The sequence below is a fragment of the Mesoplodon mirus genome (genome assembly GCF_964341445.2).
Source record: "Mesoplodon mirus genome assembly, chromosome: 9".
Classification (NCBI taxonomy): domain Eukaryota; kingdom Metazoa; phylum Chordata; class Mammalia; order Artiodactyla; family Ziphiidae; genus Mesoplodon; species Mesoplodon mirus.
Window position 1 is genome coordinate 97,334,754 of NC_138985.1, and position 72,089 is coordinate 97,406,842.

Here is a 72,089-nt window from a genome sequence, read left to right on the forward strand (position 1 = left end):
GTGTGAGGTAGAGGTCCAACTTCAATCTTTTTGCACGTGGATATCAAATTGCTCCAGTACCATTTGTTGAAGAGATTTTTATTCTTTCCGCACTGAATAATCTTGGTACCTCTGTCTAAAATTAATTGGCCATAGATGTATGGGTTTTAGTAAGGACCCTCAATTCTATTCCATTGGCCTATCTGTCTATATTTATGCCAATAACACAGCTTTGATTACTGTAGTTTTGTAATAAGTCTTGAAATTGGGAAATGTGAGTCCTCCAACTCTGTTCTTCTCTTTCAATACTACTTTGGCTATTTGGGACCCTTTAAATTCCATATAAATTTAAGAAGTGGATTTTCTATTTTTGCAAAAATGGTCATTAAAATTTTGATACAGAGTGCATTGAATCTGTAGAATGCTTTGGGTAATTTTGCCATCTTAACAATATTAAGTCATTTATCAATGAACACAGAATATGTCTTTTCATTCATTTAGGTATTCTTTGATTTTTTCAACAATGTTTTGTAGTTCTTGCTAGGCAAGTCTTTAACTTCTCTGGTTAAATTTGTTCCTAGGTACTTCATTCTTTTGATGCTATAGTAAATGAAATTGTTTTCTTAATTTTCTGTACAAATTGTTCATTGCTGGTGTATAGAAACATGACTAATTTTTTAGTATTGATCTTGTACCTTGCCACTTTGCTTCATCTATTAGATCTGGTAGTTTTTTTGTGGATTCTTTGGGATTTTCTATGTATTGGATCGTGTTACTAGCCAAGAGTTACTGTACGAACCCTTGCTGTTTTTCTGAAACCAAACCAACACCTCTGTAAATAGTCCTTTTTATTAAACTCTCCTCAAATTACAAATTTCCTTTGGGGACTGAAACTGATACAAGCTGTCAATCAGGATTCAATGGATAAAACAGAAATAGTTCTGAGTATTTTAAAAGAGAGAAATTTAATGGAAAGAATTGGTTACATGGATATTGGAAGACCTGAGAGATCAAATAAGTAAGAGTAAAGGAACCCAGAAATCAGCAACAGATGGAAGCCACTACCCTTCCTAGGACAGAGGGACAAAAAATACTGTGCTATCAGACCCTGGAGGCTGGAGTGCCCTGGAAGAAGCTAGAAGCTAGTCCAAAGGGAACTGGAGCCATAGGAGAGACTCGCTGCTGCCTGGAGATGCAGCCTGAGACAGGAGAAAATATCCCTCCCTCCCTTTTCCCTCCTCTAACTCTCCAAGCTTGTGAGTTGATTGAATCTGACCAGAAGCCAGCTAACATAGGAGTCTGAGAAAAGCAGCATGCAGGAGAAAGCAGAGTGGAGCAAGGTCGTGATCAGAGAACAGGCACCTCATACCACACAAAGAAGACCCTTCTAAATAAGGTGATATTTCAGTAGAGACTTTAAAGAAGTAAAGAAGCAAACCATGCAGGTATTTGGAATAAAAATGCTCCAGGTTGCAGGAGAAAAAGTGCAAAGGCCCTAGGAAGAGCATGTTTAGGGGCACAGGCAACGAATGATCCTACAACAGAAACAGCATGGGAGTGGTAGGAGATGAGGTCAGAGGGAAAGACAGGCAGCAGACCATATAGGGCTTTAGATGCCATGCGATGGGCTTTGGCTTTTGCTCTGAGATGAAGTCATTGGCAAGTTTTGAGCAGAGGAGTGACATGATCTGATTATGGTTTAAGAGGATCCTTGTGGCTGCTGTGAGGAAAAGAAACTTTAATGGGGCAAGAGATCAAGAGGAAAAAGTTTAGAAATTATCTCAATAATTGAGGCAAGGTAGCTTGGGTGAGGGCCAACAGGTAGAAGAGAGGTAAGATTTGCATCTATGTTGAAGATGGAGCCAAAAGACGTCGTTGTTGGGTTATACGTGCATGTGAAAGGAGTGGCATCAAACTGACCTCAGCTTGACGGGCTTCCCTGGTGGCGCAGCGGTTGAGAGTCCACCTGCCGATGCAGGGGACATGGATTCGTGCCCCAGTCCAGGAAGGTCCCACATGCCGCGGAGCGGCTGGGCCCGTGAGCCATGGCCGCTGAGCCTGCGCGTCCGGAGCCTGTGCTCCGCAACGGGAGAAAAGATGCATTTACTATAGCAATAAAAAATACAACATAATAAATCAAACAAAAGATATGCTAAAAAAAAGAAGAAACTGACCTCAGCTTGACAAGTGCAGGTTTGGAGGGGAAACCAGGAGCTCACTTAGGGACACATGAAGTGTGACACGGCTATTAGACACCCACACACATCTGTGGGGGAAGGCTATTGAACAGTGATTCTGGAAGCTGGGAGATGTTTGGACCGGAGATGTAAGTGTGGTGATCACGGGCATACAAACAGTACTTGTCTTAGTTTGTCTACTTGTCTAGAAGCAGACCCTGACAAGAATTTGAGTGCAAGTAGTTTATCTGTGAGTTCAAGAATTACCAGTAGAGAAGAAAAGTGAGACAGGAAAAGGAAGAGAATCAATAAATGTGCATTACGCAAGAAGTTATCTCTGTCGGCAACTGAAATTTGTCCCATTGTGGAATTCTGGCAGAGAATGTAAAACGGGCTTCCAAGGAATGTAATAGGGGCGGGGCAGGCTCGCGGCTGTTCGCGAGCGACGTTAGCAGTCCCGCTCAGCCGTTGGTCGGCATCGCAGTGGGCCCCTCTCCCAAACGAGCGACCATTAGTGAGCAACTGTTAGGGAGCAACCGTTAGCAAGTGACCGTTAGCAGTCCCGCTCAGCCATTGGTTGGCATCTCGGTGGGCCCCGCCCCCCTTCCTCTGTATAAAAGGAGCCCGAATTCGGACTGAGAGAGGGCGGTATTTCTGAGCTGCTAATCTGCTGTCTTCTTGGTCTGCGGGCTTTCTGACTCAAGTCGTTATTCCTTGCCCCAACAACTCGTCTCCCAATTTATTGGCCTGTTGTGCAGCGAGCAGAGCGAGCTTGGGCTCCGTAACAGGTATCCTAACTGAGGGATTGGAAAGCTAGGTTAATTATCCACCAAACTACCGTCCATCTTCGGTTGAGGGCTGCTCTGGGGGCATTAACTCTCCAGCACTTCCAGCTTCCTCACAGGAGAGCCCCTCGCCCAGGGGGCCATTAACCCCTCCCCTAACCCAGGGAGACTCAGAAGAAAGGCTGCCAGGAAGCAGCCTTCTGTGTGTACAGGCGAGTCTTGAAGGGATACAGGTGGGGCGGCCACAGCATGAAATGATCTAGCATCACCCCAAAAGCGAGTGAGGTTAGAGAGAAAAGGGGTCCAAAGCTCTATAGCATTCCAACATTTAGAGGTCAAGGAAATGAGAAGAAACCAGGAAAGGAGACTGAGGAGAGGCTGGTGAAAAAGAGAGTGGAGTCGTGGAAGGCAAGTTTAAAAAGTGCTCCTAGGGCTTCCCTGGTGGCGCAGTGGTTGAGAGTCCGCCTGCCGATGCAGGGGACGTGGGGTCGTGCCCCGGTCTGGGAAGATCCCACATGCCGCGGAGCGGCTGGGCCCGTGAACCATGGCCGCTGAGCCTGCGCGTCCAGAGCCTGTGCTCCGCAACGGGAGAGGCCACGACAGTGAGAGGCCCGTGTACCGCAAAAAAAAAAAAAAAAAAAAAAAAAAAAGTGCTCCTAGCAGGAGGAAGAGAGTAACTGTGTCACATGCTGCAGAAGGGCCAACTAAGGTGAGGACTGAGGACTGATGGTTGGATTTAGCGATGTGCAGACCATGGTGACCTAGGCAGGATCAATTTTGGAGGTGTGGTTCAGGATAGGGAGTGAGTTCCAAAGAGAAGAGAAATCGGCGACAGCTTGTATAGACAACTTTTTCGAACAGTTTTGCTGTGGAGAAACTGAACAGTGGCTGGAGGGAGATGTGGGGCTCAAAAGAGAGGGGTGTGTGAGACAGAGACAGAGAGAGAGAGGGTGTTTGTGTGTGTGTGTGTGTGTGTGTAAAATGGGAAATGTTGCAGCACATTTGCATGTTGATGGGACTGATCCAGTCAAGAGGGAAAAACTGATGAGGCAGGAAAAAGAGGGAAAACTACAGAAGTGATATCCTTAGTAAATGAGAGGGAATGGGGTCAGTGCACAACGGGAGGGGGCTTCCTTAGGAGCACACGTTCATCGAGGGTAAAAGAGAGAAGGCAGAAGCCACGGCCACGTAGAGAGTGGGGGAGCGTGTACAAATTCTCTTCTGAATTGCAATATTTTTCACAGAAGCAAGGAAGTCAGCTGCTATTTGAGAACTGTGGAGGAAGAGTTGTTGGAGGATTGAGGAGGGAGAAGAAGGTATGGAATAGTCATTCAGGATTGGGAATAGATGACAGAAATGGAGAGAGATAGATGGCCAAGTAGCACCAGAGGCCCACTTGAGCTTAGTGATCATAGTTTAAAGTGAGAGCAGTCAGCAAGGTTGGGTCTTTCTCCAGCCACGTTCAGCTGTTGCATGCAGGCATGGAGTAGGGGAAATTAGATTTGACTAAGGTTGAGCAGGCTTTATTTATGACCCCCAACCTGTAATTTTACTCCAGGAAGACATTAGATAGTAATTAGCTAAGAAATAAAATTTTCTTGGCCAAGTCATCCTGAATTCCAAGACTCTTGGGAAGATGCTATAAGCAAAGGGAGAAAAGTGATTTGTGGGAAAGTAAGGCAGAAGTAGCTTTACTCAATCCATTTTGAAAGTTTGAAATTTTGTTGCTCTCCAAAAACTGATCTGGGATTTTGCAGGAAGCAATTGGCTAACCCTTCTACCCTCAATAAATGTTGGGAACTAGCCTTCCTCCCTGAGCCTCTTGGCTCCAGTGGACCCTGCAGCTACCTATTAGCTAAGGGATCAGAACCCAACATTCCATTTAACCGTTAGTGTTGTAAATAATCTGTTCCCATTCACAAGAGGATGAACATATGACAACCACAGATTGTAAAAAGCAAAAAAGGTGCATTTTAAGTAGCCCCACCTTTCTCTAGAAAAAATTTTTACTCTGGACATTTGGCAGGTAGAGCTCACATCTTTGATGAGCCTCTGGTCGAAGATTCTAGTAAGAAAACTCTGGACAATCTGGACCTTTGTTTTACTTCTCGCCAATGGGAGCTATGGTATTGTGTCTTTCCATCCCAGTATCCAGTTTCTGGACAAGGTCTAACAGCCCAGCTACAAGTGCTCAGAAGCCACCGGATGTGGGCAATGAAAGGGGGGACATAGTGAGTTGAATACTGCTCCCCCAAAAGGTATGTCCAAGTTCTAATTCCTGGAACCTGTGAATATGACCTTGCTTGAAAATAGGATCTTTGCAGATGTAATTAAGAACCTTGGGATGAGATCATCCAGGATTTAGGATGGGCCCCAAATCTAATGACTAGTATCCATATAAAGAGAGGGGAGAGGGAGCTTTAAGACACACAGAGACACAGGGAAGGAGGCATTTTGAAGATGGAGGCAGAGGCTGGAGTGCTGCATCTATAAGGGCCAAGGATTGCTGGTAATTACCGGAAGCTAGGGGAGAGGCATGGAACAGATTCTCCCTCAGTGTCTTCAGAAGGAATCAATCCTGCTGACACCTTGATTTTCAGACTTCTGGCGTCCTGAACTGTGAGAGAATAAATTTGTTGTTTTAAGCCATGCCTGTGGTAACTTGTTATGGTAGCCCTAGGAAAACAATACAGGGAGTGAACTCATAGTCTAGTGAAGTGAAGAATACATGGTCAGGAAAACCACAAGGAAGCATTCCTGGGACCATGGAAGGAGGCTGGGATCACCTGAAGTTCTTAAAACCTTGTGGCATTTCCCTTAGATTCCTTCTAGAAGAGTATGGCTCCTCCTCCAGAAATCATGTTTCCGGATAGTCTGGAAAACCTGCAGTTATTTTGAGTCCATTGTCCCATTTCCATGAAAGTGTTTGCAAATATTTTGCTCCCCAGGAAGTCCTACCCTTATGATTTAATCAGCCTGATTCTGCAGTCCTGAAATTTCTGCTTGCAGCAGGGCTGAGCTGAGAAGACCATCCTTGAGGAGGGCAGCCTCCCAGACACTTGTCTCTCCCTGGATTCCTGACTTGTGTCATCTGGAATGAAAAGAAATAACAGCCAGCACTGCACTTTGATGTACTGGTGCTTTTATTCATTCTCTTCTCTGCCTTAAGTGCTCTTACTCCACTTAGGGAGGCCCTGCTCACCCTTTGAGACTTGCCCAAATGCCTTCTGCTCTGTGAAGGCCACCCTGGAACCACGGAATTGTTTTCTTCAACATTCCCACAGAACTTGTGCACTTCTGTTGAAGGACTTATTAAATTTTATTATAGCTTATGTATTTGTCTTACCTGAAACACTCCAGAGGAAGTGTTATTCATGTCTGAATCACCAGCACTTAGTCTAGAAGCTGGCTCAATAGATGTTTTTGGTATAAACTAAGGAAAGCAATATCTTAGAAAACGTACAGTAACCAAACTCAGGAGTTTCCTGAAAACATACAACTGCTTTTATTTAACTTCATCTATTTTGGATTTCAAGCCATTGGAATTTGGCAAAAGGAACAAAGTAACATAGAAATTAGTGTGTCCTCTGAGTAAAGAGTTCAGTATTTGCTGTTATGGTCAGAGGAAAACTTCTCTCCAGGAGATGAAAAGGGCAATGTCACCCCCAGCACTGCAAGCTTCTTGAACACGAGGGAGGGAGAGTCTTCCTATTTTGGATTAAAATTTAGCAAAGGCTTTCCAGAATTAGCCACCGAAGAAGCACTCTGAGCCATCTTTCCTTTATCTGGTCACTGAAGAAAGCTAAAATGTTTACCACAGATGGTGTTCAAAGTGATGTTATCATTCCATGGTCTATCCAAATGCCTTCTCCCATCATATTTGGTTTGGAGTTTTACCTGGAGTTTTATATATTTGAAAATATTCAGAATGAATCCTCAGTTGCAAAAGAAAAATGGGCTGTGCTCTAAGCTTATATGTGAATATGCTCCATAGAAAAGATGAAAACATCCAAGTGAACAGAAGCTGAGGGCATAAATAAAAGAGAAGGTTTGGATAGGTAAGTATGTGTGTTCCCATGGGAACATACAGCTGCTGCCAACAAAAACCATGGGAAAAGGCTACAGACTCTTCCTATGATTCAGGCTAAAAACAAATTTGTAAAGAAGTTAAAATACATGTGAATCATTTCCTTTTTCATCCACCACAATCATTACTATCAAGTCAAAAGCTGTCCTAGCATCATAAGGAAAACCAGCCTGTCGTGACAACTGGAGATGTTTGCACTAAATAATCTCCCCACCAAGAAATCCAACAGCTTCTAATATCCACCACATAACATCGAAATGGCCTTCACCTATTAAGACCCTCATGATCTGGCAGTACAATCTCTAACCCACTTAAGTCATGACTGCTTCCCCATTTTGATCAAGATGGTCTCCTCACTACCCCCTATAGACTACCGCATGTATGATGTTTATTCATAACTCCAAACTTTACTCATACTGTCTCCCAGTGCATTTTCCTTTTTCTTTATTCAAACCAACTTATTCAAGTCCAGTCCCAGTATCATCTGACCTACATGGTTTGTCATGACTGCAAACTATATTGGTATCTCTCTACTCTGAATTTCTATACTGTCCCTCGACAGCTAGAATCCCAAGCTAATGTTTCGTTTGAAATTAACTTATTTATAAACACTCACTGGCTTCACACACTGTGCTGGGAGCATAATGGAGATTTCTTTCAGATCTTCTAGCTGTTTTCTTTGCTGGGCTCCCCATTTTAAACAATTCTTTCCTTCCCAAAGATGACCAAGATAACTAAGGACTTTTTGCTCCTTTTCAATCCTATGCAAGGGAAGCACTTTTTCCCCTCTCCTTGGACTAAGAAAGATTAGCAGATACTAACCTGGTGAGAGCTGTTAGAATCTTCAACTTTAACCCCTTCCAAATTGAATAAACCTCAGTTAAAGTACAAATTAGTCACTAATTAAGGAAAGCCTGTGTAGATAAGAAAGTATTCATTTTGGATCCTTTGACCTCTTTCTGGCTCTCCAGATTGTGGAATCACAAACAGGGATATTCAGTGGGATGTGCTGATTCTCAGCCCAGGATTCAGAATGAGAGTTAATTCTTCTGGGATCTGAACCTTGCAAGAAAAAAAAAAAAAAATGGACAAGGCTAGATTCAGGTCTCAAGTCTGGCAATCCCAGTTTAGTCATGAACAGATAATGGAACCTCCATAACAATAACATTTGCTTAATATCTGAAACCTCCAAATGCCTCTACTTCTAGGGCAATATCATCTCTGTAATAAGAAACTTTCTAGATGCCAAGAAATTTAGCCTATTTTGAAAAGTCACTAGTTCACCTGTGATGAATGAGGAAAACTGAGACCAAAATTCTCCTCCCTTTAACTGAACAAATTGTAGCCTGCCTTTGAGTGACTTTCCTGTGGTTTACCTGGTAGATTATTATCAAAAATATTTACACCTTCTCCCTTTCACCCCTTGACCTTGGGCTTGGCCATATGACTTGCTTTGGCAGATGTGACATGAACAGGGTCTTGAAATGTGCTTGAGTGGTTGGGCTTGCCTTTTGTGCCTCTGTCTTCACCATAAGAAGAGCATGTCTTAATTAGTCATCCATCTACGGAGGGTGAAGAGCCACTGCCCAGTTGACCTGCAGCTTTGTGAGATTGAATGATTATTATTCTAAGGTACTGAGCTTTGGGATGGTTTGTCACACAGAATTTGGGGGGCCATAGCTAATGATATACATACCAATAGCTACACAAATGACCAGATTTTCCCCAATTCTGTTTCAGTTCCCAGAAAATACCATTCTTGACCCTAAAAGATGCAAGTATATTTTTCTGTGAGCTTCTAGATCAAATGGCACAGTGTGCTTCAGACAAACATGCCTACTTTTCTTCTTTTGTTTTTTTTTTCTAAATTTCTGACATCGTTTCCCTCTGAGCATTGGGAGTGCTCAGAGGGAGATGTGATGTCTCTGTTTGCACAGGTACTTATTTGATTCCAGGGTCAGAGAAATGATTGTGATCCCTAAATCTATCACTGTGTGACAGTCCCTAAATCTGTCAGATTAGGGACAGATCCCTAAATCTGTCAGACTGCTGAAAACGTGACGGTCGGAGGCTACATTAGCCAGGGGCTCAACAAGAAATAGAGAGCGTACCCAACTTTATTGTGTAGAGGCTCTTCAATAAAGGAACTATTTATAGAGATATAGGCAGAGTTAGAGAAGCCAGCGAGGGATGTTGAGACTCCCCCAGAGACTAGGGACAGAGGGGGCTGTTGTAATCCCCAGCCTGAACAGCAGGGGAAGTCAACCCTATTTCCAGAGCCTGGTTGACAGCTGGAGTCAAGAGGGGACTGCCCAACCCAACCACAGCTGTAGCTCTGGTGATGAGGCCTCTGATAGAACCACACTGAGGCAGTGAGTGAGTGGGAGGGAATAAACACCCTGGCATCTCTCTCCTCCCACAATCTGGTCTCCTGCTGGTGCCTCGCACTGCTCAGAGGGTGACACAGTTCACAGAGGCCAGCCGCCCAGTACAAAGAACAGAGGAGAACAGAGAATGGATCTGGGGAGGATCAAAGAATAACCAGAATAGATGTTTATTAACGCCTGCCCCAGTTTCCTCTGGAAAGAAAACATGGGTGGGGAAGGGAGGATGAGAAGGTGTTATGTTTACAAGGATACTGGTTACAGAAAGCTTACAAAGTCTTTCATTGTGAACTGATGAGCAAAGAGATGGAGAATTAGAAAATCTGGGACTGGACCAGTAGGTATCTTTGCACTGCACTATGTTGACTCAAGGATTTCTTTGAAAGTATCATGACACAAACCTGTGGCACTAGGAGTTTTTTTTCCTTCTTCTTCATATAAACCATAGAGTATATTTAATTCAATTAAACATGAAATTAGAATAAGGTTCAGTCCTTATCAGGTAGCAATTACACTGTTAAAAAAAACCAGTGAAATTAATATTAAATTACCTGGAAGACAATTATTTGAAGCAAGCTACGGAACTAAGCTTCAGGCCTGAATCTCTGGATTTGGGATTGGGATTGAAGAAGAAATATTTTAATGGCTGGGAAGTAAAATTTATCTAGGTGCTAGAAGATTTCTAGCATCTTGGGCCATGGGACCCTGATGTTGTTTCAATTTTGTGATACTCTTACGATTCTTGACCTATAAAAATATTAAGTGGAGCTGTTTACCAAACTTAACTCATGGCACATCCATAAACCTAAACTTGCCAGAATATTTTAGTTGTCATTGTGTTCATGTTTTTGAAGGAAGAGTGTGTGGAGGGCAAAGAATGCTGAGGACTCCTGGGTCCACACATACATACATGCGTCAGCCATATCTCTTCCTTCAGCAAAGTTATCCTCACTTTCCATTTTTGTTTCCAAAAATGGGCAAAGGTGAGTAAAACCAAAACACCAATACGTTAAGAATGTCTTTTATTATACACAGAAGTATCTTAATATGCTGAGAAATAATATACATTATACGAATTTGCTTTGAGAAAGCAAGTAGCTAACTATCCATCTGAACTCAAATATGTGGGACAGACTTCCTTGGTTTGGGGATTATTCCTTAAACTCGATCTTTACCTGAGAAGAATTCTCTAACAATAATACTTCAGGGATAACACCAGGTAAACTCGAAGCGAATTCTAGGTCTTTAGGATTGCTGGATGTGAAGTGAAGCATTTAAACTGTTAGAAGATTTATTAACAGTATGTTCATTATTTATTTATTTGACTGTGTTGGGTCTTCGTTGCTGCGCGCGGGCTTTCGCTAGTTGCGGCGAGCAGGGGCTACTCTTTCATTGCGGTGCGTGGGCTTCTCATCGCGGTGGCTTCTCTTGATGCAGAGCACGGGCTCTAGGGCACGCGGGCTTCAGTAGTTATGGCTCGCGGGCTCTAGAGTGCAGGCTCAGTAGTTGTGGCGCACGGGCTTAGTTGCTCCGTGGCATGTGGAATCTTCCCGGACCAGGGCTCGAACCCGTGTCTCCTGAATTGGCAGGCAGATTCTTAATCACTGCGTCACCAGGGAAGTCCCAATATGTTCATTCTAATATTATTTTATTAGTTTGCTTGATATTAAACTAGCCTAGAATAGGTTTCTCCAGAACAGACCCTGAGACTAGGATTGAGGCTAGTTTATTTGGAAGATGATCTCCAGAAGCATTGGTAGGGGAGGGGGCAGTGAGCCAGGGAAGGGAAGGTAGCCAGAGAAGGATGCATTCACAGGTATGTTACTACCATGGGGAACTGGGGCTCATTTCTATTGTGCAACCCTGGGAGGTGGTGGAGAGCACACCTGAGAATTGTCCCACCCCAAGGATGAGAAAGATGGAGAATTTAGCTACTAACTCCCATCTGTCAGGGGACTTCCCTAGTGGTCCAGTGGCTAAGACTCTGCACTCCCAATGCAGGGGGCCCGGGTTCTATCCCTGGTCGGGGAACTAGATCCCACATGCCTTAACTAAAAGATCCCACATTCTGCAACTAAGACCCGGCACAGCCAAATAAATTAATTTTTTTAAAAAAAGAAAAAACATTCAGAGTGCAGGTAATATCTATGATATTCACATTATTCCAAAGCATCAGAAAAGAAGGCATTTTCCCAATTCATCTTACAAGGTTAGAATAACCTCGGGACCAAAATCTTGCCAAGAATCATTCAAAACTGTAGAACAGCCTCTTAAAAAATATAAACTAAAAATTATAAATAAAATATATAACAGGGCCTCCCTGGTGGCGCAGTGGTTGGGAGTCTGCCTGCCGATGCAGGGGATATGGGTTCGTGCCCCGGTCCGGGAGGATCCCATATGCCACGGAGCGGCTGGGCCCGTGAGCCATGGCCGCTGAGCCTGCGCGTCCGGAGCCTGTGCTCCGCAACGGGAGAGGCCACAACAGTGAGAGGCCCGCGTACCGCAAAAAAAAACAAACAAAAAACAACTGATTGTAATGGCATATTTGTAAACCACAATGCATCCAAATATGCTTTACTTCAGAAATTAAAAGATAATTAAATACTAGAATATCTATAAAGTAATCAACCAATGAATTTTATTAATAGAATAGAAGATTAAAAAAAGCAGAAGGTCAGGAGCCAGTCATTATAGCAGAAATCAGAGGCTGAAGAAGCAGCCAGGGGGGTCCAGTCAAAACAGGTGAAGAGGGTTATTCCAAGCAAACAACAGGGACAGTGAGAAAACTAAAGTATACGGATTGAGTCGGTAAATTAGACATTTGGTGATCTTTCCGGTTTTTTTTCTTTTTCCCTTGGGGTCCTTCAACTACAACAGGAAGATCCTTCCTAGCACAAATAATTCAAGCTGTTTAGTATTCCCCATGAGGCTCCCATTGGTGTGCTACCCATACATCTGGGATTTTTAAAAAAATTAGTAATATCTAATAAAATCACAGATTTCTTTGTGAAGTTGGCTGGTGATGAGAAGTCATATTAGCCCAGAGATTATACCCGTGAGATGTTAAGATCTCTAAGGAGAACTCAGTCGATCAACAGACATTTGGGTTAGATGTCGAGAGTGGGCTTTGGCTACAGGTGGCCCTGAGGAGGAAATCTGCCCTCGTCACTCACTCGGTGACCTTCAGTCATTTACTTCAACTCTCGGAGTCTATATTCCCATCTGTAAAATGGAGATAATGTGACGTATCTCTCAGGGTTGTTATGAGAATTAAATGAGATAATGAAAATGAAGAGGTTAGAACAAAGTCTGGCCCATAGTAAGGCATAGTAGCCCTTATCTTATATTGATTATTATTGTATTTGTTGAAACTGAGGCCAATCGCCAACCCCTTCATCACACGTGCTTTCTCCTCTGATCACTGGAGAGCACATCAACATTGCCCTTCTCAAGTGAGAAATGCCCTTAAGTTCTGCAGCCTGAGACCTCAGAAATGCTCTGGTTAAGCCACTCTTCGTGAATTTTGTCAGAAGAGCAAACCAACCTTCTTGAAAGGCATTAGCAAAATATCTGCTTTCCTCCTGATATGTTAGTTCAGCAAGGAGTGGGCAGGATATAAGTTAGTGATTGAATATAAAATTATATATAAATATCGATATACACTAGGTTTCTGGCATTAGGAAGCAAGGTAATTTGAGGTATTAACTTTCTTTTTCTTTTATATTTTAGAATAGTACTTCTTTGAAGTACTATTCTATACATATTTTCATTTTTTCCTCAAAATAACACTCTGAAGTACACAGGACAAAGTACATTTTACCTATTTAACTGGTGTGAAAATTGAGGCTCTGGAAAGTTTAGTGACTCATTCAAAGCCAAAGAGATATTTGGTGTCAGAATCTGAACTACCACCCAGATCTTAAGACATCACGTACAGGAATGCTATTTTGTTTCTTTCTTTCCCTCCCTCCGTCCTTCCCTTTTTATTTCCTTCCCTCCCTTCTTTTCTTCCTTTCTTCTTTTCTCTTCTTTCCCTTCCTCCAGCTCCTCCCCCTTTTTCTTCATCATGCAATATTTCACATGTACATGTCTGATCTAAATAAAATGAATGCCCATTGACCCACCATTCAGCTTAAAAAATATGATACTACCAATACTTCTGAAGCCCCATGCATTCCACCCCCTACTGTAATCACTATCCTGGATTTTGTAGTTATCATTACCTTTTCTTTCCAGTTTTATCATCTTATCACTTACGCATCCCTACAAATATCTATATTGCTTTATTCTGCATATTGAAGAACTTTCTGTAAATGGAATCATACTGTCTGTATTCTTTTTGGCTAATATGCATCTGAGATTCATTCCTGTTGATGTGTATAGCTGTAGCTCATTTTCACTGCTTTAGAATATTCCATTGTACGAATATACTGCACTTTATTCATCTGTTCTCCTACTGATGGGCGTTTGGGTTGTTTTCAGTTATGTGTTATTCTAAACAAAACTGCAAACAACTCCAGTTGCACATGGGCAAGAGTTCTTCCAGTGAAATTACTGACTCATGGAATGTACCTACCTACGCTTTAGTGGCTAATGCCAAATTGTTTTCCAAACTGATTGTACCAATTCTCATAAGCATATGAATTCCAATTAGTCCCCATTTTCATCAACCTGGAATTGTGAGAAATCTTAGCCCATTTCACACTTTGTGCTCAGATCTTGGATTCTAAACACCACTCTCCAATAAAAGGAACCAGAGTTCCTTGGGGAACTAGTTGATTCCAGGGCCAAGGCAGGTAATATATAAGATAAGCCTAGAACATCTTTTGCCAGAAAGTAAGAACATGCTCCAAAAACAAAACAAAACACAGGGGCAAAAGTAACTCCTAAGTGCCAGAGCTGGAACAATTTGAGCAGCAAAACATATAATTATAGTCTTAGATTATAATCCATAAATAAATGAGTCCACACTGATAAAAATAATAAATGAAATAAATAAACGGTAGAGATGGGACAACTCTTCCTTATGGTAGAACTTGAATTAATACATGTAAAAGGAAAGAGAAAAATATAAAATCACCATGAAATACCATAATAATAACTGTTGTAGACAAATTGCATCAATAGATGATAAAATTAGTGGGTAAAAGTTTGAGGAGAAATAAAGTTTTATGACTTCAAAAGATCTCCCCCAACATACTTATTAATTACAAAGGGAAAGATGTAATTTTATGGTGGAGAAACTTGGCAGAAACCACGTTAACCAAGTGATCAGGGTTAATACCACCAATAATAAAACATATCAACATCATGAACCCTGTGATATGATGCAGTGAAGAGAACACAATATTTCATGGTATTCTCACCTAAACCGCAGAACCTGAGTTCAATCATGAAAAAACATTAGGCAAACTCAAATTGAGAGACATTTGGCAAAATCATCTACACTCTTCAAGAATATCAAGGTCATGAAGCACAAGGAAAGACTGAGGAGCTATTGCAGACCTCAGGGCACCAAGGATAACTAACAACTAAATGCAATGTGAGATCCTAGATAAGATCCTGGTATAGAAAAGGGACATTAGTGGGGGATTAGTGGCAAAATTTGTATAAGGTCTTCAGTCTAGCTAGTAGTACTGTACCAATGTTAATTTCCTGATTCTGATGATTGTAGTATGCTTATGCCAGATGTTAACATTAGGGGAAGCTGGGTGAAGGATACATGAAACTCTGTACTATTCCGGCAACTTTTCTATCAGTCTAAATTTAGTTCAACATAAATTTTTCACCAGTCCAAAGTTGTAAAATTGGTAACTAAGTATGGAAAGAAATAGGTGTCATAAAGGTAGGAAGTAGAATATCAGCAGTATGCCTGATAAAGTTGTTGGATAATGTGGCTCAAGTATGAGGCAAGAATAAGCTTCTTAATACCATCCCCAGACCTAGACAGACTATCCACCCAGACAGGCAGCACTAGACCCTAAGGTCTATCGGGCAAAGGCGGTGGCTTTACAGATAAGATCATTCATGCACTTTCTCTCTGAAACAAGCCAACTGCAGGAATCTGTCCACATGTGTGTTTCTAAAGCCAGTGTTCTTAAGAAAAAAAAAAACAGTTTGAGATATAATTTATATATCATAAAATTTACCCATTTTTAGCATATAATCCAAATGAGTTTCAGCGAGTTTAATACAATTGTGCAACTATCACCACAATCCAGTTTTGGATTCTGGCTGGAAGTCTACTCATTTCTTAACATTGCTCAGACTTTACCTCTTCCATTATGTATCTATAATTCTCACATCCCTGCCAACTCTTCTCACCCCCAGCCCCTCCCCCCCCACACTTAAGAACTCCCCCTCCCCCATCCAACCAAAACACCCTGTGAGTCCTCAATGATTGCACTTGCACATGTATTTGTTGGACCGTGATTCATAGTTCATGAGTTGGTTTCTCTCTTACTGGGCCATGCTCCTGGAGGACAAAGTTCATGTTTCATTTATCTTAATATCTCTTGCTCCTGGCACAGCTTATGGTAGGCATTAATAATATTGTTAATTCTCTTCCTTAATTCAATGAATAACTGGTTACTTTTTGGATTGATTTGCTGGTTGGGACCAGACCTGTGCATTTCTGAAGGTTTTACTTATTTTCTCCTTCTTCCTTTTCCTTTTTTTGTCCTCCTTTCTCACCCATTTTAGAGAAGGCAGAGAAGCAACAAAGCATAAAGAAATATATGTGTTTAGGCAAAGAGGAATATATATATATATATATATATATATATATATATATATATATATAGGATAAAAAATGAAATATTTACCATAATATTTTGTTAAAAGTTGGTCCGTTATTAATATTTTGCCTAATATAACTGACTTTGAATCTGAGAACATAGGTTCTTTCCTAATGGTCCTAAAAATAATTTTCAACAGTAGGGAAGTTTTAGCAAGCTATAGATGCTTGGCCTTTATATAATTGCTTCAAGTTTCGAAGGTGAAGAAATGTAGGTCATTTGGCATTGCAGTTCTCTGTTTCAGCTGTCACTGAATAATCATGGATCACAGCAATCCGAGTTTCAGCCCATCATCTCTCCAAGAACCATCAGGTGTTAGAGCCTCTGCCATTACTCGTAAGTCTAATAATAGTCTACAGAACACCACGTATGAGAATAGCCTTTCTTGCTAATTTTTATATCCTGTGGCTACCGACAGGAGACTTACCTGTTCCTCTTATCTGACCTCACAGAGAGATGATGGCAGAGACTAGTTAGGAGACTCAACTGGCATAAAGAGACCAACACTCCAGTGGCCGGAAGTCACTGATGGTTACCAAACTGGTAACAAATTCTGTATTCTCATTATTCTTTACTTGAAAACTCACTAATAAGTGAAGGCAAACTATTTTCTAAATTTATTTAATAAGGATTCTGTAAGGATTTAAATGGGGAATATAAAGAACTTTGTCTCACTCAAGCTGGAGTAACAGTCTATAGGTAAAGTAGCTTCTCTCTTCTAGGTACAAAATAGTACCTAGAAGTAGCTAGAAATGACAGATCTCAAAGCTACCATAGAACAGTCTGGTAAAAAAATTCTGGGACCTCAGGTAGCCTCCAAAATGTTTATTATACATGGAAAAGATATTTTATATGACAGGGCTTAGTTTAGAAGCTGAAAATGATTTCATCTGTAAACAGATTATCTTTTGTCCACTGTTGTGATTTTTTTATACTATTTTAGATTTCTTTAATTTATTTTTCCTTCTGTATTTTTTAAACCCCTTAGGCTTCATGTTATCTCAGCTCACTAGCACTTGTGGCCTGGCACCTGTTTTGACTACGTAATCATATGTCTTTCCCTACATAGTGCAGACCCTGAAGCCTTATCTGCTAGGACCAGCCTTGCGCTGCCCTAGGAGGGCCTCCCAGTTGCTTGCTGTATCTGTTTTTCCCAAGAAGAAAACAAGAGAAAATTAACAAGGTTGATTTTACTCTCTACATAAGAAATTATATTGGGCCCTTAATCTATTGTTGAGACTATTGTTAAAGTTAAAATTTACTGAGCTCTTTCCATGTGTTAACTTATTTAAACAATATAGCTCTATGAGGTAGATAACCTTACCACGGCCCATTATACAACAGAAGAAATAAGGCAAGGGTATTAAAAAAAAAATTTGCCCAAGATCATATGGTTAGTACTGGACTGGAACCCAGGCGGACTGGCCCTAAAGCCCACACTATTATCCCCTGCGCTACTGAATTTCCTTTGAACCTCCAAATCATGTTTTCCCCCTGCTGGACAACTAATCCCCAGGAACACACATTAGAGATTCAGCCTGGGAATTAGGAAAATTGGGTTTTTATTCTGCGCTTTAACTACCTGGAAAGGAAGAGCATTCTAGGTAGGGAAAATGCTCGTGCCAAGGTCTAATGGCCCTAGGGAAGAGGAAAGAAGGCCAGTCCCAGGGGCGGTGGGAAGCTACTGCAGTGTTTCAAGCTGGGGGAAGGAGGGGATTAGCTGTACCATGATCACAAAGATCACCCTGCCTGGCTAAAAGGGAGCAAAAGTGGATTCAGGAAGATTTGTTAGGAAGCTACTGAGAAAATCCATGCAAGAGGTGATGATAGTTTGGGCTAGGGTGCTGGTATAGTATGGGGGGTGGGGCAGGGAAAAAAGGTATCTTCTTGGGACTTCCCTGGTGGTCCAGTGGTTAAGAATCTGCCTTCTAGTGTAGGGGACATGGGTTCGATCCCTGGTTGGGGAACTAAGATCCCACATGCCCGGGACAACTAACTATTGAGACTTTATGCTCTGGAGCCCCTGTGCCACAACTAGAGAGAAGCCTGCGTGCCACAACAAAGATCCCGTGAGCTGCAACTAAGACTCAGCACAGCCAAATAAATAAATAAATAAATACTAAAAAAAAAAAGAGAAAAGGTATCTTCTTGACTGAAACTGATCCTGATTAGATTATATATAGAGCCTTTAACAAAACATTCCAGAAATTACACTTCCAAATATGTGTTACTGCCTTCAAAGTGTCACATTGGTAGGTTATATACCCATTTTAATGATGCTGCATGGCTCTAAACAATTTTGTAGAGCCTCTTTTAGAAATTCCTTTAGAACCAGGTTATAACCAAACCAGAAAAACAGACTTATTGCTCTCTATATAGTCATACTTTATAAATCCCAAAAGCTAAGGAACTACGTGTAACATTGTTAACTTTATGCAGGCTTTATGAGAACTTCCTTTTATGAGTTTGACCTTCCAAGGCATATAGTGAGGACACTTTAGTAAGAAAACTAGCAAATGTGTGTGTGGGGGGGAACAAAAGCTAAGTTGTCTTGATTCTTTATCAAAGAATGAGGACACATTCTTTTGGCAAAGAGGGAGCCAACTTGGGAAATCCAGAGGCAGAAGAAATCCTTGGACAGTCAGGAGGGAATGTTTTGTTTTTTTTTGTTTTTTTTTTTTTTTTGCGGTACGCGGGCCTCTCACTGTTGTGGCCTCTCCCGTTGCAGAGCACAGGCTCCGGATGCGCAGGCTCAGCGGCCATGGCTCACGGGCCCAGCCGCTCCGCGGCATATGGGATCCTCCCGGACCGGGGCACGAACCCGTATCCCCTGCATCGGCAGGCGGACTCTCAACCACTGCGCCACCAGGGAGGCCCCGGGAATGTTTTTTTTTAAGGGAGCAGATAACCAATAAATCTTAGGAGACCGACAACAAATTTCTCACAGAAAAAATAAAAAAGAATGAAGTTATAGCCAGCGGTTTTTAGAAGAAGTAAGAAGCATGGTGGGGAGAGTGCAAATTTCAGAACGAAGTCAAACTCGGACTCTCTGATTAGCTGTGCAGGTTTGCACAGATTGTCTCTGTGCCTTACTTTCCTCATCTGTAAATTGGAGACACATATGCCAGGAGTTTTGTGAGGTTTTATTAATTGAGCCCTGATTTCCAAACCCTCCCTCAATTTCTTTCACCTCAATACCTTTTCTTCAGGTTGAAGAGCAGGAAACTCTGGGGGCAGCAGGGGTGAAGGGGCTACCCTACAGGAGCTTTCAGGCTTCCCTGGCTTCAGCTTTCTTAGCTCTGCAATTCCAGGGCACAGGGAAAAGAACGCCTGGCGACTTTATCAGCCTCTCTGCGGAGAAGGCCAGCAGCCAGTACCTTTGGTTCAACAGACATTCCCAGAGCACCCTGTCATTTAAGGAAAGCAGCAGCCCATTTACGTCCCTGAATCTTTGAAAGAAATGGAAACAACTCAGTGCCCAAGAGTAGGAAACCGGTTGAATTGTGAGACATAATACCCAAAGGCACAGTCACCTGATGGAATTTTAATCGAAGAAGAATATTAAATGATATGAGGAGATGTTCATAATGAATTAAGTATATATTGCCATGAACCAGTATATATACTACAGATTCCTGTCTTTTTAAGATAATTGATTTATAGGAAAAAAAAATGGAAGGAAATAAAAATTAACAATAAATTCTAAGTGGTAGGAATGTGGGTGTTTAAAAGTTTTTCTTTTCTAAGCCTTATGCAATAAACATAATATTTTTTAATAGTTAAGAGATTTTATTCTAATAGCTGTAATTACAGTGCTTGTTTGTCGAAATGAAAACTGAAAACAAGTATACAAAACAGTTGATTACTAATTATGTATTGAAAGCAGTAAGAGGTTCCACGACACCAAATAAACCAGTTCTGAGGTTTTCCCCAAGATAAAGTTTAACAGCTCGAGCTTCTTCAGTGTTTATCAAAATACAAAAGAAAAAAGTAGAGGTTATCATTTTTCGATAGCAAATCTGACCCTTGCAGGCTGAGGGAGTGAAAGCACACGTAGACAGGGGCTCCGAGGGGCTGGGGCTCAAGGATGACCACCCGCGCTCCTGCTGGTGAGACCCCAGAGAGCCCGGAGCAGGCAAGCAAGGGGACTGCAGGGCTCCCGCTCAGACCAGAGCGTTCCAACCAAAGTGCCCATGCTGACCCAAGAAAAGGCTGGGGTTCCTCCAAGGGGTCTGAGAGCGGTGGATGCAGCCTCCAGCCCATCTCCTGGGCAGCCATGTAAGCACAGATACAAGCACAAACGCTATGGGGTGTGGGATGACCCAAGACAGAGCAAATCACAGGGACCCTATTGTGACCATGCAGAATGGATCATAGCTGGTTCTGCCCCGTTTCACGTTCCCAACGGGAAACAGACCACTGGTGGACTGGACTCAGGCCATTACTGCAGAACCTACACTAGGCACATTTCTCCCTTCTGTGTGTTCAAGTGTTCTCCTTATCTTATATTTGTAACTATTTTTAAAAATGCACTGAGTTTGGGTTAAAAACCAACCACCAAAATGGATCTCAACACAGATGTAAAGCCCAGAAGAGGAACATTGGGCTTTTCTGACACAGTGACTCCTGGATGACCCGTGTGCCTAAAATCCCTTCTCAGTACTAAACAGTGGGTTGATTTTCTTTTTACAATAAAAAAAGCTGAGTAATATTGCATAGGAGTACCAGAAACTGCCTCATTGGAAACAAAAACTATCTACATTAAATAAAAACCCAGTTGCAGGCTGCGTCTGCACATTTACAGCATGGTGAAGCACACTGTGACCGACCATGGAGACAGCTTCTGGCACTCACACCACAGGGGTACGTTTGCCACATGAGAGTAAAGCAGGGCAAAAGGAGGGAGTGGAGGGGAGGAGAGAGGAGTACAGCTCACTTCTGGTTCCGGAGCTGATTGGACAGCCAGTCCAGTCCCTCATTGAGCCCGTCCCCGCTGGTGGCACAGGTGGCCTGAATGTACCAGTTCCTGTGGCGCAGAGAGTGCAGACCCAGCTTGTCTGTGATCTAGGCTGCATTCACGGCATTGGGGAGGTCCTGTTTGTTAGCAAACACGAGGAGAACATCGTCCCTGAGCTTGTCTTCTGCCAGCGTCCTCATAAGCTCCGCTCGAGCCTCATTCACACGCTCTCTGTCATTGCTGTCAACCACGAAGATGAGAGCTTGTGTGTTCTGGAAGCAGTGGCGCCACAGAGGCCGGATCTTGTCCTGGCCACCCACGTCCCACACAGTGAAGCTGATGTTCTTATATTCCACGGTCTCCACGTTGAAGCCTATAGTGGGAATGGTGGTCACGATTTCACCCAGCTTCAGTCTGTACAGGACGGTGGTCTTTCCCGCAGCATCTAGGCCCACCATGAGAATGCTCATTTCTTTTTTGCCAAAAAGGCCCTTGAAGAGGTTTGCAAAGATATTCCCCATGCTGTAGACTGGTGGGAGCAACACTGGCCAGAGAAACCCTCGGCGGCCGCGGCGCAGCTGCTGCTCGGAGGCAGGCGTTGGTTTCGCTCCCCTAATATTTTTAATATAAAGTATAATACATAACTCTGATATAGCATTTGAAAAACAACTCCACAGGGAGAAATTGACAACCTTGTTCACCCCATGATGCTCCACGTTGTACAGTAGGGAAATTTCATATAGTTCAGACTTCCCAGTACCAGAGGCTCCCAGCCCCGCAGTGCATCTATACTCTCTTTGGCATTCACATCTTGACAGTCACCTCTCTGGGTGGCAGCAAGATAACTAAGGAAATTCCCGTCCTGTAATCTCTGCAGGAGGCCAGGTCTCCATGTGAGTAGAGAGCAGGGAAAGGGGAGGAAAGCACAAGGCCCAGACTTTCTTGAGTTCTTAAAACAAGAGTACGTGTAAGTAGTTAAAACACTTTACATTTATCATTACTGTAATTGTTAAGAATAACTACCATTTACTGAACACTTTCCTTGTGCCAGGTACATCCTGCATTATCTCATTTAATTTTCACAATGGCCACTTAGGTATTATCCCTATTTCACAGATAAAGACACAGGCTGAGGTCAGACAATGTGCCTAAGTTCCCAGTGCAAGGAAGTAGCAGATGTTAAGGTGCTTCAGAGATTGCAAAACTATTTCAAAATGGCCTCAGTTACTCTTTGCACTACTCTGTGAGATGAGCATTCTGTTTTAACTTGCAAAACGAAGGGACAGGTGGCTTCAAAGTCTCTTCTAAGGTTCTACATGGCTGATCCCAAAGGGCGTTTCCAGTTTGGGGTTTCAGTAGAGGGGTCGTGTACTGAATAGGTCAATGGTGGGAGCCAAACACTTCGGGCCTGTTACACTAGATTACGGGGAGCAGATTTTAATCTGACCCTGAAAGAAGGTAGTGTGTGGTGGGAGACTAGATACTAGCAGCAAACAACCAGATCATGACGATACGATTGTCAAGGAGACAATCTGTAAAGGGGATATAGGATCAACTACTTTCTGGAGTTTGCTGGAGGGAAGGAGAAAGCCAAGGCAGAATAGCCTAGGTCTCTGGATGATGTTTTGATGCATGGTGGACCAGCTCAACCCCACCTGCAAAGGCCCTGTGTAAATAGCTGTGAAATTTAGGCCCAGTACGTAGGCTTTCATAAAATTGTATTTTATTCAGGTCCTGAATAAGACAATCTGCTATTAATCCTTAAAGTACTCTATGTGTTAATATTGACTTTTTGAAACACTCACATAACAGAAAGAAAGACAACATGGCTATAATACTTTACTGCATTTTCATTTCTTATTTGGATGAAAGTGGGACTACACCAAAAGTTGTTTGAAGTAGTGAACTGGGACCCTGAGTTATTTTCATACTATCTATACTGTTTGCTACATCAGAAGTAAATTTTCATGACTGGTCTCAATGGAAATAAATTTTCAAATTAGTAATCTTGACTTAAAAACATATTGCTTTTGTGTGTGTGTGTTAGGGGGGAGCAAGAGGCAGCAGGAGAGGAAGCATTTTCCCCAGAATAATGAATTAGCAACCTTGGATCCTTGCCCAGGCTCTGTCCCCAACCAGCTAAGTAATTCTGAATAAACTTCTTAAATTTCAGATTCCTCACCTGTACAAGGAGATTCTAAAAGGCAAGTGATGTTTGATGTTGTTAATGTTCTATGTGACAAACCAGCATTCCACAGGTATACATAACAGTAAAACAAAATCCAGTGAGCCCTTAAGTCCAGATAAGTATCCCTAAATGCTATAAGACTGACACTTGTCTTTATCCTGTCTTTATCCTCCAGAGTATGGATGGTGGGCACTCTAAGTAGGAAGCTTTGATGTTACACTAGCAGAAAAGGTTTCCCCTCACTTTGTCCTCACCTGGTACAGAGAAAAGGAAGAAGAAGTGGGTAAGAGTATAGGATTTGGAATCTGCACTCCTGGGAGTCAAGACTGGAAGCCACCTCCTCCAGTTGCTCTGACCTGACCTCTAGTTAATCCCGTACAAGTTTAATTTGACTGTCCCTAGATGGTACCTATCACCTGCTGGGATCTGTCAGGCCTTGCATTTGTGCTCTCCCAGAAGTAAGGGTCTGTTCTTTGACATCCGAGGAGGAATTGTTATGCTCTAAGAAGGATAAAGGAGATACAGAACTAACTACCAATGTTTACATCTTAACGAATTCAATACATAATGTATCACAGGGTTAAAAATGTGGAAATTAGCTTTTCAAATTTATGTTTAATTATTCTGAGGACCTGCTTGGCCATCACGTATCTACTGGATTTGTTATGAGGATGAAATAAGAAAAACTCAAAAGAGGATACTAAACACTAGGTAGGACAGCCTTTAGAAATCGAGAAGCAAAATTTCTCATGTGGTCAGGCAAACAAACCAATCCTTATTATTTTCACGCCCACCCAAAGGTTCTGACATTTTATGCTTCAAAGGCTTGTGTGGTAGTTCAATCCTACTTGAAGAAGCTTACAAGGCCCTGTGCCGAGCTTCAAGTATTTTCATAGATTTCTCTTGTTCAGTAACTGTGGCCCCCCAATTTATCATTCTCATTTCACTCCATCCTCTCTACGTCTGCCCTATAAGCTTTTAGTGCCTTCCATGTTCACTGTTCTTCCCCCAACCAAAATAATCTCAGGGGATTGCCTACGGGGAAATCCCTATAAAAGTATCAACACTAGGAGAGAGTGAGGACGAATTACTGCCCATAAATCGGGCACTTTAAAGGCTTTTGCTTTAATCATCGTTTAGGACTTAAAACCATGAGGAAAGCAGGAGCTTTCCTCCGCGAGGAGTGCCCACCTTCATCCGCAGGCTGCAGTTTCCCAAGAGTAAAGGAAGGCATCACCTCATCACTTCCAAGATCCCGTCGACCCTCCTCTACGTTGGCAGGTATTTCCTTCACGACGCCAAACACTTTCTAACACCTCGACCGCTTAAGAGCTCCTGAAGTTTTCCAATTGCCTTGGCGACGCTCCCGGCTTTGTTTTTCTACTTCCCTAGGCAGAAGCCCGCCCACTAGCGTCAAAGCTAGCTCCTCACTGGCCTGAAAGTGTGCTCGTCTCCTCAGCGAGCCATTCAGAGCCTTACTTTCTACGCCGGGGATTTGAAAAACGGAAAAGACCTCGACCTGTTCCTGGGAGTAGGGTGGGGCTGTGAATGAGTGACAGCTTGACCCTCCAATAGTAAGAGCCATAGGACCTGCCCCTTCTGGCTCCGGGGCTAGAAAAGAGAGTCGATGCCGGCAGCAGTGATGAGTCTTGGGAGGTACTGGTTGCTTGGCGGTTCTGAGGAGCGGCTGCTGCTGGTGGCCTTTTCGCAGGTGAGTGGTTTTGTTTTGGAATATTGCTGTTGCGAACGTTTCCATTTCTCAATGATGTGGTGGTTTATTTTGGCGTGCGGGAGGGCCAGTTCCTTTCCTCCCCGGGTTCAGTCTTTGATGGGAGTCTGGCACTCGCGCGTCCACCCCTCAGGCTCCGACCCTCACTTATCCCCCAGGTCCCGCTCAGCTGTCCCTTTGTCAGAATAAGCCTCTCTGGTCTGACAGCCGAAAGGAGGATTCCGCTTGGTAGAGGTACCTTGACGGCAAGAATAAACAGGAGTTGAAGGGAGTGATGAACTCAACTCCCCTGAACGTCTGAGGCACGGGGTGACAGAGCTCCGTCAATAGTAGGGCTCCGACTGGAGGGGAGCTCGGTGTGTTTTCAGGGCTGTGCCACTATATTGAGGGCCATGACAGACCTGGCCCTAAAAGTCTCAGTAGACAGAAAAAACTTGAACGTCATGAAAGGAGAAAGGTGAATACCTGCAATGGTTTCATGGAGGGTTCTAGTCTGGAGCTAAATCACAGGTTCTTCGAACCACTACAAATGAAAAAATAAGTGTATTTCTTCTCCTTTCGAAGGGATGGGGGCCGTATTACTGGAGAAGGACAATAGAAATGTGTAATGGAAGTGAAGTTCACAGTTACGTTTTAAGGATAATTGGTTGTTAGTTAACTTGTAACTCTCATTCCCCTACCACCTCCCTTCCAAATTATGGAGGCTTTATAGCTTGTGAGTGGTACCAGAATGTTAACTGACCGAATGCACACTTTGGGGGAAAAAAATCAAATGCTATCTTTCACCAGTAGCTACTAGAGTTTTCTATAATGAAAGCAGAACACATGTCATTTTGTCTTTTATTTTAAAACTGTCTTCCCTGAGGCCAGGGGACTAGGTTTGATCCATCCTTGTGTTCCTGTAGCACCTCACACACCACAGATGCTACTCAGTTGTGGTGGGGTTGAGAGAAGCATAATTCAAACAAATGGTGTCGTGGAAGGAGCTCTGAGTTGGCAGTCAAGACACCTGGGTTTTAGTCTTGAAGCTATTTGTGTGATCTTGAATCATTTCAGTTTTCTGGCTCTTCATTTTCGCATCTTTAAAAAGTGGATGTCGCATTGGATTATTTCCAAGGTCCATGCCTGTGTTCAAAGTCTGTTTTAAACTAAAGATCCTTAGACGTTTTCCACCACAAGTACATCCGCAAAATCTCATTGCAGTAAATTCCTAACCAGTCTGTTAGCAAATAAAAGTTCCCAGCTACAAGAGTAGTACCTGTTCGTTTGTGTCCATATTTAAACCAAACCAAGTGGATCATTGTAGAAAATGTGGCCGCTGTCCAGAATGAACATTGTACAGAAGTATAATGTGGCGGAAAACGTCATCCTCTATTCCACCACTCAGAGGCAACCCCTGTTGGTGTCCGGTTAGATCTTTCAGTCTCTCTTCCTCTTTTGCCTCCTATGGTTGGTTGAAATTAAGTGGCACGTTTCATTTTAAGTAATGACATCTAAATTCAGCCATGCCTTCATCTTTGTGTGTCTGGTGCCTAGAGCACAGAGGACACGCCAGTGTCTGAACTGTTAGGTCACTTGAACACCCTTGGAATGAAATCTGGTGTGAAGGGATATTTATATGGGGAAATAGGACTAAAAGTATCACTTAATAACAAAACTCTTTAACTGAAACTTGGCCACAAATATGGATAAAATATAGTTTATAAAATGTAAAATAAATGTTAGTCACTTCACTAAAGCATTTGGATTGTAGAATATTGCTTAGTATTTGGTATGCTTCTAGGACTGTATCTTACTGGCAACGCCTCTTTCCTGAAACACACACACAACATTTGATTGCATTCCTACTTCCACTGTCTAATTTAACCTTTACTCCTTACTGCCACCCTCATTTTGCTTTATTCCCAGCTTTCGCTTCTGCTCATACCATCAGCAAGGCAGGATCACTCTCAAGGGCCTGAGGTCTGTGTCAGTCTTCATGTGTTAGTCAAAGTCGGCTCCATTCAACCCAGAATACCTCACACTCTTTGGTAGACTGCTTCACCATAATCTCATTTAGTCTTCTTCATAGCCCCTTGAGAATAGTAATTAGATAGGAAGGAGGTGTCATGAGTGGGTGTTGTGCACATCGGTGATGCCACGCAGGCTGGAACAGGCCACATGCCCCAGGCACACACATATGTCATTACACATGTGTGTCCCTTTCCTGTGAAGAGGAGTCTACCTGCTATGGTTTGTTACCTTTGTAACAAGTGGTTAATAGGTATAAAGTTGGAGAATGACAGGGTAATAGTGTCTGGAAAACACCTGTAAGTAATAGCGTTTGCTCCTGGTAAAGAGTTGTTCTTATGATGCAAACACAAATGGAACAGTTACCATAAAGCTTTAGAAAAAGTAATAGATTATGGAACAATAGGTACTTTTGGATATAGTCATGTTTGAACTTTTCGTATTGAGCTGGGCTTGGGGAAAGGCATATTTTAAGACCCTAAGGAACTGAGCTCCAGATTTCATTTCCCTTAAGAACTGTTCCTTTTTAATCTATCAGAAACACAGTTAACCTCTCTTTTTCCTATCCTCACATCTAGCCAGCCTATCTTTATAGAGTTAGATCCCTAATGCAGTGGAGGTTAAGAGTTGTTCAAAGGTATGTAGTGAGGATTTGGACCAGGGAAAACATCCAAGTGGTCTAGGGTAGGATTTGAATATTTAATATTTAAGGGTAAGCTTTGGCTCAAAGCAACTCTGGCTCTGCATGCCTTATTTTATATTACTTCAACATTATATCATTGATCACATTTCTTACTCAATTTTGGAAACAGAAAACAAACTAAGTGTTTAGACTGGACTTTATCCTATAATTTTCCCCACCTGTTCATGAGTTGCCATACTAGAGTCTTAGACATTATTATTTTTCAAACACCTAGGAAAGAAGGAAGCACTGTCCCAGGAGCATTGGTGTGGGAGAGAGGACGAGACTCAGTTACGGTGGGTGAGGGAGAGGTACATGAAATTATATGGTTTAATGAGGAGCAGCAGCAAGATTTTCAGCTCCATTTGTTGATACTACCTAGAGATTCTGGAAGTATTGTGGAAGTAACCTCAGTAAATGCAATGGCCTGATATGTACCAGTCTCCTACCTACCTACCCACCCTCTCCATCCCTACCTTGCCAAAAGGATGCTAATCTTGAAACATAACTCGATTTTACGGTGACATTTATGGAAAGGATATTTTTTACCCTGTCGCCAATTTAGGTGGGAAAAAATGCATATATGTATATATATTTCAAAAGGTCTTTGAAAATATGAGTCACCTGCAAATTGTGTTTTCTTCAAGTCGCCTATTTGTTTCTTTTTTGCCAAGGCAATTCCATAGCACTCATTCCTGAGCAGGTATACATTCACCTGAAGTGTGAAGCATTTATAAAAATGTCTAATAAAAGTAATGCATGTCAAAATGACAGATTATATTTTTGAAGTTGGTTAACAAGATGAATAATTTTTTCCCTCTTCTATCTTGAACCCATTATTAAATAATTCGATGAAGCAAAATAAACTACTCAGACTGATTTAAATGTGCTCAGTACTGTCTTCTGTGAGGGATAAAAACTGTTATGAATGGGATTCCATTATTCAAGGCACTTGCAGTTCTGGCCAAGAATGGAAGCAGGTGATTTAATAATGTTGGGATTATCCCATGACAGGATGCTTAAAGGTTCAAAATGCTGATGTGATTAGTAGATCTGGTAATCCCAGCTAGGCCAGGGTTTGGCAAACTAAGGCCTTCTGACCCACTACCTGATTTTGTACAGCCCACAAACTATGAATGGTTTTTAATGGTTGAAATAAATCAAAGTATAACAATATTTCATGTGCATGAAAATTATATGAGATTCTAATTTCTTTGTCCATATGTAAAAGACAAAAAAAAGTTCCAATATGTTTATTGGAACACAGCCTTATTTGTTCATACATGCATTGTTTATGGCTGCTTTCAGCAGAATTGAGTAATTGTAACAGAGACCACATAGCCCACAAAGCCTAAAAATTTTACTCTTTGGCCTTTTACAGAAAAAGTTGCCCCCACCTGAGCTAAGCTGGAGTGTCTTTCACATCATCGCCTTTACCCCTTTTCAAGAGCCATTATGCTTGTCCAGGTCTTCATTAAAAGTTACCAGAATGGTTGCAAGAGCCTCACAAGTATTCAAATCCCTGGTTTTCCCATCTTTCTTACTTGTAGGTGCTGCCTGATCCTCCAAAAATACACATTATTAACCCTTTAATGATGTCCCAATACTTACAGAAGAACCTGCGTTCTTTGGCACAAGGCCCTTTTTGGGGCCACTATTCAGTCTTATCTTTCTAGACTAGTCTCCTCCTACTTCCTTGTTATACCCTATACTTAGTTTAAGGTGATCATATAATTTTCCAGATGGGACCTTCAAGTGTGAAAGGGGCCCTATAATAAGTATGTTGGGAAAACAGGCCTAAAGCAAGACTGTTCTAGGCAAACCAGTTTGAATGGCTCACCATTTCTCCATAAACACTTATTCCCCTCACTGTTCCCTTAGGCTGGAATTCCTTTTCTTTTTTCTATAAATCTGAATCTTAAACATCCTGGAATTCCTTTTCTTTTTTCTATAAATCTGAATCTTAAACATCTTTTCAAATCCAGCTTAAATAGTGCCATGTCCATGAAGCATTATTCAAGAAAAAAATCTCTCCTTTTCCATCTCCCATATACATGAACTGCTTTCTCATGATGTGGGTTAATTTCTGCTTTAGTGATACATACATGTATCCTTTCCCCCATTAGTCACTTGGAGACATCATTCATGTTGGATTCTATATTCATCACAGGCCTAGCATTATGCCATGTTCAAAAGGAGTTTGTAACACGTTTGAAGAATGAGTTAATTGACCAGACTTGGTAGACTGATGAGTATTTGGGAATGTCAATGTATTCATCATCCATTTTAACGTAATTTAAGTAGTGAGAAAAGTTGGGTTTCCAAGGACTGAGGACAGAGCCTTGGGTGTCAATATGGCGGTGGAGCAGGGTGTTTCAAAGCATATGTATAGGCTTTGGGGTCCAGCCTGCCTGAGATTGAAATCCAGCTCTGCCAGTTACAATCTTTGTCATCTTAGGCAAGTTAACCTCACCCCTCAGGTTTCTGCATCTGTAAAACAGGAGTAATAGTAACTTCTCCGCAGAATGGTGGTTGAGGATTTAAATAGTCCCAAGCACACGGTGAGCACTCTGAGAAAGGTAGCGGCTGTGGTGTCATATGCTGTCTTCATTGTCATAGTACTGTTGCTGGCGGGCAGAAAATACAGATTCAGTAAGAAAGAGAAAAAACCACATCGTATATTAACGCATATATATGAAATCTAGAAAAACGGTACAGATGAACTGTTTTGCAAGGCAGAAATAGAGACACAGATGTAGAGAACAAACGTATGGACACCAAGTGGGGAAAGTGGTGGGGCGGGGGGGTAGTTGTTGGTGGTGGTGGGATGAACTGGGAGATTGGGATTGACATATATACACTAATATGTATAAAATAGACAACTAATAAGAGCCTGCTGGGGCTTCCCTGATGGTGCAGTGGTTGGGAATCCACCTGCCAATGCAGGAGACATGGGTTTGAGCCCTGGTCTGGGAAGATCCCACATACCGTGGAGCAACCTAGGCCTGTGCACCACCACTACTGAGCCTGCGCCCTGGAGCCCGTGAGCCACAACTACTGAGGCCCGTGCGCCTAGAGCCCGTGTTCCACAACGGGAGAAGCCACCGCAATAAGAAGCCTGCGCACCACAACAAAGAGTAGCCCCAGCACGCCCCAACTAGGGAAAAGCCCATGTGCAGCAACGAAGACCCAATGCAGCCAAAAATAAATAAATAAATAAATAAATTTATTTAAAAACAGAAAAGAACCTGCTGTATAAAAAAATAAATTAAATTACATTTTAAAAAAAGAAAATATAGATTCAACACTGGGACATAACAATAGAAGAGCTGGGAGAAATGCAGCACCAAAATCTTAGAAGATGTTTTCTTCCCTTGATAGAAGTAGTCAGCTTCAGAGGGGTCAAAGCAGTGTAAGTCCTGAGTGAAGATGGCCTTCACTTAGTAAGAAGTAACTAATCAGCAGTCTTTTGAGAGAGCATTTCAGTAGAGTGGGCAAGGTATAAGTTCGGTGTCAGAGGACTAAAAAAGTAATGGCCAGAAGGAAGGGAAAAACAGCCAAGAGGAAGCGGCAGGAAGATGAGATGCAGAGTCATGTAAAAGATATGTTTGTTTACTAAATTTTTTTCTTTGAGCCACACCATACTTTAAAAAGGAAGGAACCCTGGGGTATGGTAATTTAGTGACCCGTGTGGCCCTTTGGGGGTATGAAGTAAATCATTGACTAAAATTAGTGCTTAATTCAAGTGCCAGTAACCCTTGCCAACGGATAAATGAGGACCCTTGAGAACCAACTCCAGCGTGGTGAGCTTTACCAAAAGCAGCACAAAAAAACAAAGCTTGATTTTTAAAAAGGATAATTTTTCATTCTTAGCATGGCACCTTATTATATAAGTTGGGGGTGACTATTGCCTGACTTGACCTTGTGATTTGAGGTTCTTCTCAAGAGCAGTCATACGCCGAGCCCTCCTTTGTACTCACCTTGTTTGTGTGCATTTCATGAAATGCCTGGGTTGGGGAGACAAGCTGTGACTGGAGCTTCTCCTGTGAAGGGAAGCCTAGTGAGCCTAGATGCTCACACCCAGACTCACAAATCTTCCGTGGTGAGGTAGAAAGAGTGCGGGTGTCAGAGGCACAGACCTGAATCGCAGCTCCAATTCCATTTAGTGGCTCTGCGTTTTTGGACAAGTCAATCAGTGTCTCTCTTTTCTCTGTGGAGATTATTATGGCCTTTCATGTTTAGTTGTTGTTATATTAAACTGTAACAAAAGAAAAATATAATGGATGATTATTCTTGGCTCTGCCTTTGCCATCAAATACACTGGAATTCTTGAGTTAAAGCTTCCTAACGTCTCGGGCCTGACTATTTTTGCTTTGGTAGTTACCACTAAAAATGTCAGGCCTTAGCCTTTTTGGCACAAGCTAATCCTTTTTGCCTAACTTTGATTCAATCAACACACCTACTAAGTACCTAGGATGTGTCAAGTGTCATGCTGGGTTCTAGAGATGGGGCAGTGAGTCAGACCAACCTTGATGCAGCTTACAGTCTAACAGGGCACACAGACGTGGAACAAGTGCTCTGTCACAAGTGACCCATCACAACAGCACCCCGTGTCCTAAAGCAGGGGTCTGTGGAGGCACCTCACCACTTCCCAGTGGGTGGGAAGGAAGGGCAGAGAAGTCTGCAGAGGCTGTAAAAGCATTTTGTCCTCAGACCAGCAGCCTCAGCATCACCTGGAAGCTTGTTAGAAATACAGACTCTCAGGCCTGCCCCAGACCTACTCCTTCAGGCTCTGGAAGTGGGGCCCAGCAGCCTGTTTGAACCAGTTCTCTTGGTGATTCTGATGCACATTAAAGTTTGAGGAGGACTAGCCTAGAGGAAATAACCTTTAAGCTAAGCGCTAAAGCTACACCAGTCAATACAGTAGCCACTGGTCCTGTGTGGCTATGGAGCCCTGGAAATGTGGTTAGTCCAAATTGAGATGTGCTTTAAGTATAAAATGCACATCAGGTTTCAAAGACTTACTAAGAAAAAAGAAAGTAAAATACCTCATTGAGAATTTTATATAGATCATATGTTAGAATGATAATCTTTTGAACCTAAAGGGTTAGATAAAATGTATTATTAAAATTTCACCTATTTTTGCTGCTTAGTACGGCTTTTAGAAAATTTTAAATTACCAATTTAAAAAAGCCAATTATATGTGGCTTGCATTACATTTTGATTGGACACAGCTGATCGAAAGGATAAGTAGCAGGCCCCCAAAGCAGGGAGGGACTGAAGTGGCAGTGGAGGGGAGGGGGTGTGGGTGAGGGTTCTGTGTAGGAGACAGTGTGTGCGGAGGTCCTGAGGCCAGAAAGAACATGGCATGTTCAAGGAAATAAAAGAAAACCAAAGCCTTGCAGGTCACATTAAGGATTTTGAGCTTTGTCCTAAGATCAACAGGAAGTAATCTGAGGGTTTTAAATAGGGTACTCAGTTTTCAGGAAGTTTGTAGCTAATACATGAGGGCAAGAGAGCTACAGCTGAATATCGCAAGGCTCAGAATCAAAACTCCCCCCACCTGCCCAAAAGATGGTGGGAATGGAGGCATTTGGACAGGAAGTACTATTGAGAGGGAGGGAGCGGGACCCTGCTCGTCAGCAGCCCCTGCCCCAGGATAGGAGGCACAAACACCCCTGCTGAAGAGAGAAGCAGACACCTGGGAATAGTTTGGTGTTCAGTTCATTTTCAGCTTGGTTAAAGTTGAGAGCTAGAGGAAACATTCCAGAAGAGTCCAAAGTTGAGTAGGAGGCTGATTACAGAGCTGGGACTCTGCAGGGCACTGGCGAAGTTTTGGTGAAGAGAGGGTCAGGGACAAGGAAGCCTGGCACATGTGGGGATTAGAGGGGCAGTCCTTTGAAAGAGTGCACTGGACAACCACAGAGGAAGGCTGGGGTTAGAGCCTGGAGGCTTGGGGTCTGACCAGCTCCAGGGGGCAGGAAGGCGGGGCTGGGGTTGGGGGCTGGTCCTCATTCACCTGTGGCCTGGAGGAGGTTTCTCTTCAAGTCACAGTCATACACTAGCAGACTCAATCTACCCTCAGAAATGTCTTGTTTAGCTCACTTTTTTTTTTTTTTTTTTTTTTTGTGGTACGCGGGCCTCTCACTGCTGTGGCCTCTCCCGTTGCGGAGCACAGGCTCTAGACACGCAGGCTCAGCGGCCATGGCTCACGGGCCCAGACGCTCTGTGGCATGTGGGATCCTCCCGGACCGGGGCACGAACCCGTGCCCCCTGCATTGGCAGGCGGACTCTCAACCACTGCGCCACCAGGGAGGCCCCAATATATATATTTTGAGGGGAAGAAACAGAAATCGTTTTATTTCTTTAAGTAAGCAAATAGAGCAGATTAAAATACTGCAGAGCTTAGTGATAGTTGCCTCAGTGTTCATGATATTATTGCTACATTTTTTTGTTCCCTCCATATAGTTTATAATCAAAAGATGATGGAGAAGTGCCTCTGCCTATAATATTTGTCCATCACACCTTCCTCATTTGAAGGGAAAGTAGCTTCATCAGCCTAAGGAGCTTCTTGTTTGACAAGACACAGTAAGGGCTGAGGTAGAGAACAATTGATAACTTCTCTTTTCTCTATCCCCCTCCTCACCACCACCGAAAACAAAACAGTAAATGTTGCGTGGGCATGGATCCAGTTTTTGATGGGCCTGAAACTTCTAGTACTTAGTGGATTAGGGTGGGCCCTTTAAAAAAAAAAAAGCAATACAGAAGTGTCTTTCTTTTGCTGATTAAACACACACACACACACACACACACACACATACACACACTTCTCATCCATGTGAATTCATTATTTGGTCCCAGTGCCTTAGAAGGAGTTTGTTCAAGTGAGGGGCCCTGAAGCTTGAGCTTCATTAGTTTCATGATTATTCCTCTTCCGGCACCGGTAATCACCTAGCCAAACACTGCCCAGTTGTCTTTCATCCCATTCTCTGTTCTTCTGCTACCTGATGCCCATCTGGGCTGAGAATAGAGACATTGCTTTCCCTCTGGAAAGTCTTAGCTCTGCAAGGTACCGTCACCTGAGTCCTTAGCCCAGGTTCTTCCAGTGACCTGATGCTTCCCCACTCCACATGCACTAAATAAAGCGTCAAATTTTATTGATACCTGATGAGAAAAGGAAGTCATAAACCTAACCATTGTAGCCTTTCAACCACTTGCAAATCACCTCAATCTGCTTCCTCCCTTGGGTCCTCTGTTGGCCCTCCACTGAAATTGGAAGCTTTGTTTTAAAGACATTTTCCCCCCTTGAGAATCTCTAGGAATTACTAAAGAAAGGAAGAAATTAGATCTAGATTCCAATTAACTTTGTCATTGATTGTTATATAACTGTGGGTGAATCACAGTTTAAGTGGGACAGAAAATCTCCAGTTAATGGAAGTTGCCAAGAATGGCAGAAGACCAGGCCCTGACGTTCATATAATCTCTACTCTCCAGTGTGGAAAGTGCTGAGCTAGAGGTGGAAAGCGCTGGGCAAGTAAACTGAGCAGCGTTTGTCAGTGTAGATCTGTCCACTGCAAGGAGAGCGAGGCAGGCTGATGCAGCCAGCCCGAAGATTCTCCAGGGGACAGAGTGGGCCCAGCAGATCTTTGGGCCGGCAGCTTCACTTAGGAAGTTCAGAAACACTTTAGGGTTGCCTGTCCCTCTTTACTAGAGTCTTCGCCTGCTGAGATGTGGCTGGCATGTGGAGGACAGCTGAAGGGTTGGGAGAAGGAGAGGGGAGCCTCCTTATCAGTGTGCTTCCTCTACAGACCTGCTTCTGGTAATCTGTTTCTACAGGCAGCATCTCTCAGCTGCTTAATTTGATAGCTTGTTTTGCATCCGATTTATTCCTGCCAAAAACTCTATCTTGAGGCAGGTGAGAGATTATTTAGGTGAGTACCATATTGGGTGTTAATGTTGATTTAAATCATTTTAATGTTTAAATGTTGAACCTTAGATTTTCTTGTATGTGGTGTAGCCTGTGGCATTGAAGAGCTAGTTGCCACCGATCAATGATTTACATACCAGATGAACATGGTGGTTTATTGAATTAACATGTTTAATAACTTCGATAATAGGACGAGGCTGGTAAATTATTTCTCCACCAGAGGGGAAACAAAATGAGAAGGGTGCCTTTAATCTCGAGTCAGCTTCTCAGACCTGGGAGTTCCCAAATATGAGTCATCCTTTTAGACACCTACAACTCATTCTATTAAATCCTGTCTTCTGTAAGCAGAAACTGCCTTTTTATCTGGTGGAAATGTAGCATGCCAATAGAATGAAGCGTTCTGTTGTTTTATGTCATACAATTAACTTACTACCCAGCCATCAGAAAATTTGTCAACTAACTAGGTTCCCTGTAATTAATTATCTGTAGACTCTGCCTGTATGTGCCATGGTATGTATGAGTTGCCAGATGTCTGACGTCAAAACTGTTCAAGGAATCATTCCAGTGTGTTTTAGAAACTGGCTGTTGAAAAGTTGTGCTTCCACCCCCAGGTAGTTAGTTGAATGAAGAATATAACTTATACTTTTTGTTTCTTCTCTTTCTAGATGTATTGCTGTCACTGAACACTGGCCCATTGGAAAGCACTAGAGAAGCTCAGCCATCAGTATGTCCAAGTACAAACTGATTATGTTAAGACATGGAGAGGGCGCTTGGAATAAAGAGAACCGTTTTTGTAGCTGGGTGGATCAGAAACTTAACAGTGATGGACTGGAAGAAGCTCGGAACTGTGGGAAGCAACTCAAAGCGCTGAACTTCGAGTTTGATCTTGTGTTCACATCCATCCTGAACCGGTCCATCCACACAGCCTGGCTGATCTTGGAAGAGCTGGGGCAGGAGTGGGTTCCTGTGGAAAGCTCCTGGCGTCTCAATGAGCGTCACTATGGAGCCTTGATCGGTCTCAACAGGGAGCAAATGGCTTTGAATCACGGCGAGGAACAAGTGAGGCTGTGGAGAAGGAGCTACAGTGTGACCCCACCGCCCATAGAGGAGTCCCATCCTTTCTACCACGAAATCTACAACGACCGGAGATATAAAGTGTGCGACACTCCTTTGGATCAGCTGCCACGATCCGAGAGCTTAAAGGATGTTCTGGAGAGGCTCCTTCCTTATTGGAATGAAAGGATTGCTCCTGAAGTATTACGTGGTAAAACCATTCTGATATCTGCTCATGGAAATAGCAGCCGGGCACTTCTGAAACATCTGGAAGGTACCGTCTTTATGCTACTACTTACTGAAGGTTGCTACTGGGCCTTAATCTAGAAAGGAGCTGGTTTCTAAGCTAATAATGCACAGTTTACGTAATAGACTTTCCTTCCCTATTACCTTTTGTCCTTTCAGTCTTTTCAGGATCCTTTCGTTCTATCAGTCAAAAATCCTGGGCCTTTTACATTCGTGTTATCTGAAGCAGTGATTCTCTAACGTCAGCAAGCATCGGAATCACCTGGAGGGCGGGGGAGGGAGCGCTGGGACCACCACTGGTTTCTGGCCGCACCCTTGGAGTTTCTCAGTCTGTAGGCCTGGGGTGTGGCCCAGTAATTTGCATTTCTAAGGAATTTTCAGGTGGTGCTGATACTGATGCTTGGGCTTCTCCAAGTGCTTGAGAACTGATCTAAAAGATCCTGTGGCTTTTGTTGTAACAAGGTAAGAGGAGGCTAGGGAGGGAAGACATTCTTGTAGAAATGGTATGCAAGGTAAATTTTTTTTTCTTTTGAGTCTTTCAAGATAAGTAAAATCATATAGACTTCAGTTTTGCTCCGGTTCTTCCAACTTTAAACAATCATTGCTGTGTTTTCAGACCTAGGTTTCCTGAATAATTGTTTTGTTCCAGTCTTCTCTTTCCAGACCAGGCTTAGTCATCGACTGGGAGAAAGTTCAGGAGAAGGAAAATAAAAAGATGGCTTATTGGAGATAATTAGCAGCCTTAATTTTATTTTAACTCCTTGATGTTATGTTCTAGAAAGTACTGTGTTGTTACCTTCCTCTTAAGTAACATGAACTAAATGAACTCCTCTGAGGACTTGAGCTCACCAGTTTTGGGCACCAGTGATTGCACAGGGACACCTTCAGGGGGGTTCTCCCTCCCCTCTCTCCCTTCTCTAAATAATCCCGGGCGGTTGTGCATTTTGAATGATCTGTTCTGTCTGGTGTTTTCCTGTCTATGGTCACTGTCAGCAGTCAGCTCACTGGCATTAGAATGCATTTCTCCAACATTCCCTTTTCATTCTGCTTTACTTTTCTATACGAGGCTGTGAAAAATGAAAAAGTTGACCTTGCACATGAAATAAGTGAAAATAGGTTATTGTTAACAAAATGAACTGATCTTTATAAGATTTTAATGTAAACCTTTTAGCATGTGTTTTTTTCCCCCTAATTTTTATAACATGGCCAAGAGCCAAGTCATTACTCATATACCTGACCTCCATTCATTGTGCAGAGATCTAAAATCTACAGGCTTTACTGGCTATTTAAAACATCATTGGCCAGACATGGCACTTGATCTGTTTGTGTATGTGTATATAGCTTATTTACTCAACTATATGGTATTATTCTTCCTTGTTCAGAATAGTCATGTATTTGATTAAATATCTATATATAACGTCATCATTACTGGATTTATTATAGTACTTTATTGTTTGAAGAAGAGTTGAAGCTCCTCTTAGGACAACAACAAACTGAAATTCAGAATTTCAAAGTTTCTGCCAGAAGATGTATTCTCTGTCTCCATGCCATTTCCTTTTTTCCAGAGATGGGACTTAGATCTCTTTGTGGCCAGATTCCCTTCCCTTAAGAAAAGGCCATCATCTCCTTCAGGATCCTCTTTTCTTCCCCATCTCAGCTAGGAAATCCTCCTTTTAAAGACAGTTTCCTGCTGGTTAGTACCATTTACCCATCTTCAGGTTTAGAGCACTAAGATTATTCTGCAGCCCCGACCATAGCATATTCTAGATACCCCCTTCCATTAGTGTGTTGATAACTTAACCATTTGTTACTGTTATTTTTGAAAGAAATAGGAAGGTTTAACAAATGGTGGTGAAGAAGACTGCCACCATTGTAGGGATGCAGGGAAAATTACCTGTCGAGGGCAAGGTAACACATAGAAAAGCTGACTGTCTATATTTGAGGGAGATTTTGAAACCATTAATAGTTTATTGAAAAACAATCAAATGGTATAGCTGCTTGGGAAAACAATCTGGCAGTTCCTTGATGGTGACACATAGAGGTACCATATGATCCAGCAGGTCCACTCCTAGGTACATACCTATATTCATTTCCTAGTGCTACTGTAACAAAGTACCCAAAACTGGGTGGCTTAGAAAAACAGATAATTGTCTAACAGTTCTGGGAGCTGGAAGTCCTAAGTCAAAGTATTGGCAGGGTCCTGCTCTCTCTAATGACTCTAGGAGAGAATCCTTTCTTGCCTCTTGTAGTTTCTGGTGTTTGCTAGAAATCTTTTTTTTTTTTGGCCGCGCTGTGCAGCACGTGGGATATTAATTCCCTGACTGGTGATTGAACCTGTGCCCCCTGCAGTAGAACCACTGGACCGTGCTTAACCACTGGACTGCGAGGGAAGTCCAGAAATCTGTAACGTTCCTTGGTTTGTAGATGCATCAGTGCAACCCTCCATCTTCACTTGGTGTTCTCCCTGTGTGTCTCTTATTCTCGTCCAAATTTTCCCATTTATAAGGACACCAATAATATTGGACTAGGGCCTACCCCAATGACCTCATTTTAACTTGATTACCTCTCTAAAGACCTGTTTCCAAGAAAGGTCACACTCTGAGGTACTGGAGGTTAACTTCAGTATATTTTTGCGGGGGGGAATGCAGTTCAACTCATAACAATACCTAAGAGAAGTGAAAACATACGTCCACACAAAAACTTGTACACAAACCTTCAAAGCAGTATTACTCATAATAGCCACAGTGTGGAAGCAACCCAAATGCCCATCAACAAGTGATTAGATAAGTTAAATGCGGTATGTCCATACAATTAAATATTCTGCATTAAAAAAAAATGAAGTACTGACACATGCTATAACATGGATGAATCTTGAAATCATGATTACATGAAAGAAGCCAGGACTTCCCTGGTGGCGCAGTGGTTAAGAATCTGCCTGCCAATGCAGAGGACACAGGTTCGATCCCTGGTCCGGGAAGATCCCACATGCTGTGGAGCACCTAAGCCCGTGCGCCACAACTGCTGAGCCTGCGCTCTAGAGCCCACGAGCCATGACTACTGAGCCAATGAGCCACAACTATTGAAGCCCGCACGCCCAGAGCCCGTGCTCCACAACAAGAGAAGCCACCACAATGAGAAGCCTGCACACCGTAACGAAGAGTAGCCCCCGCTCACTGCAACTAGAGAAAGCCCCGCGCACAGCAACGAGGACGCAACACAGCCAAAAATAAATAAATAAGTAAATAAATTTATTAAAAACAGAAAAAAAGGTCTGCCCTGTTTAAAAAAAAGAAAGAAAGAAAGAAGCCAGTCACAAAGGATCACGTAGGATTATATTTGTGTAAAATCTCCAGAATAGGCACATCTATATAGACAGAAAACAGATGATTTGTTTCCTAGGACTGGTGTGGAGGGGAAGAGGGTGGATTGAAGAGTGACTGCTAATATGTGCAGGGTTTCTTACTGGGGTGGCGAAAATGTTCTAAAGTTGATTGTGGCGATGGTTGTACAACTCTGAACATGCTAAAAGCCATTGTATACATTAAGTGGGTGAATCGTATGGTATGTGAATTATTAAAGCTGCAAAATAATTTAGCCAATAAGATTTAAAGATGAAAGGATTTGACATTGGCCTAGAAAGCAATAGTTTAGGGCAAATACGTGGAAGTGACAGATAACAAAGGAGATATGCATGGATGTGGAGTATAGAATAAAGAAAAGAATTAAAACACAGCTTTGACCACGGGGCAGAAATGTATTTACAGGGATTACTGAGAAATAAGCAGGCATTTGTCCTCAGGCTTCATTTAACTTTTCTTCTGAAGGTCTTTTTTTTTTTTAATTTGGATGTACAGAACTAAATTAACTTTCAGAGATTAATGAAATAGAAGCAACCTTAAATTATAACTCCTATCCCTATCACTATAAATAGGCTATATAGAAAATGTTTTTATTTGGGGGATAATTGATTTAAAACAGTGGTGTTCATACTGGAAGAGGTAAATTGTACAAAGAGTAGGAAGTATGTGTAGAGAAAGGTGTGAGGCTGGCAGATGCCTGGAGGAGAGGAGAAGGGAGGTGAATGGGAGGGAGACAGGGAATAGAAATGGTAGGGCTGGTGGCCAGGGAGGATGGCAGACATTCAGGGAAAAAAACTGGCAGAAAAGCCAGAATATACCACTAGGCACAAGCCAATAACTGGGGAAGCAAATGAAGTGGAGTGAGGATTGCGGTTTGTCCATAGGAATACATAAGAGTGGTTTGTAGTCTCAGCTCTGCCATCCTGGGGAGAACAACTTTGTTCCCTTTTGGCCTATAGTACCCCCTGGTGGAACTGTTGTTAAGATTCATCAAATTCTTTGATGTTGCTAAGATTCCCTGTAGTAACTTCCATGCCTCACATGGAAGAATTACTTCATGTGCCTGAAATAGACTGGACTAGATTTTAGGATCACATCATACATTAGTTGTCATCTTTTGTTATAGGGGTCCTCTAAAGGCCAATCTCCACTAATAGAATTCTCTTGCAGTGTGTACTGAAAAATAAGATCCAACTATTCTATGTCACAGCTCTAAGAATTAAGCATAAGTCACTTTCCCAAAGATCAGAAGAAATAGTGTACGTTATTTCTCCCATCATTTCTGTTAATTTAGTGAGATTTCAGCCCTTTTAAAATTTATTGTAGACGTATATGCTCACTGGAATAAGAATACTAGCATCTGTCCTCTTTTCTTGCATGTCTAACTTTTTCTTTTTTTAATGTTTATTTTTTGTTTATTTAGTTTCCTTATTAGTCATCAATTTTATACACATCAGTGTATACGTGTCAATCCCAATCTCCCAATTCAGCACACTACCACCACCCCCCGCCGCTTTCCCCCCTTGGTGTCCATACGTAGGTTCTCTACATCTGTGTCTCTATTTCTGCCCTGCAAACTGGTTCATCTGTACCATTTTTCTAGGTTCCACCTATATGCGTTAATATACGGTATTTGTTTTTCTCTTTCTGACTTACTTCACTCTGTATGACAGTCTCTAGATCCATCCACATCTCTACAAATGACCCAATTTCGTTCCTTTTTATGGCTGAGTAATATTCCATTGTATATATGTACCACATCTTCTTTATCCATTTGTCTGTTGATGGGCATTTAGGTTGCTTCCATGACCTGGCTATTGTAAATAGTGCTGCAGTGAACATTGGGGTGCATGTATCTTTTTGAATTATGGTTTTCTCTGGGTATATGCCCAGTAGTGGGATTGCTGGGTCATATGGTAATTCTATTTTTAGTTCTTTAAGGAACCTCCATACTGTTCTCCATAGTGGCTGTATCAATTTATATTCCCACCAACAGTGCAAGAGGGCTCTCTTTTCTCCACACCCTCTCCAGCATTTGTTGTTTGTAGATTTTCTGATGATGGCCATTCTAACCAGTGTGAGGTGGTACCTCATTGTAGTTTTGATTTGCATTTCTCTAATAATTAGTGATGTTGAGCAGCTTTTCATGTGCTTCTTGGCCATCTGTGTGTCTTCTTTGGAGAAATGTCTATTTAGGTCTTCTGCCCATTTTTGGATTGGGTTGTTTGTTTTTTTTAATATTGAGCTGCATGAGCTGTTTATATATTTTGGAGATTAATCCTTTGTCTGATGATTCATTTGCAAATATTTTCTCCCATTCTGAGGGTTGTCTTTTGGTCTTGTTTATGGTTTCCTTTGCTGTGCAAAAGCTTTGAAGTTTCATTAGGTCCCATTTGTTTATTTTTGTTTTTATTTCCATTACTATAGGAGGTGGATCAAAAATGATCTTGCTGTGATTTATGTCAAAGAGTGTTCTTCCTATATTTTCCTCTAAGAGTTTTATAGTGTCTGGTCTTACATTTATTTGAGATATTTCTTGTTTCTTGAGGTAGGCTTGTATAGCTGTAAACTTCCCTCTTAGAACTGCTTTTGCTGCATCCCATAGGTTTTGGATCGTCGTGTTTTCATTGTCATTTGTCTCTAGGTATTTTTTGATTTCCTCTTTGATTTCTTCAGTGATCTCTTGGTTATTTAGTGATGTATTGTTTAGCCTCCATGTATTTGTGTATTTTATGTTTTTTTCCCTGTAATTGATTTCTAATCTCATAGCATTGTGGTCAGAAAAGATGCTTGATATGATTTCAATTTTCTTAAATTTACTGAGGCTTGATTTGTGACCCAAGATGTGATCTATCCTGGAAAATGTTCCGTGCACACTTGAGAAGAAAGTGTAATCTGCTGTTTTTGGATGGAATGTCCTATAAATATCAATTAAATCTATCTGGTCTATTGTGTCATTTAAAGGTTCTGTTTCCTTGTTTATTTTCATTTTGGATGATCTGTCCATTGGTGTAAGTGACGTGTTAAAGTCCCCCACTATTATTGTGTTACTGTCAATTTCCTCTTTTACAGCTGTTAGCAGTTGCCTTATGTATTGAGGTGCTCCTATGTTGGGTGCATATGTATTTATAATTGTTTTATATTCTTCTTGGATTGATCCCTTGATCATTATGTAGTGTCCTTCCTTGTCTCTTGTAACATTCTTTATTTTAAAATCTATTTTATCTGATATGAGTATTGCTACTCCAGCTTTCTTTTGATTTCCTTTTGCATGGAATATCTTTTTCCATCCCCTCACTTTCAGTCTGCATGTGTCCCTAGGTCTGAAGTGGGTCTCTTGTAGACAGCATATATATGGGTCTTGTTTTTGCATCCATTCAGCAAGCCTGTGTCTTTTGGTTGGAGCATTTAATCCATTCACGTTTAAGGTAATTATTGATATGTATGTTCCTATGACCATTTTCTTAATTGTTTTGGGTTTGTTTCTGTAGGTCCTTTTCTTCTCTTGTGTTTCCCACTTAGAGAAGTTCCTTTAGCATTTGTTGTAGAGCTGGTTTGGTGGTGCCGAATTCTCTTAGCTTTGCTTGTCTGTAAAGCTTTTGATTTCTCCATCGAATCTGAATGAGATCCTTGCCAGGTAGAGTAATCTTGGTTGTAGGTTCTTCCGTTTCATCACTTTAAGTATATCATGCCACTCCCTTCTGGCTTGTAGAGTTTCTGCTGAGAAATCAGCTGTTAACCTTATGGGGGTTCCCTTGTATGTTATTTGTTATTTTTCCCTTGATGCTTTCAATAATTTTTCTTTGTCTTTAATTTTTGCCAGTTTGATTACTATGTGTCTGGGCATGTTTCTCCTTGGGTTTATCCTATATGGGACTCTCTGCACTTCCTTGACTTAGGTTGCTATTTCCTTTCCCATGTTAGGGAAGTTTTCAACTATAATTTCTTCAAATATTTTCTTGGGTCCTTCCTCTCTGTCTTCTCCTTCTGGGACCCCTATAATGCGAATGTTGTTGCATTTAATGTTGTCCCAGAGGTCTCTTAGGCCGTCTTCATTTCTTTTCATTCTTTTTTCTTTAGTCTGTTCTGCAGCAGTGAATTCCACCGTTCTGTCTTCCAGGTCACTTATCCGTTCTTCTGCCTCAGTTATTCTGCTATTGATTCCTTCTATTGTATTTTTCATTTCAGTTATTGTATTGTTCATCTCTGTTTGTTTGTTCTTTAATTCTTCTAGGTCTTTGTTAAACATTTCTTGCATCTTCTCGATCTTTGCCTCCATTCTTTTTCCAAGGTCCTGGATCATCTTCACTATCGCTATTCTGAATTCTTTTTCTGGAAGATTGCCTATCTCCATTTCATTTAGTTGTTTCTCTGGGGTTTTATATTGTTCCTTCATCTGGAACATAGCCCTCTGCTTTTTCATCTTGTCTATCTCTCTGTGAATGTGGTTTTTGTTCCACAGGCTGCAGGATTTTAGTTCTTCTTGCTTCTGCTCACATGTCTAACTTTCAAGAGTTCATGTATGAAGGCTTCCTGTGGTACTTGACAAATTCTCAACCTAAAAGAAAACATCCTATTGAATTTGGATACTGACTTTCCAAGACTCCAAATATTAAGTGAATCTCCCTTACTTTAAGGGGAAAATATAGATTTTTGTCTTATAGGAAAGATTACTGGCTAATTTATTTGTGTGTATGTGTTTATTGTGTTTAAAAATGTCATAAAATGTAACATCTTAATTGCCAATTTATTTTTATAGTGAATTTATATGACTATACACCCCCCTATTTTCTGGTTAATACCTGTTATCCCATTGCAATTATTAACAGCATCTCCTTTCACTTTCAAAAGTGCCCAGCTTGGAGGATTATATGGTCACGTTATAAGAAAGTTAGCTTTCATCTGTATTAAGAATGAATCTTTGAAATGGGTGTGACCAGATTGCATATTGCCTATAAATATGAAAGTTGCTATATTCTTTGCATTGATCACAAAAGTAAAAATGCATGTGGTTGTGGACTGATCTGATTCCTAGTCATGTTTTCTAGATATGTTTATGTAAGATTCTCCCATATAAACAGGATCTTTCAAGGAAGTGGGCAATTTTCCCCCATATTGTCCTTAAAATGCTTGATAGACTTCAAACATCTTACTTTCTGCTAGGGAGGAGTGTGGTAACTGATAGAATCAATGACAGCATACTGTCCTATCATAAAAATACTTTATTGTAACTTTGAAGTAGGAAGAAGGATGACCCAGTCACATAGCTCATTAAGAAATTGGTCTACCCTGAAGTCTCCAAGTGCCTTAAGATCTTTGACGAAGAGTATACTAGTGTTACTCATTTACTCTAGATTGTATGTACCTCAACAGTGGAGAGTGTTGTTAGTTCCTTAGATGTTACTTTGTTTCTCAAATATCTGGTGCTATGATTTTACCCTATAGTCAGTCAAGTCCTGCCTGACACTTCTTCCATTTGTGGGAAAGAAGACAGATGCTGTTGAAGGAAAATGAAACCCAGACAGACCTCAGATGGCTTAGCCATGATCACGATAAATAGTTGGAGGCATGAACTCCACCTAAACCCAGTTCACTGAGTCTCCACACACAATTACCGCCTGGACTATTTTGTTTTAAATTTTTTCTAAAAAGTAGCCCTTCTGTTGATCTATTCTGTTTGGAATAGTATGTTGTGAGAAGCTGAGTCAAGAGTATCTTTGGCAAGTAAACCATAAAAAGGTAATTTCATGCAACTAATTGAGTCTTACATTATTACTGCTGTTACCTTAACATTGTGGTCTGTGAATGACACTCCCTAGTATAGCTATGCCAGGTGGCCCTTCTTTGAGTGCACGCTGTGTGCTAAATGCACTTCTAGGCATTTTACATATGTATCTTGTTTCTTGTAGGAACTAGAACAAGTCTCTGAACTCACTGGAAAGCTATGGTTCAATATTTTTACTTTGTTCAATACTTTGTTTTACTCTGCTATTTAATGTAGCTAAGTCATGTTTTTAAAATTTCATTTGAGCAATCATTGACCGTTTGCATTTTATTTTGTTTGTTTTGTTTTTTAGATTCCACATATGAGATCGTACAGTATTTGCCTTTCTCTGATTTCACTTAGCATAATACCCTCTAGATCCATCCATGTTGTCACAAATGGCAAGCTTTCTTTTTTTTTTTTTTTTTTTTTCTGTATGCAGGCCTCTCACTGTTGTGGCCTCTCCCGTTGCGGGGCACAGGCTCCGGACACGCAGGCTCAGCGGCCATGGCTCACGGGCCCAGCCGCTCCGCGGCATGTGGGATCTTCCCGGACCAGGGCACGAACCTGTGTCCCTTGCATCAGCAGGCAGACTCTCAACCACTGCGCCACCAGGGAAACCCAAGCTTTCTTTATTTTTAATGGCTGAGTAATATTGTATATATGCACCACATCTTCTTTATCATTCATCAGTGAACACTTAGGTTGCTTCCATATCTTGGCTATTATAAATGATGCTGCAATGAACATTGGTGTGTGTGTATCTTTTTGAAAAAAAAAAATTTTTTTTTCTTGGCCGCGCCACATGGCTTGTGGGACCTTAGTTCCCTGACCAGGGACCGAACCTGCACCCTCGACAGTGAAAGTGCAGAGTCCTAACCAGTGGACCACCAGGGAATTCCATGTATCTTTTTGAATTAGTGTTTTTGTTTTCTTTGGATAAATATCCAGAAGTGAAATTGCTAGATAATATGGTAGTTCTATTTTTAATTTTTTGAAGAACCTCCATACTGCTTTCTATAATGGCTGCACCAATTTACAATCCTACCAGCATTGCACAGGGTTCCCTTTTCTGCACATTCTTGCCAACAGTTGTTATTTGTTGTCTTTTTGATGATAGCCATTCTGACAGGTGTGAGGTGATATATCATTGTGGTTTTAATTTGCATTTCCCTGATGATTAGTACTGTTGAGCATCTTTTCTATGCGTCTGTTGGCCATCTGTATTTCCTCTTTGGAAAATGTCTATTCAGGTCCTCTGCACATTTTTTAATCAGGTTGTTTGGTTTTTTGATGTTGAGGTATATTAGTTCCTTGTATAGTTTGTATATGAACCCCTTATTGGATATATCGTTTGCAAATATGTTCTCCTATCCAGAATGCTGCCTTTTGGTTTGTTGATAGCTTCCTTGTCTGTGCCAAAGCTTTTTAGTTTGGTGTAGTCCCATGGAATGCTTTACTTTTAACTCGATAGTAGTTCTTAATCCCTTCAGAAGAAAGAAGACTTAAAACAGACATATGAAATATTATATAGTGAGAAAATTCCAGCTTAAGGGGCTGCTTTACTGATTTGTGGCAGCATAAACAATTGCCTAACAAGTCCAGATTACAGCAGGGCCCACCTCTCACCAAGCACCACCACGAACACTCCTAACCCAGGCTTAGTGTCTAACCAACACCCTGTTCCTTAGCACTCCAGACAGGAGTGTGTTTCTTTCTCTGCGGTTGGCGTAGTCACTTCCTGTTTGTTTCCTGCTGGCCCACATTGAAGGAGAAGCCAGGTACTGAACTGAAGCACTGGATGTAGTCTGCATCTTGCCAGGAGAAGTGGATTGTTTAGTCTGGGTTCAAGAAAGGACTAGACAGGGCTTCCCTGGTGGCGCAGTGGTTGAGAGTCTGCCTGCCGATGCAGGGTACACAGGTTCGTGCCCCGGTCCGGAAAGATCCCACATGCCACAGAGCGGCTGGGCCCGTGAGCCATGGCCGCTGAGCCTGTGTGTCCGGAGCCTGTGCTCCGCAACGGGAGAGGCCACAACAGTGAGAGGCCCACGTACCGGAAAAAAAAGAAAGGACTAGGCAGTTTCAAGTTTGGAGTAAGAGTGGCATGCAAGACAGACTTGACCCCTGAAGAACTGTGTACAGCTGCACATATAACAAGGCAAGAAGTGACAAGGTGAAATTAGAGACTCGAGGGAAGGTCAGCTGGGACTTGCTGTGGGGCTGGGGACTGACCAGTCAGTCACCTTTGGCATTTTGTAGTGGGATATTTTCAGAAGTAGCAGTCAGGCCTCTCTTCTGTGAAGCAAATGCTTATCTAGTGGTGTGGCTAAGCATTCTCTTATTATAAGTATAATTGATTTATAGAAACCTTCATTTTTAAAAGTTGTAGGCCACTTAACTATAAAATTAGATGTAGAATGGATTCTTCTCTTTGCCTTATTCTAAATTAGAGGCCGTTATACTGTCATCATGTTACATGATTCAAATAACCCATTTCCAGTTGTTCCCCAGCCAATCTTTAAGTTGTACATGGATAGCATTCAAACCTAAAAGAATTATAATTAAAAATAGGTAAGCCATATATGAAATTCAGAATCTCTTCTGTCAGCTCTTATTTTGGCAATAGAAGAATACGGTACTGTTATCACAGATCACCCATCAGTGGGGTTTGGACTGTGACTAACTCAATTGGGAAAGGGAAGCGGGGCCTGGGTCGAACCTCACAGCTGAATGACTTGATGGGAGCTGTTTTCCTCTCTCTCTGTCATCCTCAACAATAAGTATTATGGAATTGGGGTTTCCTCTTGTCCTGTAACAGATGTCTCCCTGAACATCTTTCCTCCTGTTTCCTGATATTCAAAGATTTTGAGCACACAGTGTGGAGAAAACCAAATAAAATATATAGAAGACAAATTTAATTTGACTTTTTTTCTTAAGAAGGTAATAAAAGGAAACACAATCTTTAACCAAGGCTTCAACAGTAAAGGACTAGATTTAATTTGAAAGCTCGGAGAGTTCAGATTCATTCATTTCAGCTATGTGCCAAGGGTCCATTAAATCAGGTACTGTACTATTCTTGGAACAGGGATACAGCACCTAGAATTGGACATACAAAGTCCTTACTTTTGAGGAGCATACATCTCCCTTTTGATTTCCTTCTGAAACTTAGCCGGTACTGTACTTCCGAGAAAGTCCTCAGAGTGCTTTCACATATAGGCTTTAAGCATTAGAGTTTCTAGTTAACATTTTATTCCTAATAGCCTTTATTTGTAAGAAGTAGATTCATATAATACATATAGTTGTAATATTGGATCATAAAGCTAAATCATTTCGGGATCCTAGCAGCAACACATGATAGAATTCCTTACAGTGCAACAAACATTTACTAAAGTCTTGCAGCATGTAAGGCACTGTTTGGAGAGCATGGGTGACACCAGGATGTATAAAACATGGTCCCTTATAATCCCGGTGGGAGAAGTGAGCATTTGCTCAGTGACTTCTAACAGAAGGCGAGTGGGAGTGCTGTATATATGTGCAGTGATCTTAATTACTGTCTGTGGTTCCTGTTCCTGCTACAGTGACTCAGGGGAGTCATCGAAGGTACAGATTTGACTTTCTGAAGTTAGTCCTGTATGCAGAAAATGAAGTTGTTTGAATTTCCTCCTATTTTGGCTTTGAGCTACTCCTTTGACTTACCACCAAACTTTCATTATTTCTTACTTAAAATATCCCAGTCATTTAAATGAATAGCAGTTAATTCCCAGACGCTCCTACATGAAGATTCAAGAATTAAAGACAATGGTTGGGGGTTGGTGAAGGGGCAGTGATAGAGATGCGTTGATGCAGGATTAGATGTTTCCCTTCAGATCGTTCTTGGATGCTGTATAAAACAATCTAAGCCCTTATTAGAGGATGTGATCTCTGGCCATGCGTTTTAACTTTCATATGATGTTCCAGTTAATGAATTTGTAATACGATATTACATAATATAGTATTGATTCAGTTTGGTTTAATCCAATGCAGATGCATTTTTCTAGCCTTAGGAGTTCTGCTTGCTTAACTCTCTTAGGACAAAGAATGTGGCTTATGCCAAAACTGAGTAATGAGTAATGGCTTCATTGTGGTTTTTCCTCATTTGCTATTTTAAAAAGCCAGTCACTTAAGTCTCATTGACTGATTATTAACCAGTCTAAGTATTTTAAATATTTGGAAGTAATTAGTCTGCTGTGTGAATGGCTTGAGTAGTCATTAAAGTGGAATGTCAACTTTATTTATTGGAAACATTTCTATTTTTGTTGAGCCCTCCTTTCTTTATAAGTGAAACATTATAGTTCTCGTGGCCTTTGTTAGTTGGCTCTTCCATTTGGTCCCACACAAAAGTGGGTTTTTATCTAAGCCATAGGCATGAGCTTGAGAGTGGTGCTCTTAAAGAAAGGGCTTGTTAGATCTGGTTAGATCTGAGGCCATGGTCAGATGAGTTCCATGTGTGCCCCTTGCCCCCTGCCAAAGACCCAGAACTTTTTTCTGAGGTCACAGACTGCAAACCCTCAACCTGGCCCATCATGATCCCAGTGTGTTAGCTATTTCAAGGGGATCAGACCAATCTGTTGATCCCTTTACTAGTCTTGAGAACATGAGAACACTTGGTGCTGGTGTCCAGTTAGCACCCAGCCCTTCACAAGGGCAGAGCATGAACACAAACATTCTCCTCTCTCCTTATGCTGTGGTGGAAATAGCCATAGACAAGTCAGATGACCAGAGTTGAAGTCCTGGAATTGGGAATTTTAAAAAAAGGTCCAATTTTACTACCTTAACAGTCTGGTGACTCGAAGAGTTTTATTTGACTTCTCTGGATCTGTTCAGTAGTTTTTTAAACAGCTTTCTTGAGGTATAATTCACATGACATACAGCTCACCCATTTAAAGTGTACAGTTCAGTGGCTTTTCACAGAGCTGTATTTTCACAGAGTTGTATATTCACAGAGTTACCCATCTATCAGCACAGTCAATTTCAGAACATTTTCATTACCCTCAAAAGAAACTCCATACCTAGCTATTACTGCCCAGTCCTCCCATTCCCTCTGGCCCTAAGCAACCCCAGATCTATTTATGTCACTATAGATTTGCCTATTCTGGATATTTCATATAAATGGACTCATAAAATATGTACTCTGTGACTGGCTGCTTTCACTGAGCATAATGTTTTCAGGGGTTGTCAATGTTTAGGTTGCATCAGCACTTTCTCCTTTTTTATTGCCAAATATTCCATTGCATGGATCTACCACATTTAATTTACCCATTCATCAGTTGATGGACATTTAGACTGTTTCCATCTTCTGTCTGTTATGAATAATGCTGCTGTGAGGGTTCGTGTACAGGTTTTTGTGTGGACGTGTGTTTCCATTTCTCTTGGGTATATATACCTAGTAGTGAAATTGCAGGGTCCCATGGTAATTCTGTGCTTACCTGTTTGAGGAATTGCCAGACAGTTATCCAAAGATTCTACAGGATTTTATACTCTTAATTTTACAGTGTATTAGGATTTCAGTTTCTCTATATCCTTAGCGGTCACCTGGCTCTAAACCACGTACTGTTGCATTCCGCTCTGGCTATCTCCAGTGGATGCGGGTGGCAGCTACTATGCGTTCAGCTGACAGATCTGACCTGAGAGAGCCTGAGGGCTTTTAGAATCCAAGGCAGTCATCTCCCAGCTAAACAGCTGGCTGTCTGGTCTGAATTTATCTGTTCTTGCCAGCTTTAGTTTGGGATGGTAATCTTGTGTAGGGTTGCAGTGTGGGGATGGGGGCTTGGCAGGGCAAAGTAGTGTTTTAGTAGCCTACCCTTTAAATCTTCTACCTAGAAGAGAATTCGTAGTACAGAAAGAAGAAACACTTGTTGGGCTATACTTTCTCATGTATGTTCTCTTTTAAGTCCATTCCTCCTGCCCCACAGGGTTTGTAATAGTGGTAGAGAAGAGTGTGTGTTTCTTAGTTTAATTAGACAGAGGCAGTGGAGGCCCAGAGAGGTTACTCGCCTAAAGTTATATATTATACTAGTTAGTATTTGGAAGGGGACTAGCAAAGGAGGAGATGGGATGTGTACTTAGATTAGACCCTGACTTCCAAGTTACGATCCTTTCCATTGTTTCATAGCTGTTTGAGTGTACAGCTTGTGCATAAGAGTTCTTAGGCAGCTCTTCTGGACCTAGAAATGAAATTCTAATAAAGAACCACCCCAGCGGTTGAGATCCAGTGCTATGATTCTGTGACTGGTGCTCATAGTTAATGACCAAAGTTAAACTGACACAGTGCATTGATAACTAACTGCTACTAACTTATTCTGCCATTCTCACCTTCCAAGATGGACCCTTGCACTCCCCTCAGAACTTGCTCTACCCTGGGTCCTTTCTATTAATAAAGAACAGAAGCATATGGTTAGAATTTAGAAGTCTATATAATAAAGGTGTGTTTTTAAAGTAGATAATTTGAATACTTTCAGTCACCTTTTAATTAGCTTAACTCCATCTTTTTAGGTCTCCTCTCCTCTTTGCCCATTTTGAACTCAGAGAGACTTGAAAGATATTGTGCACTAGTTACAGACACCTGGGTTTAAATCCAGGCTTTGCTGTTTACTGCCTGTGTGACCTTGAGTTGTTTGCTTAACCTCTCTGTGTCAGAAATTGTTACATGGAAAAATAATGGTGCATATTTTCCTAGGATTGCAACGGTGATTAAATAAGTTAATACACATAAAGTGCTTAGAAGAGTACCTGGCATGTGGAATGTACTCAGTACATGTTAGCTGTTTAATGTTTTTTAAAAACAGTCATAATAATTGAAACCTTATCACGACCACTGCTGCTACCACCCTTGCTACAACTCCAGCTCTTCTGGTCAAAATTGAACAACCAATGATTCAGGTTATCTATTTATTAAAAAAAATTTTGTAGGAGCGCACTATATAGCATGTGGGATCTTAGCTCCCCGACCAGGGATCGAACCTGGGCCCTTGGCAGTGAGAGCGTGGAGTCCTAACCACTGGACCACCAGAGAATCCCCTGATTCAGGCTATTTTAAAAAGAACTGAGGGAATTGCCTGGTGGTCCAGTGGTTAGGACTCCACGCTTTCACTGCCTCGGGCGTGGGTTCAATCCCTGGTCAGGGAACTAAGATCCCGCAGGACACGCAGCACGCTGAAAATAAATAAGTAAGTAAGTAAATAAATAAATAAATAAAATTTTTTAAAAATAAGAAGAGAATTGAAGGTGATTTGTCAATTACACATATCTTGCTCTCCTAGCAGTTGGGCTGTTAAGGGACAGCAGGAGAACGAGACCTGTTTACAAGGCATGTCGATCAACCTTCTTTTGATTCCTCTTGATTGTGTTTCCTGAGCACCTAGGGGAGGGTTCCTCCTTGACTGGGTCTAGCCCAGGGCATCCCATGCTCACTCAGTGTTGGAAAACCAGCCACTTTCTAATCAATTGAACTAGATTTTGAGGTTAATTTTAGCCAGCCTGGGGACAACATATAAAAGGGAAAAAAGTGGAAAACCCCCCGAGTTCACTTTCAGATTTTTCAAGATTGATTTCTGTGGAAAACCAGTAACACACATGTGAGCATGGAGAGAATAATTTTCATTTCTTTAAGATTTAGATAGGAAACAACCAGGAACAATTTGCCCCAAAAGGCATTTACTGTCCCAAGATTTAATGTAATTTGAATTTCTGTCTTAGGTTTTTTTTTTTAAAAAAAAAAACAAAACTTCCGAGGGACTTCCTTGGTGGTGCAGTGTATAAGACTCTGTGCTCCCAATGCAGGGGGCCCAGGGTTTGATCCCTGGTCAGGGAACTAGATCCCACATGCTGCAACTAACAGTTCGCATGCCGCAACTAAGGAGCCCGCCTGCCGCAACTGAGACCTGGCACAACCAAATAAATAAGTAAGTAAATAAATAAAACTTGTGGGACGCCCTTGGCTTCCAGCAACTATAGCTGGAATCTTCACAGTACCTGGTGTGGTTCCAGCAACTATAGCTGGAATCTTCACAGTACCTGGTGTGGTTCCAAACGTGCACTTAATATGGGACTAAGTGAATGTGTAGTTAAGTAAGTAAACACAGCTCCCTCCTGGGTTGTCTTTAACGCCTTGCTCCTCCCTCTCTTAATCTCCAGGTATCTCAGATGAAGACATTATCAACATTACTCTTCCTACTGGAGTCCCCATTCTCCTGGAACTGGATGAGAACCTGCACGCCGTTGGACCTCACCAGTTCCTAGGCGACCAAGAGGCTATCCAAGCAGCCATTAAGAAAGTAGAGGATCAAGGAAAAGTGAAACGCGCTGACAAATAAAATCTTTCCCACGTGCTAGCTAGGGATAGCTGCAGAAGGAGTGGTATGCGGTGTGTCATGGGTGCTGATCTCGCTTTTTTTTTTTTTTTTTCTCCCCCGCTGATTTTTCCTGATTTTCCCAGATCTAGGCTGTGGGGTAGAGTTTGTATAAGTAACTAGGTAACTTATGTTGGCCCAGATAAAGGCTTTAGGATGCCTGAGTGCTAATGTCATAAGCCTTATGCGTTAGCCCCTGCCGGCCCCATTTGAATTAGTCACTAAGTTAGTCACCAGTGGGGCTTAATCAATGTCATAAGTTTCCGAGATGGGGGAGCAACAAGTGGAGGTCAAGTTCAAGGTATTCCTCATTCAATAAATCAGTATAGAGTGACCACTGACAGGCACTACTTACTCCAATAAGTAGTTCACATTTATATTTACTGAGACTTTCTAGGATAATAAAGGGTGTTAGATAACACACTATACTTAAGTATTTATTATTAGTCTTTTCCTCTAGGGAGAGGGATGCTTTGATAGGTTAAGACCAGAGGCCCATTAAATGGGAGAGTCACAGATGGATTCCTCCAAGACAGCCAACAACAAACACCAAGGCCCTTTGCCTCATGACATTTGGTGGAATTCCTCTCTGGCTGCTAGAATTAGCAGCATATAGACAGCTATAGCTGTTTGTGTTCTCTTTTTGTTTTATTTTTGTTTTTTAAACTTTAATTTTGGGGTCTTTAAAATTAATTTAAAAATAAGTTCTGTGACTGAAAATGGTACCATCCCAAGAATTTCCATATGATTCATAAATATTAAGTATAGGCTGCTGAATTATTCTCTGCTCTTCCTATAACACAAAGAGTTGTACTTATTTCAACACATAGACATGCCTAATTCTCTAAAAATTGAAGGTCGGGTCGGGGGAAGGTAGAATATAGTGGGTGTAATTTTATTCACTTGAACAGGGGAAATGGTATATTTGCACTTGTCACATACATTTGTTCTTTATCTGCTGAGGGCAAAACATTATGGTACGTAGTCTATAGTATTCAGGGTAGGCCACAGACAGAATTGACTGCTTATCGATCTTAATGATATAGGATGTTTTTAGATGCTGGAGATAGGTAAGTGATCATTTCTTTAAGCTACGGCCTTATTTCAGAGCAAGTGACATGTATTTCAGTGATAAAGTCATGTAAACAACTTACAACTATAAAAGCTGTTACAGAAAGATAGCTTCAAGATGGCGGAAGAGTAAGACGCGGAGATCACCTTCCTCCCCACGGATACACCAGAAATACAGCTACACGTGGAACAACTCCTACAGAACACCTACTGAACGCTGGCAGAAGACCCCAGACCTCCCAAAAGGCAAGAAACTCCCCACATACCTGGGTAGGGCAAAGCGGAGAGATCCGCACACAGAGGATCGGTGCCGAGCGGCACTCACCAGCCCGAGAGGCTTGTCTGCTCGCCCGCCGGGGCACGCAGCGCTGGAAGCTGAGGCTCGGGCTTCGGTCAGAGCGCAGGGAGAGGACTGGGGCTGGTGGCGAGAACTCAGCCTGAAGGGGGCTAATGTGCCACAGCTAGCCGGGAGGGAGTCCGGGAAAACTCTGGAGCTGCCGAAGAGGCAAGAGACTTTTTCTTCCCTCTTGGTTTCCTGGTGCGCGAGGAGAGGGGATTGAGAGCGCTGCTTGGGGGGGCTCCACGGACGGGCGCGAGTCGCGACTGGGGGCGCGGAGCCCAGTGACAGGCGTGGGGCGCTGGGGCTGCTGCTGCCACCGCCGGGGGGCCTGTGTGCGAGCGCAGGTCGCTGCCCACGCCGCCCTTCCGGGAGCCTGTGCAGCCCGCCACTGCCGGGGTCCCGGGATCCAGGGGCGGCTTCCCTGGGAGAGCGCACGGCGCGCCTCGGGCTGGTGCAGCGTCACGCCGACCTCTGCCGCTGCGGGCTCGCCCCGCACTCCGTGCCCCTCCCTCCCTCCCGGCCTGAGTCCCCGAAGAGGCTGCTCCTTTAACCCTGTCCTATCTGAGCGAAGAACAGACGCCCTCCGGCGACCTACACGCAGAGGCGGGGCCAAATCCAAAGCTGAGACCTAGGAGCTGTGAGAACAAAGAAGAGAAAGGAAAACCTCTCCCAGCAGCCTCAGAAGCAGCGGATTAAAGCTCCACAATCAACTTGATGTACCCTGCATCTGTGGAATACATGAATAGACAACACATCATCCCAAATTGAGGAGCCCGGAGTCAGTGCTGTGCCTCTGAGGTGGGAGAGCCAACTTCAGGACACTGGTCCACAAGAGACCTCCCAGCTCCACATAATATCAAACGGCGAAAATCTTCCAGAGATCTCCATCTCAACACCAGCACCCAGCTTCACTCAACGACCAGCAGGCTACAGTGCTGGACACCCTAAGCCAAACAACTAGCAAGACAGGAACACAACACCACCCATTAGCAGAGAGGTGGCCTAAAATCATAAAAAGTCCACAGACACCCCAAAACACACCACCAGACGTGGACCTGCCCACCAGAAAGACAAGATCCAGCCTCATCCACCAGAACACAGGCACTAGTCCCCTCCACCAGGAAGCCTACACAACCCACTAAACCAACCTTAGCCACTGGGGACAGACACCAAAAACAACAGGAACTACGAACCTGCAGCCTGCAAAAAGGAGACCCCAAACACAGTAACATAAGCAAAATGAGAAGACAGAAAAACACACAGCAGGAGAAGGAGCAAGATAAAAACCCACCAGACCTAACAAATGAAGAGGTAATAGGCACTCTACCTGAAAAAGAATTCAGAATAATGATGGTAAAGATGATCCAAGATTCTATTTCCCAGATCCAAAATCTTGGAAATAGAATAGACAAAATGCAAGAAACAGTTAACAAGGACCTAGAAGAACTAAAGATGAATCAAGCATCGATTAAAAACACAATACATGAAATAAAAAATACTCTAGATGGGATCAATAGCAGAATAACTGAGGCAGAAGAACGGATAAGTGAGGTGGAAGATAAAATAGTGGAAATAACTGCTGCAGAGCAAAATAAAGAAAAAAGAATGAAAAGAACAGAGGACAGTCTCAGAGACCTCTGGGACAACATTAAACGCACCAACATTCGAATTATAGGGGTTCCAGAAGAAGAAGAGAAAAAGAAAGGGACTGAGAAAATATTTGAAGAGATTATAGTTGAAAACTTCCCTAATATGGGAAAGGAAATAGTTAATCAAGTCCAGGAGGCACAGAGAGTCCCATACAGAATAAATCCAAGGAGAAATACGCCAAGACACATATTAATCAAACTGTCAAAAATTAAACACAAAGAAATCATATTAAAAGCAGCAAGGCAAAAACAACAAATAACACACAAGGGAATCCCCATCAGGATAACAGCTGATCTCTCAGCAGAAACTCTACAAGCCAGAAGGGAGTGGCAGGACATACTTAAAGTGATGAAGGAGAAAAACCTGCAACCAAGATTACTCTACCCAGCAAGGATCTCATTCAGATTTGATGGAGAAATTAAAACGTTTACAGACAAGCAAAAGCTGAGAGAGTTCAGCACCACCAAACCAGCTTTACAACAAATGCTAAAGGAACTTCTCTAGGCAAGAAACACAACAGAAGTAAAAGACCTACAATAATGAACCCAAAACAATTAAGAAAATGGGAATAGGAACATACATATCGATAATTACCTTAAATGTAAATGGACTAAATGCTCCCACCAAAAGACACAGAGTGGCTGAATGGATACAAAAACAAGACCCATCTATATGCTGTCTACAAGAGACCCACTTCAGACCTAGAGACACATACAGACTGAAAGTAAGGGGATGGAAAAAGATATTCCATGCAAATGGAAACCAAAAGAAAGCTGGAGTAGCAATTCTCATATCAGACAAAATAGACTTTAAAATAAGGACTACTAGAAGAGACAAAGAAGGACACTACATAATGATCAAGGGATCGATCCAAGAAGAAGATATAACAATTGTAAATATTTATGCACCCAACATAGGAGCACCTCAATACATAAGGCAAATACTAACAGCCATAAAAGGAGAAATCGACAGTAACACACTCATAGTAGGGGACTTTAACACCCCACTTTCACCAATGGACAGATCATCCAAAATGAAAATAAATAAGGAAACACAAGCTTTAAATGATACATTAAACAAGATGGACTTAATTGATATTTATAGGACATTCCATCCAAAAACAACAGAATACACATTTTTCTCAAGTGCTCATGGAACATTCTCCAGGATAGATCATATCTTGGGTCACAAATCAAGCCTTGGTAAATTTAAGAAAATTGAAATTGTATCAACTATCTTTTCCGACCACAATGCTATGAGACTAGATATCAATTACAGGAAAAGAGCTGTAAAAAATACAAACACATGGAGGCTAAACAATACACTACTTAATAACGAAGTGATCACTGAAGAAATCAAAGAGGAAATTAAAAAATACCTAGAAACAAATGACAATGGAGACACAACGACCCAAAACCTATGGGATGCAGCAAAAGCAGTTCTAAGAGGGAAGTTTATAGCAATACAATCCCACCTTAAGAAACAGGAAACATCTCGAATAAACAACCTAACCTTGCACCTAAAGCAATTAGAGAAAGAAGAACAAAAACATCCCAAAGTTAGCAGAAGGAAAGAAATCATAAAAATCAGATCAGAAATAAATGAAAAAGAAATGAAGGAAACGATAGCAAAGATCAATAAAACTAAAAGCTGGTTCTTTGAGAAGATAAACAAAATTGATAAACCATTAGCCAGACTCATCAAGAAAAAAAGGGAGAAGACTCAAATCAATAGAATTAGAAATGAAAAAGGAGAAGTAACAACTGACACTACAGAAATACAAAAGATCATGAGAGATTACTATAAGCAACTCTATGCCAATAAAATGGACAACCTGGAAGAAATGGACAAATTCTTAGAAATGCACAACCTGCCAAGACTGAATCAGGAAGAAATAGAAAATATGAACAGACCAATCACAAGCACTGAAATTGAAACTGTGATAAAAAATCTTCCAACAAACAAAAGCCCAGGACCAGATGGCTTCACAGGCGAATTCTATCAAGCATTTAGAGAAGAGCTAACACCTATCCTTCTGAAACTCTTCCAAAATATAGCAGAGGGAGGAACACTCCCAAACTCATTCTACGAGGCCACCATCACCTTGATACCAAAACCAGGCAAGGATGTCACAAAGAAAGAAAACTACAGGCCAATATCACTGATGAACATAGATGCAAAAATCCTCAACAAAATACTAGCAAACAGAATCCAACAGCACATTAAAAGGATCATACACCATGATCAAGTGGGGTTTATTCCAGGAATGCAAGGATTCTTCAATATACGCAAATCAATCAACGTGATACACCATATTAACAAATTGAAGGAGAAAAACCATATGATCATCTCAATAGATGCAGAGAAAGCTTTCGACAAAATTCAACACCCATTTATGATAAAAACCCTGCAGAAAGTAGGCATAGAGGGAACTTTCCTCAACATAATAAAGGCCATATATGACAAACCCACAGCCAGCATTATCCTCAATGGTGAAAAACTGAAACCATTTCCACTAAGATCAGGAACTAGACAAGGTTGCCCACTTTCACCACTCTTATTCAACCTAGTTTTGGAAGTTTTAGCCACAGCAATCAGAGAAGAAAAGGAAATAAAAGGAATCCAAATCGGAAAAGAAGAAGTAAAGCTGTCACTGTTTGCAGATGACATGATACTATACATAGAGAATCCTAAAGATGCTACCAGAAAACTACTAGAGTTAATCAATGAATTTGGTCAAGTTGCAGGATACAAAATTAATGCACAGAAATCTCTGGCATTCCTATATACTGATGATGAAAAATCTGAAAGTGAAATCAAGGAAACACTCCCATTTACCATTGCAACAAAAAGAATAAAATATCTAGGAATAAACCTACCTAAGGAGACAAAAGACCTGTATGCAGAAAATTATAAGACACTGATGAAAGAAATTAAAGATGATACAAATAGATGGAGAGATGTACCATGTTCTTGGATTGGAAGAATCAACATTGTGAAAATGACTCTACTACCCAAAGCAATCTACAGGTTCAATGCAATCCCTATCAAACTACCACTGGCATTTTTCACAGAACTAGAACAAAAAATTTCACAATTTGTATGGAAACACAAAAGACCCCGAATAGCCAAAGCAATCTTGAGAACGAAAAATGGAGCTGGAGGAATCAGGCTCCCTGACTTCAGACTATACTACAAAGCTACAGTAATCAAGACAGTATGGTACTGGCACAAAAACAGAAAGATAGATCAATGGAACAGGAGAGAAAGCCCAGAGTTAAACCCACGGACATATGGTCACCTTATCTTTGATAAAGGAGGCAGGAATGTACAGTGGAGAAAGGACAGTCTCTTCAATAAGTGGTGCTGGGAAAACTGGATAGGGACATGTAAAAGTATGAGATTAGATCACTCCCTAACACCATACACAAAAATAAGCTCAAAATGGATTAAAGACCTAAATGTAAGGCCAGACACTATCAAACTCTTAGAGGAAAACATAGGCAGAACACTCTATGACATAAATCACAGCAAGATCCTTTTTGACCCACCTCCTAGAGAAATGGAAATAAAGACAAAAATAAACACATGGGACCTAATGAAACTTAAAAGCTTTTGCACAGCAAAGGAAACCATAAACAAGACCAAAAGACAACCCTCAGAATGGGAGAAAATATTTGCAAATGAAGCAACTGACAAAGGATTAATCTCCAAAATTTATAAGCAGCTCATGCAGCTCAATAACAAAAAAACAAACAACCCAATCCAAAAATGGGCAGAAGACCTAAATAGACATTTCTCCACAGAAGATATACAGACTGCCAACAAACACATGAAAGGATGCTCAACATCTTTACTCATTAGAGAAATGCAAATCAAAACTACAATGAGATATCATCTCACACCAGTCAGAATGGCCATCATCAAAAAATCTAGAAACAATAAATGCTGGAGAGGGTGTGGAGAAAAGGGAACACTCTTGCACTGCTGGTGGGAATGTGAATTGGTACAGCCGCTATGGAGAACGGTATGGAGGTTCCTTAAAAAACTACAAATAGAACTACCATATGACCCAGCAATCCCACTACTGGGCATATACCCTGAGAAAACCATAATTCAAAAAGAGACATGTACCAAAATGTTCATAGCAGCCCTATTTACAATAGCCCGGAGATGGAAACAACCTAAGTGTCCATCATCGGATGAATGGATAAAGAAGATGTGGCACATATATACAATGGAATATTACTCAGCCATAAAAAGAAATGAAATTGAGCTATTTGTAATGAGGTGGATAGACCTAGAGTCTGTCATACAGAGTGAAGTAAGTCAGAAAGAGAAAGACAAATACTGTATGCTAACACATATATATGGAATTTAAGAAAAAAAAATGTCATGAAGAACATAGGGGTAAGACAGGAATAAAGACACAGACCTACTAGAGAATGGACTTGAGGATATGGGGAGGGGGAAGGGTAAGCTGTGACAAAGTGAAAGAGCGGCATGGACATATATACACTACCAAACGTGAGGTAGATAGCTAGTGGGAAGCAGCCGCATAGCACAGGGAGATCAGCTCGGTACTTAGTGACCGCCTGGAGGGGTGGGATAGGGAGGGTGGGAGGGAGACGCAAAAGGGAGGGGATATGGAAACATATGTATATGTATAACTGATTAAATTTGTTATAAAGCAACAACAAAATAAAAAAAAAAAAAAAAAGTGTTACAGATATCACCAGTTTTTCATGGTTTTCCATTGGTGGATTGGTTTATTTGTTTCCATTTTATAGTAAAACTGTCATTAGAAGGAAACTAATTCTAAAACCCTTGCTACTGCTTGGTCTCTACTGATCCTTAGATCAAGACTTAGAGCATCAGCTGATGAAGATGGCTGAAAAGAAGAAATGAACCTGGTTTGCTCACAGCTGGCTGCATCTGTGATGCATAAGGACATGGAATGTGGATGCTTGACGTTCCTGACCAACTACTGGCTTTTCTGCCGTAGTCCTTCTTTTCACAGTTCTGTTGCCTAACTAAATAACACTGTTTATAATTCAGAGATCAGGGCCAAGAATACAACTACCACATCTTCCTAGAATTCCAAACCTATGGCTAAGCTTCAACTCAGACCATTTTTGAACAGCTTCATCTCTGGAATTGGTGTCTGAATTTTCCAGCCCAAGAAGTGACCATGTCTTAACACACCCCAAGAGCCTAGAGTTGGATTCTTCCCTTGTCCTACATCTAGATATCCACCTCTAGTGGACACCTGGCAGCATGATGTGCTCCTGCACACAGAGCTGTGCTCACACCCAGTCACTTTGGAATCTTAAAGACTTCCTAAGAGAGGGATAATTTTTGTTGACACTTTCTGGTACAATTTGGTTTTTGAGATCTTGGCTGAAATAAGAGATATTTATGAAAACTTGATGTAAAATTATTTTTAACGACTCCAGCACTTCAACCTTGAGACCACCTAGTGAATCTGTTTTCTTTGCATGGCTTACAAGGGATCCAGAATTTTTGATGTAGGTATCTTGAAATCTGCCTAACCTGCATCCTCATCTTGGCATCCTTCTGTACCACGCTGAGGTGGGATAAAAAAGGGGGATTTTTTTAAATTCAAAAAATGATAGGCAGCTTATCCAGAAATTTGGTCCTTGGAGAGGGCAGCCCATCCTGCTACCATGTTGGGCTTGCCCTGGAGCCAGTTAGACACGTCTCTTTTGCCCAGGCTGTAATGATTGTTTCATGCAGGTCCAGTGTGGTAAGATAAGAGCCATAGCAAGATGCTACTCCTAGAGTTTTAATTTTTAAATATCTCAGATGAGTAGTGTATCCCAGTACACTCAGACTTTGTTTTTCTGAAAGAACAGAAATTCTGCCTCAGAAAATGGAAGTTCTTGCATCATCCAGTGCTAATTTGAGCACTGAATTAACAAAGCATCCTCGGTTAGAGTACATAATGTCATGTATGTTTCCTTGATAAGATGTACGAGGCAAATTTCTTAACGTGATCTGGCTAATTCCAAGCTCAGCCAGATTCTTTTGCTCCAGATTTGCAGACTATTTCTCATCTTGGGTCATGACCACTTTTATTAAAATGCAGTTCCTCCATGTGCACATTAATGGCAGTGGTTATTTGTCTTCTGGCCTGGGAAGCCTCCCCAGGCTCTATAGGTTTGTTGTGAAAATGCTTTTTTTTTGGTCAGTGTGTGAGCTGGTTAAAGCCAATCCCCAGCAGACAGCAGTTGGCCAACTTGGTGGCCAGAAGCAGAAATCCTCCTGATCATGATGACAGTCTCAGGAAAGAGAAGTCAGAGGTCATGTACATTTCCCCCCATTCCTACTATGTAGTTACAGTTTTTTATTTTTCTAGCTCCTTTGTGTTTATGACAAAATGAGGTAGGGGAACCAGCTTTACTAGACAGAAGATTCATCATCCCCAGCATCATTTTTTTAATTTATTTTTATGCTTTTACATAAAGTGGCAAGCCTCTTTTCAAAGTTCAACTTTCCTCTTACCTGGAAAGTCTTTCATATGTTCAGATTGCCTCAACATTGCAGACCCTGATTGTTTCTCTTGTTTTTGTCTTCTGCATGGTTGGATTTTGCAAGTTTGGGGCTCACTTATGTAACACTATTCGTTGTATTAAATCATGCCTGGCCTCTCAAAAGATCTGGCTGTGGCAGATGCCATGTTATACTGTAGCCTGATGGTTTCCACATCGGTCTGTGAGGGGACTTTGATCCCAAGGGGAATATGAAACATCCATACTATAAAAATATTTTAATCATACAATCTCCCTCTAGTGACAAAGCTATTTGGCAAAATGATAGGCAGAATTTAAGTCAATCTTTTTCCACAATTGGTGAAGTTTTATTTATTGGAGGATAATCTAGCTATGTAGACTAGCCTTTAAAGACATGATTCTTAAGTCCAAAAAAAAATGAAAGTTCCTTAGAGAATTTTTTAAAGATAAGCTAGATTGTCGTCAATACTTCCTATTTTCACATAATAGAGCCACATCTTACTTGCCGTTTATTTGAGTTGGGGCTAGCCATTTAAGCTTACACTTACTCTGATTTGACAGGAATATATTTTTAAAAATCTTTTTATTTATAAAAAATTTTAAACATCCACAAAAGCTGAGAGTATAAATAACACAAAGAGCACTCACCCATCAGCCACTATCACCTCATTAACCATTATGTGTATCTTCTCACACTGTCCACTGGATTGCTTTGAAACAAATGCCAAACATCAAACAGGATAAATTTTGAAAAGGAAAACACCTCAAATAGTCTTCAACCAATTAAAGCAGAAGCCACAGTAATCTGTTCTAAATTTGTCCTCGTTGGTCCTCTCAAGAAACAGCCATTGCTAAGTTGTCCAATTCGAGTCCCATATATAGGTGCATTATCTCTTGTTGCTGTTTAAAGAGCTGTTAGTCTGTTCTGTGTGACTTCTGTGGGATAATTTGGGATGATATGGTACCGCTGATGTTAAATTCAAGTGTTTAAAGATGAAAATGTTCCTGAGACTGTTTGTAGGATGTAATTCTGAATCTCATGGATTTAAAAAATTGAACAAATTTGTTGATGTCATTGTAAATTAGGTTACAATGGGAGAAGGGAGATAGAAAGTGGAGGAAGATAAAGATAGAAAGTGGAGGAAGATAAAGAAGACCCCCGTGTTACTAGTTTTGAGCTGGAGATACCTGTAGGAATGTGTGTGCATTTTCCTCTCTCTTCCCAACGCCACCCCGCCTTTCCCCCACACACCCCCCAAACCCAGCTCTGGCTTTGTGCTCTGAAAGGGCCTAGAAGCCATAAGCTAGTAATAGTGAGCACACGTAGTTCCCTTGATCTTGTTTTCTAAATACTGTTCCACAGACCCAGGCATGTTTGGGAAAATCGTTGATTCCAGGTCGGAGGCAGATAAAGTATAAGGTGAGCTTAGAACATCTTGAGTCAGAAAAGAAAAAAATGCCCAAAGACTGGTGGGACACAAAAATTGGCTTCAAATGCCAAATCTGGGATTGAGATGAAAGAAAAGAATAACAATAATGGATTATAGAACATTTGTCTCAGTCTGGTCAGGCTGTTGTGACAAAACACCCCAGACTGGGTGGCTTAAATAACAAACATTTCTCACAGTTCTGGAGGCTGGGAAGTCCAAGATCCAGGCACTGGCAGATTTAGTGTCTGATAAGAACCCTCTTTCTGGTGCTCAGAAAGATGCCTTCTCGCTGTGTCCTCACGTGGTAGAGAGGGAGGGGGCTCTGGTCTCTTGCTCTTACAAGGACCCTGTTCTCATCATGAAGGATCCACCCTCACGACCTCATCTAAATCTGCTCACCTCCCAAAGGCCCCACCTCCAAATACCATCACACCCGGGATTAGGCTTTTAACATTTGAACCTTAATTTGATATTTTAATTAAAAGTTACAAAGGATATTTTGGGGGCCTGAAAAATTTAAGGGTGAGGTGTCATTATGTCTGCAGCTCACATTAAAATGTTTGAGCCAACACAATTGCTCCTATATATTTAAAGAGACGCAGAAAGCAAGTATAGTAAATGTTATAATTGACGAGGAAAGAGTTAATAATTACTATTCTTCCAGCTTTTCTGTAGGTTTGACATTTTCCAGAATAAAACCCCCCCAAATAAAGTGACAGGAGAAAAAAAATTGACAAAGAAGCAACTAAAACAACCTTGTATTAAGTACAGTCACTAAAACATGTTTTGCTATATGCAGTGACTGGATAAAGGTGCCTGGTTTCTATACTTTTTATTCTTGAAGTCTCAGTTTTTGTTAGTAAAGGAAAAACTTCTTTAGTCTGTATTGTCAAGAAACAAGTTGTACTCATTTTTTTCTACTAGGTCTAGTGCTACAGTTATATATCAGACAATCAGCTTCTCTGCTAATACAAGTCAAAAATAGGATTATGATTGCCATCACCTTGTAGCTGAACAAATAGAATTTCTCCTGATACAAAACCTTCTACTTTAATCTTTTAGTACTTTAGGATGGCATCCCTTTTTAATGCCACCGTTTGGCTCCTAAACTCTACTTAATCTCTGGGCCTCCGTTTCCTTTGATTTTAGCTCCCTGCAGCGGCTACCTCCCGTGTCCCTTGTGTCACTCAGCTCAGTGTCATCGCCCAGCTTGAATCCATGTGACCTCAAAGCAGCCATGATTTCTACTGCTGCTCCATGCTTCCTTCTACTAAGACTGCTGAGGGTCAATAGCCTGTAATGAATGCTTCTCCTTGCCCAAAGCAGAAGTCACATAGGTTCTGTTGGCACTAAAGATTGGCCTTTTATTTATGTTGTGGTTGACCACTTAAGCCTGAAGTCTATTCTTACTTTAAAAACAACGTTCACGAAAACGATCCTGTTTTCATGAAGGAAACTCTACCTTTTCAAGACAGCTTCATTTAATTCTCTGCAAAGCCAAGTTCTCAAAAACTTCAGCATAGACCAGAATGTGACATAAGCTTGTCTCCAAACAGCCAGTGCCTCATTTCCAGTCTGCAAAAAACAGATGCCATTTGACAGCAACTGCAGCCGAAGGCGCTATTTTTTTTTCTTTTTATAAATTTATTTATTTATTTTGGCTGTGTTGGGTCTTCGTTGCTGTGTGTGGGCTTTCTCTAGCTGCGGTGAGCGGGGGCTACACTTCGTTGCGGTGCGCGGGCTTCTCATTGCGGTGGCTTCTTTGTTGCAGAGCACAGTCTCTAGGCGTGCGGGCTTCAGTAGTTGTGGGCCATGGGCTCTGGAGTGCAGGCTCAGTAGTTGTGGTGCATGGGCTTAGTTGCTCTGTGGCATGTGGGATCTTCCTGGACCAGGGCTCAAACCCGTGTCCCCTGCATTGGCAGGCAGATTCTTAACCACTGCGCCACCAGGGAAGTCCAGAAGGAGCTATTTTGCTGCAGAGAGTTTACTCAAGAATTTCTCTTGAATTCACTCTAGCCACACAGATACTGAAAAGGGCACATCCACCAACCACACTGTCCTGCATCCACTCGAGGGGAATCTTCATTTGATGTAATGCTGACCTAGGTGGGGATTAAGACACAGCTGGAGTTTGTATCGGTCAAATTAATTGCATAAAAATCTACTCTTTTAGTGAGAAGACTCTTTGGAGTAGTTAAACCTGGACCTTGGAGCAGAGAGGGCCAAGACCATCACATAGTTACACACCCATGATTGAGACCAAATCCATTCTGACACTTACTCTATAGAACATTCACTAGAGTTCTCCTGGCAGCCACTAGCCATCGGTATAGTAAAATACTAGTCAGTATTTCTGTTTCTGAAGCACCCCAGGATTCTGAATTGGATTGCAGGGAACATTATTTGTAGCTGGAATTCCAGGTACTCTCCTAAGAGTCTTGGTGTTTTACCTTTATTTTTAATCTTTATTTCCGCACCTAGACACTGGAGGTCAGTATTTATTCATAAATGCCTCTGGGTTTGACTGCAAACCTAGCTCTGGCTATTTACAAAAGGTCATGTCTAAAGAGTCCTGGAATTGATTGTGGGATTTCCTTCTCTGATTATGTAACTACAGAGCTCAGCCTAGGTAAACATAAAGTGTAAATATAAACATCGTGGATCCCCATGGGGTTGTAACCTGGGAAAGATGCAGTTTTCAATCTAAAATACAAACTAATACCAAGTCCTTGTTGGTTTCTGGAGATTTGTCTGGCCACGTTGTTCCCACCGATGCACTCAGATGTTTGGCAGGACTTGGCCATCACCCTTGACCTTCCTTCTTCTGATTACTTATTGAGTCCTGCTGGTTCTCCTCATACCTTTCAAATTCACCTCCTCTCTGTCCCCCATTGCTCAGGCCTTGAGTCACATCCTCATCTTTTCTCTCTTTAAACATTTCAACAGCCTTCTAGATGATCTTCCTGCCTCCGCTTTTACTCTTCTCCAATCCTCTCCAAGATTTGTCAGGGTGACTTTTCACAAGGTCTACCACACAGAACTTCATGCAGACTTTCAGAGACACGAGCATTTTTTAAGGCTCTGCTTTTGCATTCATCTCCCCTCCATCGCCTGCCCCACTTTGCCTTCTTTTTATTTCCCGCCTAACATCTGCTTATCCCTCAGAGCTCTTAGCCTCCCATGGATGCCTGTGATTGACCTGTGCTGGATCTCACCTGTTCCTTTGTCTTTTCACTGGCAGAAGAATTGAATGAATTCAAGTTCTGTGCCTCATGAAGCTGGGTGCTAGACAAGGTCATGCAAACGTACTCTTCAGAATCATTCCCCAGGGACTTCCCTGGTGGTCCAGTGGTTAAGAATCTGCCTTCCAATGCAGGGGATGTAGGTTTGATCCCTGGTAGAGGAACTAATATCCCACATGCTGCGGGGCAACTAAGCCTGCGTGCCGCAACTACTGAGCCTGTGCGCTCTGGACTCATGCACTACAACTAGAGAGAAGCCTGCCAGCGCGCTCTGGAGCCCACACGCCACAATGAAGATCCTGCGTGCCTCAACTAAGACCCAACACAGCTAAATAAATAAATTCTTTAAAAAATTTTTAAAAAAGAATCCCCCAAATTTATCCCGCTTGAGCATTAAACTGTCCATTTTTTTGTAGATTTATTTTAAAATATTTCTTGTCTAGAGATATTTGATCTTAATCTGTACTGTGCTTTGTGGCTGTCTTCCCACTGTGTGAATCCATGGAAGCAAAGATGGAAACCCTGCTGCTGGTGGGTAGGAAGGCAAGTGAGGCTGAGTAGTCCTTCATATCAGAGCATTTCTCCATAGGCAGCTGCTGTAATGGTGTGGAAACAGGTTATTTAATGAGTTGTGTTCTTCCTTTTATTCAAATTATAGAGTTAAATATAGTAATATAAATAATTTGAAAATAACTAGAGAAAACTCTTTAATCCTACAATCCTGAGAACTATTTCATTTTTTCTTTCTTATATGCATTTTCACATAGATATATTCTTTTTTTTTTTTTTTTTTTTTTTGCAGTACGCGGGCCTCTCACTGCTGTGGCCTCTTCCGTTGCGGAGCACAGGCTCCGGACGCGCAGGCTCAGTGGCCATGGCTCACGGGCCCAGCCGCTCCGCGGCATGTGGGATCTTCCCAGACCGGGGCACGAACCCATGTCCCCTGCATCGGCAGGCAGACTCTCAACCACTGTGCCACCAAGGAAGCCCCCACATAGATATATTCTTAATTTATATTTGATTTTGTATGCTTTTCTTCATCATAAGCATTTCTCCATGATTCGTGGGCTTCAAACAATCTTATTATATGGATAAATACCATTCCATTATTTGGATAGAATTTAAATGTCCCAAAGGGAAACAATGAGATGCTTTCAATGTTCTGCTATAGTAACTAATTCTGTTCATATAATTTCTCTCCAGGCCCTTCCTGAATGTTTATGAGGCCCAATACTATTTGTCCAAATATTTTAAAATATCAATCAAGCTAACATTTTATGTACCTTTACAAATATATCTTCATAACAAAAATAAACCTTGAATGAGGTGTGTATGTGTGTGTGTGTACACATGCATGTGTGTGTACACAGGCATGCATGGGTGGGTGCTGAGGCAGAAAAAGGTGTTTAAGAAACAAATAACAGATAATATCAGGATAGCTGAGAATAGTTATGAGCAATGAAGCATCATGATATGGGATTGGAGAAGTAGACAGAAGCCATACTGGGCCATGGTGGGATGTATGGAAGATATAGAAGGTCTTCTAAACAGAAGAGTGGTCCAGTGGCCCAAGCCCTCACTGCCACTGAAGAGCTTCAGCTACATGAACACACTTTCTCCCCAAGGCAACATTTACATTCCACTATTGAGAAATATGATCCCTATAAGAATCATAAATCCTATATTATTTAAAGAGAGATTAAGGCTCCCAAATGTATGAATCATTGACAGAACTGAAGGGAGAAATGGACAGCAACATAATAATAGTAGGAGACTTTAATCCCTCCTTTCAGCTATGGATAGAACAGCCAGACAGAAGATCAATAAGGAAACAGAGGGCTTGAACAACACAGTTAGACCAATTAGACTTAACAGATACATACAGAACACTCCACCCCAAACAGCAGAATACGTTCTTAACTGCACATGGAACATTCTCCATGATAGACCACATGTTAATCCAAAAAACAAGTCTTAACAAATTTAAGAAGTTGAAATCATGTAAAATATCTTCTTTGACCATATGGAATTGAACTAGAAATCAATAGCAGGAAGAAAACAGGAAAATCCATTAAAACGTGGAAATAAATAATTGACTCAAACAACCAGCAAGTCAAAGAAGAAATCACAAGGAAATTTAGAAGCTATCTGGAGATAAAATGAAAACACAACATACCAAAATGTATGGAATACAGTGAAAGCAGTAATAAGAAGAAAGTTTTAGTGGCAAATGCTTACTTTAAAAAGAAGAAATCTCAAATCAACAACCTAATTTTACATCTCAAGGAACTAGAAAAGAACAAACTAAACCAAAAGTTAGTAGAAAGAAGGGAATAAAAAAGATTAGAGCAGAGATAAATTGGGAATAGAAAACAAAAGAAAAAATCAAGAGCTTTTTGAAAAATTTTTATTGGAGTATAATTGATTTTAAATGTTGTGTTAGTTTCTGACAAACAGCAAAGTGAATCAGTTATACATACACATATATCCACTATTTTTACGATTCTTTTCCCATATAGGTCACTAAAGAGTATTGAGAAGAGTTCCCTGTGCTATACAGTAAGTCCTTATTAGTTATCTACTTTATATATATGGTAGAGTGTATATGTCAATCCCAGTCTCCCAATTTATCCCTCCCCCACTTCCCCCATAGTAACCATAAGTTTGTTTTCTACATCTGTGACTCTATTTCTGTTTTGTAAATAAATTCATTTGTACCATTTTTAGATTCCACATATAAGCGATATCATATGATATTTGTCTTTCTCTGTCTGACTTACTTCACTCAGTATGACAATCTCTAGGTCCATCCATGTTGATGCAAATGACATTATTTCATTCGTTTTTTATGGCTGAGTAATGTTCCATTATATATATGTGCCACTTCTTTATCCATTCCTCTGTTGATGGACATTTAGGTTGCTTCCATGTCCTGGCTGTTGTAAATAGTGCTGCAATGAATATTAGGGTGCATGTATCTTTTCAAATTATGTTTTTCTCTGGATATATTAAGAGCTGTTTTGTTTTTTTTTGAAAAGACCAACAAAATTGAAAAACCCTGAGGTAGAATAACTAAGAAAAAAATGAGACTCAAATAACTAAAATTGGAAATGAAATGGGGGACATTGCAACTCAGAATGTCTCAGAAATAAAAAGGATTATAACAGAATACTGTGAACAATTATTTGCCAACAAATTGAATAACCTGGAAGAAAAGGATACATTCCTAGAAACATACAACTTACCAACACAGAATCATAAGAAATTAAAAAATCTGAAGAGACATTTAACTAGTAAGGAGATTAAATCAAT

At 41.5% G+C, this 72,089-nt stretch overlaps 2 protein-coding genes across 2 annotated transcripts; one reads left to right on the forward strand and one right to left on the reverse strand.

The window, feature by feature from the left end:
- Positions 1-19,977: 19,977 nt before the first annotated feature.
- On the reverse strand, positions 19,978-24,704 carry LOC309810200 (ADP-ribosylation factor 1-like). The gene is made up of 2 exons (XM_082632083.1): positions 24,546-24,704; positions 19,978-22,115 (listed from the first exon to the last, which is right to left on the reverse strand). The coding sequence occupies exon 2, from the start codon at positions 21,685-21,687 to the stop codon at positions 21,274-21,276; it is 414 nt and encodes a 137-aa protein (XP_082488209.1). The 5' UTR covers positions 21,688-22,115; positions 24,546-24,704; the 3' UTR covers positions 19,978-21,273.
- A 269-nt stretch (positions 24,705-24,973) lies between these two features.
- Positions 24,974-55,704, forward strand: BPGM (bisphosphoglycerate mutase). The gene is made up of 3 exons (XM_082632939.1): positions 24,974-25,065; positions 36,368-37,029; positions 54,297-55,704. Exons 2-3 carry the CDS (start codon positions 36,429-36,431, stop codon positions 54,473-54,475), a joined length of 780 nt encoding a protein of 259 aa, XP_082489065.1. The 5' UTR covers positions 24,974-25,065; positions 36,368-36,428; the 3' UTR covers positions 54,476-55,704.
- Positions 55,705-72,089: the final 16,385 nt, after the last annotated feature.

What these genes read in the sequence shown, in the direction of transcription:
- LOC309810200 (XM_082632083.1), bottom strand. Translation starts at nt 21,687, where the DNA reads ATGGGGAATATCTTTGCAAACCTCTTCAAGGGCCTTTTTGGCAAAAAA.
- BPGM (XM_082632939.1), top strand. Translation starts at nt 36,429, where the DNA reads ATGTCCAAGTACAAACTGATTATGTTAAGACATGGAGAGGGCGCTTGG. An exon ending in ACTTCTGAAACATCTGGAAG is followed by an intron (nt 37,030 to 54,296) that starts GTACCGTCTTTA and finishes CTTAATCTCCAG; the next exon opens with GTATCTCAGATGAAGACATT.